This window comes from Lynx canadensis, chromosome B3 (assembly GCF_007474595.2).
Source record: "Lynx canadensis isolate LIC74 chromosome B3, mLynCan4.pri.v2, whole genome shotgun sequence".
NCBI lineage: Eukaryota > Metazoa > Chordata > Mammalia > Carnivora > Felidae > Lynx > Lynx canadensis.
The window spans coordinates 69,616,846-69,688,934 of NC_044308.2; the positions used below are offsets into that span (position 1 = coordinate 69,616,846).

The 72,089-nt window shown below is 38.7% G+C and overlaps 3 protein-coding genes and 1 pseudogene across 3 annotated transcripts; all 4 read left to right on the top strand.

The window, feature by feature from the left end:
• The first annotated feature begins 2,183 nt into the window (after positions 1 to 2,183).
• On the top strand, positions 2,184 to 3,094 carry LOC115517011 (olfactory receptor 4F3/4F16/4F29-like). The gene is given in 2 exon segments (XM_030320187.1): positions 2,184 to 3,054; positions 3,057 to 3,094. Coding segments are annotated over 2 exon segments (909 nt in total).
• Positions 3,095 to 16,108: 13,014 nt separating this feature from the next.
• Positions 16,109 to 17,047, top strand: LOC115517151 (olfactory receptor 4F3/4F16/4F29-like). Its single transcript, XM_030320269.1, has one exon. The coding sequence runs from the start codon at positions 16,109 to 16,111 to the stop codon at positions 17,045 to 17,047; it is 939 nt and encodes a 312-aa protein (XP_030176129.1).
• A 13,455-nt stretch (positions 17,048 to 30,502) lies between these two features.
• Positions 30,503 to 36,399, top strand: LOC115517012 (annotated as a pseudogene).
• Positions 36,400 to 57,817: 21,418 nt separating this feature from the next.
• Positions 57,818 to 58,756, top strand: LOC115517152 (olfactory receptor 4F15). The gene has a single exon (XM_030320270.1). It carries the CDS (start codon positions 57,818 to 57,820, stop codon positions 58,754 to 58,756), a length of 939 nt encoding a protein of 312 aa, XP_030176130.1.
• Positions 58,757 to 72,089: the final 13,333 nt, after the last annotated feature.

The window sequence follows — 72,089 nt, forward strand, 5'->3', positions numbered from 1 at the left end:
AACAGATAAAAAGAAGTAACTTTTGTCCATTCTAGCAAAACGAATCTAGAAATGGAAGTGAGAAAAATATTTCATTCATAATGCCAAGAAAAAAAGCTATAAAATACATAGGAATAACTTTAACAAAGAAATCATAGAACATATATAAAAAATGGCAAAATCTTGTTGAAGGACATGAAACAAGGTTTGAACAAATAGATGGATGTACAATGTTCTCGAGTGGAAGACACCATCATAACCATGCTACTTCATTCAAAGTTAATATATAAATTTACTGAAATTCAAATCAGAAGTTCAATGGAATTTTTGGGGAGAATGCTCATCAATAGCCAAAAAAATATGAAAAATAAGGACAGTGAAGGAGGGACTTGCTTTATCAGAAATAGTGACATAGTATAAAGCTACTGCTTTGAAATACCCTGATATTTCTACAGAAATAGACAAATATATCAGAATAAAGAATTCAGAAACATATCCCAAAATCTCTGAGAATTTAGCATAATGCAAAAATGGTAGTTAAATTCAAAGAGGAAAGAATGGGTCATTTAACAAACAGTGCCATTACAATTCTATTCACCTGGAAGAAATTAAAGGTGGACTTATATTTTGAAACATATAGAAAATAATAGAGCACAGTCCCAGATAGAAAACAAAACAAAACAAAACAAAGTCTTGAAAGAAAATCTAAGAATGTACATGTATGCTTCAGATGCAAGGGAGATCTTAAAAATAGTAGCTATAAAAAAGTAATAGATGTATTTAATCATTTAAGAATTAAAAACTTGGGTGTAACAAAAGAAACCATAAATAAAATTAATAGATAATTGATTTAGAAAACTTAAAACAAATGACAAATGCTTACTATCTGTAATGTAAAAAGATCTCTTACAAATTGGGGGAAAAAAAGCACAGTAGTAAATAGGAAAAGGCATGAATAGGCAATGCACAGAAGAGCAGATCCAAACTACAAGAATGTTCAAATTTATTGGTTGTCAGGGAAATGAAAATTAGAGTAACAGGGCTACCTGGATGGCTCAGTTGGTTAAGTGTCCAACTCTTGATTTTGGCTCGGTCGTGATCTCATGGTTCGTGAGTTCAAGCCCCACCTTGGGCTCTGTTCTGAGAGCGTGGAGCCTGCTTGGGATTTCCTCTCTCTCCCTCTCTTTCTGACCTTCCCCTGCTCATGCTCTCTCTCTCTCTCTCTCTCTCTCTCTCTCAAAATAAATATTTAAAAAAAATTAGCTATCACTATTCTGGCAACAATTTACAAAAGTGGTAACATTTATTTTTGTAGATATGTGTCGTTCCAGCTTTTTTGGAAAGCTATTGGGCAACACCACTGACATTAAAAATATGTGCACTTTGATCCATTGATCTCACTTCTGGGAATCGATGACACAGCATTAATATGCAAGGAGGTATATATAAAGATAATATTTTGTAGCATTGTCTGTAGGGGCCAAAAACTAGAAACAAGGCAAATGCTTATTAATTGGGAAATTAGTAAATAGATTATGGTCCATCCACATTGTGATTATTGGACAGCCATTAAAAAGAATAAATTAGAGGAGTGCCTGGGTGGCTCAGCCAGTTGAGTGTCTGACTCTTGATTTTGGCTTAGGTCATGATCTCACAGTTGTGAGATCAAGCTCTGTGTTGGGCTCTCCATTGACAGCACAGAACCTGTTTGAGATTCTCTCTCTCGTCCCCTCTCTTAGCCCCTTCCCTGCTCATGTGCTTTCTCTCTCTCTCTCTCTTTCAAAATAAATAAATAAACTTAATAAAAAAAAGAACAAATTAGAACACCTCTCCAGATAGTTCTCTGTGCCTTTTTGCATATTTCTATTCTGTGGCATATTTCAGTGTAGAAATGAGAAAATATAAGCCTATTTCCTGATGTATTTCTCCTAAAATTCTTAGGTGACCTTGTCTACATTTCCCTTCTTCATTATACACTAAAGACAAAACTAAATTTGAGGCACATGATTAAATGACACCAAAGAACTAGGCATGGAAAAAATTCTGGTGTTGGCTCTCTGTGAGTCTTGTACCATGTAAACTCTATGTATAAACTGTGTACAATGGCTAAGTGATCTTTAGTTTCCCTTTCAACTTAAAAATCATGTTTTTCTCCCTCTTATGCTCTTCAGGTAACTTCAGGATCAGCCTAGCACATGAAGTTGATGGATGGAGGAAATCACTCAGTGGTGTCTGAATTTTTGTTGCTGGGACTCACCAGTTCTCGGGAGATTCAGATTCTTCTTTTTTTGTTTTTTACTATATTTTATATAGCAAGTATGTTAGGAAACCTTCTCATTGTGCTCACGATAATTTCAGACCATCACTTACATTCCCCCATGTACTTTTTGCTGGCAAATCTTTCCATCATTGACACTGGTGTTTCCAGCATTGCAAGCCCAAAGATGATTTACGACCTTTTCAGAAAACATAAAGTCATCTCGTTGGCAGGGTGCATTACTCAGATGTTCTTTATTCACACTGTTGGGGGTACGGAGATGGTGCTGCTCATAGTTATGGCCTATGACCGATACATTGCTATCTGTAAGCCTCTCCACTACCTGACCATCATGAGCATAAGAATGTGCATTTCCCTTTTGGCTGTTGCCTGGACCATTGGACTCATCCACTCCGTGGCCCAACTGGCTTTTGTTATAAACTTGCCCTTTTGTGGTCCCAACAAAATGGATAGTTTTTATTGTGATTTTCCTCGGTTCATCAAACTTGCATGTACAGACACATATAGACTGGAGTTTCTGGTCACTGCCAACAGTGGTTTCATCTCCATGGGCACCTTCTTCATCTTGATTGTGTCTTATATCTTCATCCTGGTCACAGTTCGCAAACACTCTTCAGGTGGTTCATCCAAGGCTCTCTCCACTCTCTCTGCTCACATCACTGTGGTGGTCTTTTTCTTTGGTCCTTGCATTATTGTCTATGTGTGGCCATTCCCTACCTTACCAATCGATAAATTTTTAGCCATCTTTGATGCCCTTATCACTCCTTTTATGAATCCTATTATCTATACATTCAGAAATAAGGAGATGAAAGTGGCAATAAAGAGACTGTTTGGTAAGGTTTTAAGTGTCAGGAAGAGTTCTTTCATGAACGATCAAAGCCATTTGGATTCATCTTGACTATTTTTGGAAATTAATCTCTTTAAACTTTTCATAAATCTTTTCAGTTTAGTTAGTAATTTCAATATCTACTTGAAAATCGTTCTCAGGACTCTGTTCTGATCTGGTCAGTTTTTTATAGGGGCCCTTACCCTGTGGATCCTGAAACTATTGAGGAAGAATTAATTCAGCCTTGGAATATAGTGTCTTTCTTGTTATAGAAGAATATGAAATCTCACATACTGGGCACATTTTCCATTAAGACAAATGTTGGATACTCCTCTTTGGTAATGATTCTCAAAGACACGTCTCTTCTATCTACATATGTACTGATATTCATACCCTCTGAGTTTCTTTTGTCTATATACTTGGAGGAATAAACAAAATGAAGATAGGTGCCTAGGTAGCTCTCAGAATTTGAGGCTTCTAACATCTGGATTTGACTATACACACTCAGATTTAGCTAATAATGAGGTTTTTAGATTTAATGGGAATTTGAAGGCAAAATTTGGGATAAATCATAGAATGACAACCTAGGATACTTTAATATTATTATTTAATCAAATGTTTTGAGACCAGAGATGTAAAGTCCTACACCACTCAGTGTGTATCATAATTATATTTTACCCCAATTATTTCCTAAACAATTTTTATATGGTAAAGAAAGCTATGTGAATATTAAAAGATTATAAATGGATTGAATATTTTGGAGCTAAGGATAGGTAGCACTGGCTTATGAATAAATAAATAAAATGCAAAAGATTTCTATGTTATATGTATCAAGTTTATAAGTAAATAAATAGCAAATTCAAAGTATAGACATTACAAAAGAAAATTTATTATAAAGCTGTCTACAAATGATGAGATGTATTAATGAATCATCTATAATGAAGAAATGTATTATACTTTCCATGTGATAAAATATATATAATTATTAAAAAAATAAATGTGCTGTTTTGAAGTGGTATAAATAACTATTCAAAGAGTATCTCACTACTTTTTTTAAGCTAGCAAATAAATAGGAGCAGGTGTTGAGTGAAGGTCATTATCATTCACATGTAGGTTAGGCAACTTGTTATGAAACTGGCCGGCTATTCATGAGCACCAAGATGATCATCAGCAGCAACAGATCATTTGTAAAAGATGGGAAGAATCATGTTCAAGGCTAAAATTGATGCTTTTTTTTCTTTCTTTTTTTTTTTAATGTTTATTTATTCCTGAGAGAGAGAGACGCAGAGTGTGAGCAGGAGAAGGGCAGAGAGAGAGGGAGACAGAATCCGAAGCAGGCGCCAGGCTCTGAGCTGTCAGCACAGAGCCTGACGTGGGGCTCCAACTCACAAACTGTGAGATCATGACCTGAGCTGAAGTTGGACACTTAACCTACTGAGCCACCCAGGCGCGCCTAAAATTAGTGTTTCTGACAAATCTTTACCCTCTTCCCTGCCCAGATTTGCCAGTGAATCTCAGCTGCCAGATGAGATACTCTCAAACTTGAGGAAAGATATATTGGTACTCTTTGTAATTCCTGCTTTTATGATCGAAATTTTTTATTCTTTTAAATATTGAGGTATGATTGACATATAACATTTTATTAGTTTCAGTGTACAACATGAAGATTTAATATTTATATATATTGCAAAATGATCACCACAAGATGGTAGTTTAACATCCATCATCACACATATCTACAAATTTGTTTTCTTATGATGAAAACTTTTAAGATCTAGTTATTCTTTTAGCAATTTTCAAAATGCAAAAACAGTATTATTAACTACAGTAACCATGCTGTGCATTACATCCCCAGGACTTATTTTATATCTAGAAGTTTGTACCATATTTTTTTTAACCAGCCTTCCTCTGATGTATATATAATTAGGCATCACATTTTGCTAGTAGAAAGCATGCTATAATACATCTTTGTGCACTTTTTTTTTAATGTTTATTTATTTTTGAAGGAGAGAGACAGAACGTGAGTGGGGGAGGGGCAGAGAAACAGGGAGACACAAAATCTGAAGCAGACTCCAGGCTCTGAGCTGTTCACACAGAGCCTGATGTGGGGCTCAAACTCATGAATTGTGAGATCACGACCTGAGCCAAAGTCAGATGCTTAACCGACCGAGCCATCGAGGCACCCTGTGCACTTTTTTTTATTATTTTCTTAGAATAAGATCTTAGATATGTAATTACTGGTCAAAGAGTGCCCATATTCTTGGGTAGTGGGGAGGATTTTGTTTAAAGATTTATACACTGAATTAAAGGTTTTCATTTTCATTTAAATAAATATATATGCAAAATTTCCTTTATTAATAAGTCTCAAGCTCAATAGCGTTATACCTCTTTACAATTTAGGCCACCTGGTTTGCTGAGTTTTTGTTAAGAAAATGTGTTGCATTCGGTCAAATTATTTTTCTGCATCTATTGTGAGGATAAAAATGATTTTTCTTTTCTAGTTTTGATACAGTGAATGACACTGATTATTGAATCATCTTTGATTTGGGAATAAAACCATTTGATCATGATGTATTTGCTTTGATATACTTTTGTATTTGCTCTGCTAGTATTTTATTAATAATTCTGCTTCTGTGTTCATGGGAGTCTGTCCTTTTAAAAAAATGTTTTTGGTTTTGGTGTCAAAGTAATGCTAGCTCTATAGAATGGATTGGGACATGTTTCCTTTTTCATTTTCTGAGAAATCTGTGCAGCAAATTTATGGCATTATTTCTTCGTTAAGTACTTGGTGGAGTTTAATAGTGATGCCATTGGGGCCTTGATTCTTTTTTGTGGGAGTTTCTTTTTTCTTTACTACAAATTCAAGTTTTTTAGTAAATAGAAGGTCACTCAGATTATTTCTTCTTGAGTGAGACTTGGTAGTTTTGAATCTTTCAAACTTTTTTTAAGTTTATTTATTTTGAGAGAGAGAATGAGCAATGTAAGTGGGGGAGCGGCAGAGAGAGAGGGAGAGAGAGAATCTTAGGCAGGTTCCTCACTGTCAGCACAGAGCCCCAAGAGATGCTTGATCTCACAAACCATGGGACCATGACCTGAGATCGAGAGTCAGATGCCCAACTGACTGAGCCACCCAGGTGTCTGCCCCTCAGATACTTCTTATATTAAGTTTTTAATTTTAATTCCAGTATAGTTAACATACAGAGTTAAATTAGTTTCAGGTGTACAATATAGTGATTCAATAATTTTATATATTACTCTGTGTATCCTTTAATCCTCATCATCTATTTCACCCATTCCAAACCACAACCCCCCCCCCCCCCCGGTAACCATCTGTTTGTTATCTGTAGTTAAGAGTCTGTTTCTTGGTTTGTCTTTCTCTTTCAAACATTTTGTCTATTTCATCTAAATGGTTGAGTTCCCTGGCATAGAGTTGTCCATAATATTCCCTATTCTTCTAAAGCCTGTAGGATCTTCAGTGATGTTGAGATTGGTAATTTTCATTCTTGACATTGGTAATTTCAATTACTTAAATAATTCATGACGCTTAAATGATTCAATGATTTTTTCAAGAACTTTTTCTTTTTCCAATATAAATATTTAGTGCTATAAATTTCCCTGTAAGTAAGCAAGGCTTGATCTGCATCACAAATTCCTTGAGATATCTATTTTGAGCCACAGTTTGTTCATCTTCTTTTTAAGGTTTAATTTAAATTCTAGCTAGTTAACATACAGTGCAATACTAGTTTCTGGTGTAGAAGTAAGTGATTCATTACTTACATACAACACTCAGTGCTCATCAAAAGTGCCCTCCTTAATACCCATCAACCATGTAACCCATTCTCCCACTCATGTCCCCAGTAATCCTCCCCTCCAGTAACCCTCAGTTTGTTCTCTATAGTTATGAGTCTGTTTGGAACGGCTTCATGGCTCATTTGGTTAAGTGTCTGATTCCTGATTTCGGCTCAGGTCATGATCTCACAATTGTGAGATTGAGCCCCACATTAGGCTCTGTGCTGAGTGTGGGCCTGCTTGGGATTCTCTCTTTTCCCACCTCTCTGCTCCTCCCCTATGCATGCGTGCACACTCTCTCAAAGTAAATAAACATTAAGAGTCTGTTTTTCGGTTTACCTTTCTTTTTCCTCTTTGCTCATTTGTTTTGTTTCTTAAATTCCACATCTGAGTGAAACCCTATGATATTTATCTTGTCTAACTGGCTTATTTTGCTTAGCATAATACTCTCTAGCTCCATCCACATCATTGCAAATGGCAAAATTTCATTTTTTTTAATGGCTGAATAATATTTCCCTGTATATATCAGTTGATAGACATTTGGACTCTTTCCATAATTTGGCTAGTGTTGAAAATGCTGCTATAAACATCAAGGTACATGTGCCCCTTTGAATAGTATTTTTGTATCCTTTGGGTAACCACCTAGTAGTGCAATTGCTGAATAATGGGCTATTTCTATTTTTAACTTTTTGGGGAAACTCCATACTGTTTTCTAGAGTGGCTGCTCCAGTTTGCATTCCCATCAGCAGTATAAGAGGGTTCCCCTTTCTCTGACTTTTTGCCAACATCTGTTGTTTCCTGTGTTGATAATTTTAGCCATTTGGATAGATGTAAGGTGATATCTCACTGTAGTTATGATTTGTATCTTCCTGATGATGAGTGATGTTGAGCATCTTTTCATGTGTCTGTTAGCCATCTGGATGTCTTCTTTGGAAACGTGTCTATTTGCGTCTTTTGCACATTTCTTTCTTTTAAAAAAATTTTTTTTAAAAATGTTTATTTATTTTTGATAGACAGAGCACGAGCAGGGAAGGGGCAGTGAGAGAGAGGGGAAGAGGGAGACACAGAATCCAAAGCAGGCTCCAGGCTCTGAGCTGTCAGCACAGACCTGGATGCGGGGCTCATACCCACAAACTGTGAGATCATGACTTGAGCTGAAGTCGGACGCTTAACTGACTGAGCTGCCCAGGCGCCCCATATTTAAAAGTAGGTTCCTTATTGTAAACACATTGGAGATTTTACAGATATTTTTCTGTTATTAATTTCTTACATATTTTCACTGTTATCAAAGAACACGCTTTGCATGGATCTCAGTCATCTGACATTATTTAGACACGGTTTACAGTCCAGGATATGGTTTATTTTTTATGATATTTCATTCAAAGAATGTACATTCTGCTGTTATTGGTGGAATACTCTATCAATACCAATTAGATTAATAGTGTTCTTCAGGTCTTCTATATATTTCCCGATTTTTCATCTACTAGCATTGTATCTACTAGCATTATAATTTTTAAGTATAATTTTGGATTCACCTATTTATCCTTTGGCTTTTGGTTTTGGTTCATGTATTTTGAAAGTCTGTGTTCAGTGCATACACATTTAGTATTGTTATGTTCCTAAGGAATTAAGTCCTTTATTATTAAAACAATTAGTATGAAATTGAGTTTTCAATTTTAATGTTCAAGTTTCAATTTTAATTAAGAATTCCATCCCTTCACTATTGTCTTATTAGCTATATATCATTATTTTTAGTGTTTGCTTTAGGATTTACAATACACCTCTTTAGCTCATAATACTCACACTTCAAATAATATTAGACCACTTCTCATATAGTGTAATAACTTTACAACAGTCATCCCTTGTACTGTTGCCATACATTTTATACCTACATATGCTATAATCATTGTAGCTCATTATTATTTTTTGTTTTAAAATTTTAATCCTCTCAGCTTTGTCTGAACATGTCTTTATTTTGACTTCAGTTTTGAAAGACATTTTTGTTGTGTAAATATTTTTATTTGTCATATTTGTCTTTCTTTATTGTACTTTTAAGATGTCTCTCCATTGTCTTCTGGCTTACATAGTTTCTCATTAGAAATCTGCTTTAATTCTTTGTTTTCTGTATGTGATGTGAATTTTTCTTTGGGTCTTCAAAATTTTTTTCTTTATCACTGGTTATCAGCAATTTTATTATGCTCTGTTTGGGCTGAATTTTCTTTATTTTTATCCTGCTTGGAGTTAGGTAAACTTAGGTTTGATTATAGTTTGTACAAAACGTGGAAAAATTTCAAGCATTACTTTTTCTGTCCCATTCCCTTACTTTCCCTCTAGGCATCCAACTACATGTATGTTAGGCTCCTTGATATAGCCTCACAGGTTCCTGATGCTCTGAATTTTCTTTTTCACTTATTTTATGCTCTGTGCTCCATTTGGATAATTTCATTGGTATGTCACTAAGTTCACTGATAATATCTTCTTAAATATTTAATCTGATGTCCATTCCACTTAGTGAAAGTTTCATTTCAGGTCTATTTTTTATTTTTCAGAATCAATATACAAAATCCTGTTGCATTTCTAGGCACTACTAACGAAATAGTAGAAAGGGAAATTAAGAAAAAAATCCCATTTACAATTGCATCAGAAAGGCTAAAATACCTAAGAATAAATTTAGCCAAAGAGGTAAAAGACCTGTATTCTGGAAACTTATAAGACTCTGATGAAAGAGATCAGAGATGATACAAACTAATGGAAAAATATGTCATGCTCATGTATTGGAAAAATTAATGTTGAAATGGCCATACTACCCAAAACAATCTACAAATTCAATGAAATCTCTATCAAAATATCAATAGTACTCTTCTCAGGAGTAGAACAAAAAAGTCCTAAAATTTGTATGAAACCACAAAAGATCCTGAATAGTCAAAACAATCCTGAGAAAGAGGAACAAAGCTGGAGGTATCACAATTCCAGATTTCAAGATACACTACAAAGCTGTAGTAATCAAAACAGTATGGTGCTGGAACAAAAATAGACATATAGATCAATGGAACAAAATTGAAAGCCCAAGAATAAACTCATACATTATATGGTCAAATAATCTATGACAAAGGAGGAAAAAAGTATAGAATGGCAAAAAGACAGTCTTTTGAATAAATGGTGCGGGAAAAACTGGACAGCTACACACAAAAGAATGAAAGTGGACCATTTTACATTGTACCTAAATGTACAAAATGGATTAAAGCCCTAAATGTGAGATCTGAAACTATTAAAGTCCTAAAAAATTGGTAATAATCTCTTGGACATCAATCTTAGAAATATTTTTCTGGATCTGTCTCCTTAGGCAAAGGATACAAAAGCAAAAATGAACTATTGGGACTTCATCAAGATAAAAAGCTTCTGAACGGTGAAGGAAACAACAAAGTGAAAAGGCAACCTACAGAATGGGAGAAGATATTTGCAAATGACATATCTGATAAAGGGTTAGTAAACAAAATCTATAAAGAACTTATCAAACTCAACACCCAAAGCCCCAAAAATCCAGTGAAGAAATGGGCAGAAGATACGAATAGATGCATTTCCAAAGAAGACATCCAGATGGCTAACAAACACATGAAAAGATGCTCAACATCATTCATCATCAGGGAAATACAAATCAAAACCATGAGATATCACCTCACACCTGTCCAAATGGCTAAAATTAACAACACAGGAAACAACAGATATTGGTGAGAAGGCAGAGAAAGGGGAACCCTCTTACACTGCTGGTGGGAATACAAACTGGTGCAGCCACTCCGGAAAACAGTATGGAAGTTCCTCAAAAAGTTAAAAATAGAAGTTCCCTACTATTCAGCAAATGCACTACGAGGTAGTTAGCCAAAGGATACAAAAATACTGATTCAAAGGGGGTATATGCACCTTGATGTTTATAGCAACATTATCAACAATAGTTGGAAAGAGCTCAAATGTTCATCGACTGGTGAATGGATAAAGAATATGTGGTGTGTGTGTGTGTGTGTGTGTGTGTGTGTGTAATGGAATATTACTCAGCAATCGAAAAGAATGAAATCTTTCTATTTGAAATGATGTGGATGAAGTTAAAGTGTATTATGTTAAGTGAAATAAGTCAGTCAGGAAATAAGTCAGTGTGGAATTTAGGCAACAACAGGTGAACACAAAAGAAGAAAGAAGAAAAAAAGATAGGGAGGCAAACTATAAGAGACTATTAACTATAGGGAACAAATTGAGGATTGCTGGAGAGGAGGTGGGCAGGAGATGAGCTAAATGGGTGATGAATATTAAGGAAGGCAGTTGTGATGAGTACTGGTTGTTATATGTAAGTGATGAGTCACTAAATGTTACATCTGAAACCAATATTATACTATATGTTAACCAACTAGAATTTAAATAAAAACTTGAAACAAAAGTCCATATATTTTCCATTGATTTGAGAGGCCATCTTTATTGAATACTGAATTTCCAATTTGCAGTTGGGGATGTCTGTATTTTCTATTTGGTCCCATTTATCTGTTTATTCCTACAGTTTTTATTTACAAAGGCTTTTAATACATTTTAATATCTGTTAGAGAGTTCTTCCTCCTCCTCCTTCCCATGATTTCCCCTTTCAAGATTACCTAACTATCCTTGTTCATTTGGTCTTTCAAATGAAATTGATAATTTATCTAGCTCCTGAAAAAAGTCTTGATGATAACTGTATTGAGATCACATTATATTTAGGGATTTACTTTGGGAAAATTGACATTCTTGTGTTTTTATTTTAATTCTTTCATTTTAGATATATATATTTTTTGGTCTAAGCGTTTCCTGCTTTAAAATTAGTCTTAAATCTCACAGACTTTTCTGGCCTCCTCCCAGCCTCTACTATCTATTAGAGGTTTAGAGGAAATATGAAAATCAAATAGTAATGCCTCTAGAGCTGGTTAGAGGGAATGATTTAATAAAATAAACTTTGTTTTTTAAAGCAAATTAAAAAATTTAATGTTTATTTTTGAGAGAGAGACAGACAGCATGAGTGGGAGAGGGGCAGAGAGAGAGGGAGACACAGAATCTGAAGCAGGCACCAGGCTCTGAGCTGTCAGCACAGAGCCTAATAGGGGGCTCGAACTCACGAACCCCGAGATCATGACTCAAGCTGAAGTTGGATGCCCGACTGAGCCACCCAGGTGCCCCTCTTCTTATTTTTTAAATAAAAATTCTTGAATAGGAAATTTATACCCCAAAATTAGATAAGGTTATTCAGATAGCTACTTCCTCTTGCTAGAGTTAAGAAAATTCACCTTTTTCTTTTGTATTCACTTGTAAGTACTAATATAAGGTATTATCTCTCATCCCCTCTTCCTTGGTTTGAACATTAACGGTTTCCTACTAAACCCACTATCTTGCACCTTGCTGTTTGAAGGCATTTTATATCCCCACAGGTAGAATGTCCCCAGTCTTTTCTTGTGGCTTCATAATATTCTGTTTTATGGATGTTCCACAATTTATTTAGCTACTCTTCTATTGATGAACATTCTCCCCAATCTTGTACAATTACAAATATCAAAATTTTTTTTAACATTTATTTATTTTTGATACAGTGAGAGAGAGAGAGACAGAGAGAGAGAGAAAGGTAGGGGGAGGAACAGAGAGAGAAGGAGACACAGAATCCGAAGCAGGCTCCAGGCTCTGAGCTGTCCGCACAGAGCCCGACACATGGCTTGAACTCACCAACCGCGAGATCATGACGTGAGTGGAAGTCAGACACTTAACTGACTGAGCTACCCAGGCGCCTGTAGTATAGTTTTTTCTGACTTAAAAGTATTATTTTTAATGTGAAGTTGTAGATCATGTAATAGAATCTACAGATAAACGGTTTATGTTATGGATATGGTAGCTTTTGATTATAGAGCAGAAGAATGAATTTACAAATAATTAACACACACACACACACACACACACACACACACACTATCCTGGGAATTTCTATGAAGGTTCCTGTTTTAAGTATCAGGGTTCTTTAGCAGAGTTGATTTTAATATAAATATAAGACAGTGTATATTCACATGTTTGTTGGAGATCCTTCTTTAACCTTATGTATGAAATAAATATCTCCAATTAATAAATAAATTATTTATTTATTTATTTATTTATTTATCTTTTTCCTCTTTGGTGACTTATTAATAGCTTCCTCTGATGGTTGGCCAGGATTCTGAATGACAATTCCCGTGAATAAATGAACTCATACTGGTGATCCCAAGCCACTGCAGTGTCATTTGGTCGGTATTCTCCTGTGTGCCAATTACCCATATCTCTGAAGATAATAACATTTTTATAGTTACCTGTGCATGAAGTAATGCTAGTTTCAACCAGGGAAAGTTGGATATGCTTAACTCTTTGGAAACAGTCACATGTTAGGTCTTTAAATGAGTGGGTGGGTGACAAACACAGAAACAGTTAAGGAATACTGGTGTAGAATGTTGAAGTCCCCAAAGGCCAGCATTGAATAGATGATTCTGGTGACAGGATTACTTTGTATAGAGATCAATAATATGTTATCTTGTACAACAGAAGCAGCTTCAGTTGAGCTTAATGAGCAAGAACCAATACAAATGAGAAGAAAAAGGACATGCAGTCAGAAACTGAAGTTACTTTTTCCCCCTCCATTGCTGTCCCAGTTGGAGAACCAAAAAAGGGATTTTCAACCATTAGGAGATGGTCTTGTAAGAGGGAATAAAATCTGACTTGGTTTAGTTCTGGGCTTTATTTCATTTGTTGACATGGAGATAGAGCACCTTTGTTTTCTCTGTTAATTAGAGAGTTGCGAGAGCTGAGTCTCTTCTATGGGAAGCTAAAGGAGTTCATGTGGATTGAGAAAATATTGGTCTGGGAACTCAACCAGAATGCTCTGAGATGCAGGTATCATATGGATTTTCCTTCTCCTACCGTGGTTCTTTAAATACCCTGGATGGATTATAGATGTGTGAGAAGTAGTTTAAGAAACTCAAATGTTTGTGAACACTTGAGGACAAAACTTCATTTTCTTTCACTTAGATCTGGCTAGGATGCTGAAAGTGCAACATGTGGCATCCAGAAAGTGACTAAGGTGTGTCATACAATCAGAAAGTCATGAGAAAAGAGTAGTCTTCTCTATATACTGGTTGAGAGGCAGATCAGAAAATCAATATCAGCTCTATCATTTATTGTAATCTGTTGCTTTCCCTCTCTTGGTTTGGATTTGCTTCTTTGCAAAAGAAGCTAATAATACCAACTTTTGTGGTTTCTGTATATATCAAACAACATGTATTTAAAGAAGTTATTGTGGTGTTTTGTACATGGTGGTCACTTTTTTGTTTTGATTATCATTATTTCCATAAATAGCTCATCAAACACTGCTACAGCCTAGGAGATAGTTCTTTTTTTTTAAAGTTTATTTATTTATTTTGAGAGAGTAAGAGGGAGAGAGAGAGACAGAGAGACAGAGAGACAGAGAGAGAAAGAATCCCAAGCTGGCCATGAGCTATTAATGCAGCGCTCTATCTCATGAACTGTGAGATCGTGACCACCAGAGCCAAGGTCAAGAGTCGGACACTTTACTGACTGAGCCACTTAGGTGCGCCAATATTTCTTAATTATTCATATTATCCTGATTGTATTTCTTGATTATATTAGGTATTACGAAAATTCTTTAAGCTCATCTATGAAGTTGCATATTCAAATAAATTATATCCACATCTTAAAATGCAACAGAGGTCTTGGTTTCTTTCTGAAGAAAGCCCTGATCGCTCTGGCACTCTGGGTATCTTCTTTGCTTTACAAATTTTATGATCATACTACTTATTAGACATTTTTAAATATAGTATGTCTTTAAATATTGTTTATATTTTTGTATATGTGCTGAAATGTAAAAGCATTAAGGGGTAGTGGGTATTTTTAACATTTCAGTAGGTCCACAGTGTCCTGTAACAATGCTTTGTGCTTAGCAGACATCTAGTAAATGTTGATTGATTACAGATGATTATGAGAAAGGGCACAATAAATCATATAGCAAACTTAACAATAATATGCTAATTGAGTCATGTAAGTAGTGCAAAAGGAATTAGAGAAGAGGGATATATGAGGAGAGGGATTTCTGTGGGATATGGGACTTATAACCAACTGTAGACAAGGAAATAGATGGTGAATATGGTAGTAGTCCAATGCAAAGAATACCATCATTATGGTGAGCTTCATTACGTACTGAGGAGGCACTGTATTATAAACTCATAGAAATGTTAGACTTGAAAAAATTACTTACTATCACTCACCTCAGCCCCTTTATTTTACAGATGGTGAAACTGAGTTCAAGAAGTGAGTCAAGTTGTAGAAGGGATGGGAGAAAAAATTTAAGTTCCTGTAGTTTAGGGCTAGGATCTAATCACAGTTCTGATTCCAAGCGCTGTGTTCTTTTTGCCCTTCCATGAACCATGAAAAGTGAATATGGAATGGACAATGATCTACAAATACCAATCACATAGCATTTTTTTTTTGCTACATTGTATTACTTCAACCATGTTTAGATTCTGCGGGAAAGACATCTCTTGGCTTGTCCTTACTTTATCATATGGTCTTACATCTCAAACCCTGTGATCACTTCCACTCCATGAGCTGTGCAACAACAGCTGGATACCTTTAGGGTTTCTACATGATCTCTTCTCTTGGAGAGGAAAATGTGAACATGATTTGGTAAAATGCAATAGCATGAGGCCAAACATAAGAGAGTAGTAATGAGACTGATAGCATTGCATATGGAAGGTAATCAAAGGGGTGAGGAACATGAAGATCATCAGAAGTTGCCTGAATTTTGGGGGACTCCATGGGCAGGAGTAACACACTGAGGGAGAAATCAATGAGTTACCTTCCATTTCGTCCTTCTTTCATGTTATTCTAGGCATTCCTGGCCTGCCACTCATGGCCCTTAGGATTTAGCAGAAGATTTTGCTTAATCTTCTCTTACCAAAACCTAGGGAAGTTAAGGAGACTAGGGAGTTAGAAACCATGCTTTGTAGCAATGAGTTACTACCTATTTTATGCAACTATAGTTTAAGGGGTTACATTAGATGTGTTTTGGCTGTGTAAAATAAGGCAATGTTTTTTCTTTACGATATGAAATTCATGCAGTCAGTGACTCCCCACAAAGTTTATTTTCTCTTTACTTTTTTTTTCAGGTAAAATTAGTGTCATCTCTGTTTGCAGAGGCAATGGATGGAGCCAACCAATCTGTGGTATATGAGTTTGTGTTCCTGGGACTCTCTAATTCATGGGAGATCCAGCTTCTTCTTTTCTTCTTTTCCTCTGTGTTCTACATGGCAAGCCTAATGGGAAATCTCCTCATTGTGTTCTCTGTGAGTACTGACCCTAACTTGCACTCTCCCATGTACTTCCTGCTGGCCAATCTCTCCTTTCTCGATGTGGGGGTTTGCTCTATTGCAGCCCCCAAAATGATTTATGACCTCTTCAGAAAACGCAAAGCCATCTCTTTTGGGGGTTGTATATCTCAGATCTTCTTTATTCATGCTATTGGGGGAACAGAAATGGTGCTGCTCATTGCCATGGCCTTTGACAGATATGTTGCTATATGTAAGCCTCTCCACTACCTGACCATTATGAGCCCACGAATGTGCATTTTGATTTTGGCTGCAGCCTGGGTCCTTGGCTTCATCCACTCAGTGGCCCAGTTGGCTTTTGTTGTAGACTTGCCTTTCTGTGGTCCTAATGTATTGGACAGCTTTTATTGTGACCTTCCTCAGCTCATTAAACTTGCCTGCACAGAGACCAATAGGCTGGAGTTCATGGTCACAGCCAATAGTGGACTCATCTCTGTGGGTTCTTTCTTTATACTGATTATTTCTTACATCATCATTCTGGTCACAGTTTGGAAACACTCTTCAGGTGGGTTATCCAAGGCCCTCTCTACTTTGTCAGCTCATGTCACTGTGGTGGTTTTATTCTTTGGGCCATTAATCTTCTTCTACACCTGGCCTTTCCCCTCATCACACTTGGACAAATTTCTTGCCATCTTTGATGCAGTTCTCACACCTTTTCTGAATCCAGTCATCTACACATTCAGGAACAAGGAGATGAAGGCAGCAATGAAGAAACTCTGTCATCAGCTTGTGAGTTACAGGAGGATGTCCTAAGTACTCTAAAGGTTAAAAAAATTTTACCTACACACTCAATGACAACAGAAAAAAATAGAGTAACTGAAGTTTTAGATCTCTGTTAACTTTATGTACTAGGTTACATTTAAGCATTTACCATGTCTCTGTGTATCACCAGCACCTGAATTAATTATGATAAAGGGAGCTAACATTGGCACTTCTGTGTTTCAGGCCCTCCTGTGCTGGATGCTTTATAGTAATTATTTAATATTTATGAAAACTGTGTAGTAAGCATTTTTATCTTGATTTATATTGTGGGGGGGGGAGGGGATAAAGTAAGAAATTCTTCCTATTCATTCTTTAATTACTGTGGAAAATGTCTCAAACCAAAGCTATCACCTTAATCCACCATTTCCAACAGTTTTATCCCTCAAAAGGTGCCAAACAGAGAATGTGTTCAATGATTTAGTGTTGGAAATTAACATGTTATTCCTTTTCACTGTGATACTTTCCTTGCTTTGAACTGGTTAATGTCCTTTCCTCAAACTATCTACCAAACTGCCATAATACCAATTGGTTTGATTTTTTTCCTCTAAGGTATCTGCTTCCTATTACCCCATTCCTTTGGTTTCCTAGAACTGTTGATTATATATGGAATTATGAAATTTTGGAACTGGAATTTGAGATAATTTGTTCCAACTTTTGTTAAGTGATAAATCTAAGGTGAGAATCAGATCTCCACAGTTCCCTTCCTAACTTTATTGAAGAATAACTGAAATCTTCAAATAGAATTGTATATATTTAAAGTATACAGTATGGTAATTTGATATACATATATACTGTGAAGTTATTACCAAGATCAAGATAATGAACACAAACTATGATAAAGTTGTATTAATGCCTACTTATTTTAAATTTTTTTTTTCAACGTTTATTTATTTTTGGGACAGAGAGAGACAGAGCATGAATGGGGGAGGGGCAGAGAGAGAGGGAGACACAGAATCGGAAACAGGCTCTGAGCAGTCAGCACAGAGCCCGACGTGGGGCTCGAACTCACGGACCGCGAGATCGTGACCTGGCTGAAGTCGGACGCTTAACCGACTGCGCCACCCAGGCGCCCCAATGCCTACTTATTTTAAAGATTCTTTAAAAATGCCACATGTGTACTCATATCCCAGTTATTTAGCAATTTTTGGTAGATCTTCATGATGAATCTATCTTCTTAAGCCACTAACAGATTTCAGATTTCTTTTTTTTCTCAGTTTACCTATTTTTAAAAAAGTTATTTTAATTCCAGTTACTTAACATACAGTATTGTATTCAGGTTTCAGACTTCATTTAGGAAGTTATTTCATTCTTCTATATTCACTTTTCTTCTGATGTTATTTTGGACTTATTTAAAATTGTTCATTCGTTTGTAAAATATATATTTACCAGGACAATTACAGGCTAAGACATTAGCTTAAGCAAGTGAGAGATATTTCTTTTTAGCAAAATTAGACTTTGGGTGATGATTGTTGTTTGTGTATAACTGTTCCTCTTTCCTCTTCCTCTTGATAAACTTTGTTTATACTTCTCTTTCTCCTGGTGACCTCTTAGGGTGCTCCTTTGAATATCAGCCCTATAAATATTATGTGATCAAAGGATCACATAATATCACATGCCTTTCTATTTGAAAAATGGAAACTTAGATGTGCATTCACTCCAAATAAAATTCAGTACAGATTTATTATCACTTTACTTTCCCTTAACTGTGTCATTTACAAGCCTGGTAGAGACTGCCATAGCTCCTTCTCATCCAACACCTTTCTTACTAGCTTTTAAAAGCCCATTCATTGTTTTTGTCCACCTGTCACCACCTCTATGTTTACCAACATTTATTGAACATTTATGTGGCAGGTACTATCTGAAGTTGTTAACATATACCAATTCATTTAATTCTCTCAGCAATCAGGTAGGTAATAGGATTACTCTTATTTATAGGAGACGTACCTGAGGCACAGAAAGATACACTAACTAGCCCAGAGACACAGAGGTGGTAGGTGGTGAAGCTTGGTTGCAAATCCACACAGCTTCTGCTCTAGTATCCCTGCTCTTAATCACCACACTTCAAAGTTGGTGGGTCTCTCTTATCTGTCCTTCTAAAATCTGAACATATCTTTTCTCTCTCTACTTAATAACACAAAATAACAAATACAAAACATGCATCAATTCAGTAAAATACAATGCTATTGTATTCTGTCATTTAAATCTGTCATTAAAATATCCACCTATTTACTAGATGGATATCAAAGGGGCTGGGGCGCCTGGATGACCCAGTTGGTTAAGTGTCTGACTTCAGCTCAGGTCATGATCTCACATTTTGTGGGTTTGAGCCCCGCATTGGCCTCTGCACTGACAGTGCAGAGCTGCTTGGGATTCTCTCTCTCCCTCTCTCTCTGCCCCTTCCCTGTTCACTTGTGTGGGTGCTCTCTCTCTCTCTCTCTCTCTCTCTCTCTCTCAATAAATAAACTTTAAAAAAAACACAAAGGGGCTGAAACTCAGAGGTAATTTATACGATAAACTGACTTTATAACTCCCTTGTATTCAAATGAAATTCTGCATGAGTGGAGGGCATTGCACCATCTACTCCTTGGAGATAGTTAGTCCATGATAGAGTCATGTTATTTCAGTATTCTTACTGAAGCCTGAGTGGACACCTCTTGGGGTTCCTTCAGCCTAATAGAAACAGACAGTTTGCAGTAGTCCAGGCAGAGGATGAGCCAATTTATCAACTATTTGATTGAAAGTTGAAAATGACCTTAATATGGTAAATTGCTTACTGATTCTATAGCATTAGGCTCCTTCTATACCTGAACAAGGACATAAAGAAAAAAACTTGAACACCAGGCTTCAAGTAAACCTCTTTTGGGCACACACAAAACTTTCTCTTCTTAGTTAATATTAAAGAAAGTAGTATAAGGTTGTTTGAGGTGGTTTCTGCATCACATTAGTAGGTATCAAAATAAAAGCTGTTTATATTTTAACAGTTAGCAGACAGGAATTTATTTCTTTCTTTTTCCCAACTGTATTAAGGTATGATGACAAATAAAAGTGTACACATTAGGTTGTACAATATGATGTTTTGTATGTAATGTGAAACGACTACCTCAATTAATTAACATATTCATCACTTCACCTAGTTAACCATCTCCTTTTTATGTGAGAACACTGGAAATCTACTCTCTTACATTATTATTATGTGAAATATACATTATTATTAGGTAAAATTTTTTTAATGTTTATTTATTTTTGAGAGAGAGAGAGAGAGAGAGCACAAGCAGGCTATGGTAGAGAGAGAGGGAGACACAGAATCTGAAGCCTAGGCTCTGAGCTGTCAGCAACAGAGCCTGATGAAGGGCTTAAACTCATGAACTGTGAGATCATAACCTGAGCCGAAGTCAGTCACTTAACTGACTGAGCCACCCAGGCCCCACCAAATATACATTATTATTAAATGTAGTCATCATGCTGTACATAAGTCTTATAGAATTTATTCATCTAGTACTTGTTGAAAGTACTTGTACTCTTTCACTAACATCTCCCCTTTATCTCACATCCCAGCCCTTAGTAACAACCATCCTATTCTCTGGTACTCTATTATTTACTTTTTTAGACTCTGTATATAAATGAAATTGCAAAGTATTTGTCTTTCTGTGTCTGGTTTAATTCACTTAGCATAAGGCACCTCCCCCGCCAGGTTCATCTGTGTTATCATAAATGGCAGGATTTACTTCTCTTTAAAGGCTGAATAATAATACATTGTGTGTGTGTGTGTGTGTGTGTGTGTGTGTGTATTTATCCACTCATGTGTCAATGAACTTAGATTGCTTCCATATCTTGTCTATTGTTAATAGTGTTGTAAGGGACATGGGAGTGCAGATAACTTTTTGAGATAGTGATTTTCATTTCATTTGGATATATATTCAGGAGTTGGATTTGCTGGATCACATGGTAGTTCTATTTTTTAATTTTTTTGAGGGACCTCCATACTATTTTCCTAGTGATTATACTGTGTTACATTCTTACCAACATTGTACAAGTGCTCCCTTTCTTTCCCCATCTTCACCAACACTTGCTTTGACTTTTTGATAATAGTCATTCTATCAAAGTCAAAAGAAAGCTGGAGTAGCCATACTTACATCAGACACACTAGATTTTAAACTAAAGGCTGTAACAAGAGATGAAGAAGAGCATTATATCATAATTACAGGGTCTATCCATCAAGAAGAGTTAACAATTGTAAATGTTTCTGCTCCCAACTTTAAAGAACCAAAATACATAAATCAATTAATCACAGACATGAGCAATCTTATTGATAGGAATACTGTAATTGCAGGGGACTTTAATTACTCCACTTACATCAATGGACAGATCATTTGGGGGAAAAATCAATAAAGAAACAATGGCCTTGAATGGTATACTTGATTAGATTGACTTGACAGATATATCCAGAACTTTTCATCCAAAAGCAGCAGAATACACATTCTCTTTGAGTGTACCTGGAACATTCTCCAAGATAGATCACATACTGGGTCACAAAACCCTCAATAAATATAAAAGAATTGAGATCATACCATGCATATTTTCTGATCACAATGCTATCAAACTTGAAATCAACCACAAGAAAAAATTTAGAAAGCCTCCAAATGCATGGAGGTTAAAAAACATTCTACTAAAGAATGAATGGGTCAACCAGGCAATTTAAGAAGAAATTAAAAAATATATGGAAGCAAATGAAAATGAAAACATGACAGTCCAAACCCTTTGGGATGCAGCAAAGGCAGTCCTAAGAGGGAAATACATTGCAATCCAGGTCTATCTCAAGAAACAAGAAAAGTCCCAAATACAAAATCTAACAGCACACTTAAGGGAACTAGAAGCAGAACAGCAAAGAAACCCCGAGGCCAGCAGAAGAAGAGAAATAGTAAAGATTAGAGCAGGAATAAATAATATAGAATCCAAAAAAACCAGTAGAACAGATCAATGAAACTAAGAGCTGGTTTTCTGAAAAAAATAAACAAAATTGATAAACCCTAGCCAGACTTCTCAAAAAGAAAAGAGAAAGGATCCAAATAGATAAAATCACGAATGAAAGAGGACATACCCCAACTAACACCACAGAAATACAAACAATTATCAGAAAATACTATGAAAAATTATATGCCAACAAACTGGACAACCTGGAGGAAATGGACAAATTCCTAGATACCCCCACACACTACCAAAATTCAAATGAAAAGAAATAGAAAATTTGAACAGACCCATAACCAGTGAAGAAATTGAATCAGTTATTAAAAATCTGCCAAGAAATAAGAGTCCTGGGCCAGATGGCTCCCCAGGGGAATTCTACCAGACATTTAAAGCAGAGTTAATAGCTATCCTTCACAAGCTATTCCAAAAATGGAAACAGAAGGAGAGCTTCCAGACTCATTCTATGAAGCCAGCATTACCTTGATTCCCAAACCAGGCAGAGACAAAAAAGGAGAATTATAGGCCAATGTCCCTGATGAACATGGACATAAAAATTCTCAACAAGGACCTAGCAAATTGAATTCAACAATATACCAAAAGAATTATTCACCACAATCAAGTGGGATTAATTCCTGGGCTGTAGGGTGGTTCAATATTTGCAAATCAATCAATATGATACATCATATTAATAGAAGAAAGGATAAGAAAGGATATGATCCTCTCAATAGATGCAGAAAAAGCATTTGACAAAATGCAGCATCCTTTCTTAATAAAAACCCTCAAGAAAGTTGGGATAGAAAGAACATACCTAAACGTCATAAAAGCCATATATGAAAATTCTACAGCTAATATCATCCTCAATGGAGAAAAACTGAGAGCTTTTCCCCTGAGATCAGGAACATGAAGGGATGTCCACTCTCACCACTGTTGTTTAACATAGTGTTGGAAGTCCTAGCCTCAGCAATCGGACAACAAAATGAAAATAAATGACATCCAAATTGGCAAAGAAAAAGTGAAACTTTCACTTTTCGCAGATGACATGATAGTCTACATGGAAAACCCAAAAGACTCCACCAAAAAGCTGCTAGAACTGATACATAAATTCAGCAAAGTCACAGAATACAGAATCAATGTACAGAAACCAGTTGCATTTCTATACAACAATAATGAAGCAACAGAAAGAGAAATAAAGAAATCGATCCCATTTACAATTGCGCCAAGAACCATAAAATACCTAGGAATAAACCTAACCATATATATTAAAGATCTGTATGCTTAAAACTATAGAAAACTTATGAAGGAAATTGCAGAAGACACAAAGAAATGGAAAAACATTCCATGCTCATGGATCAGAAGAACAAATATTGTTAAAATGTCAATACTACCTAAAGAAATGTACAATTCAATGCAATCCCAATAAAAATTGCACTGACATTCTTCTCAAAGCTAGAACAAACAATCCTAAAATTTGCATAGAACCACAAAAGATCCCAAATAGCTAAAGTTATGCTGAAAAATAAAACCAAAGTGGGAGGCATCACCATCCCAGACTTTAGCCTTTACTACAAGGCTGTAATCATCAAGACAGTATGATACTGGCACAAGAACAGACACATAGACCAATGGAATAGAATAGAGAAACCTGAATTGGACTCACAAATGTACTGCCAACTAATCTTTGACAAAGCAGGAGTGAGTATCCAATGGAAAAAAGACAATCTCTTTAGCAAATGGTGCTGGGAGAACTGGACAGCAACATGCAGAAGAATGAACCTGGACCACTGTCTTACACCATACACAAAAATAAACTCAAAATGGATTAAAGACCTAAATGTGAGACAGGAAACCATCAAAACCCTAGAGGAGAAAACAGGCAACAACCTCTTTGACTTTAGCTGCAGCAATTTCTTCCTTCAAAGAAGGAGAAAACATGTCTCTGAAGGCAAGAGAAATAAAAGCAAAAATGAACTATTAGGACCTAATCAAGATAAAAATCTCCTGCACTGCAGAGGAAACAATCAATAAAACTAAAAGGCAACAGATGGAATGGGAGAAGATATTTGCAAATGATATATTGGATAAAGGGGTAGTATCTAAAACCTATAATGAACTTACTGAAGTCAACACCCGAAAACAAATAATCCAGTGAAGAAATGGGAAGAAGACATGAATAGACATTTTTCCAAAGAAGACATCCAGATGGCCAACAGATACATGAAAAGACACTCTTCATCACTCATCATCAGGGAAATACAAATCAAAACCACATTGAGACACCACCTCACACCAGAGTGGCTAAAATTAACAACTCAGGAAACAACATGTTGGTGAGGATGTGGAGAAATGGGAACCCTCTTGCACTGTTGGTGGGAATGCAAACTGGTGCAGCCACTCTGGAAAACAGTGAGGAGGTTCCTCAAAAAATTAAAAACAGAACTACCCTACAACTCAGCAATAGCTCTTCTAGGAACTTATCCAAAGGATACAGGAATGCTGACTCATAGGGGCACATGCACCCCAGTGTTTAGAGCAGTGCTTTCAACAATAGCCAAATTATGGAAAGAGCCCAAATGTCCATCAACTGACGGATGGATAAAGATGTTGTTTATATATGCAATGGAATACTACCTGGCAATGAGAAAGAATGAAATCCTGCCATTTGCAACAACGTGGATGGAACTGGACGGTATTATGCTAAGTGAAATAAGTCAGAAAAAGACAGTTATCATATGTTTTCACTCATATGTGGAAGTTGAGAAACTTAACAGAAGACCATGGGGGAAAGGAAGGGGAAAAAGTAGTTACTAACAGAGAGGAGGCAAACCCATGAGACTCAAATACAGAACACAAAGTGAGGGTTGATGGCGGTGAAGGGGGAAATGGGTGATAGGCATTTAGGAGGGCACTTGTTGGGATGACGAATCACAGGAATCTACCCCCAAAACCAAGAGCACACTGTATATACACTGTATGTTAGCAAACTTGACAATAAGTTTTATGTGTGTGTGTGTGTGTGTGTGTGTGTATAAATGAAAGGTAAAAAAATATAGCCTTTCTAGTAGGAATGAAGTGATATCTCATTGTGGTGTTAATTTGCATTTCTTGGATGGTTAGTGATTTTGAACATCTTTTCATAGACCTGTTGGCCATTTCAATATCTTTGGAGAAATATCTATTAAAGGCCTTTGCCCATTTTAATCAGATTATTATTTTGCCATGCTGTTGTATGAGTTCTTTATATATTTTGGATATTAACCTCTTATCATATGTATAATTTATAAATATTTTTCTCATTCTGTAGCTTACATTTTCATTGTATTGATTGTTACTCTTGCTGTGCAGAAGCTTTTTAGTTTGATTCAGTTGCACTTATTTACTTCTCCTTTTGTTACTGTGCTTTTGGTGTCAAATAAAAAAAAATCATTGCCCAGATCAACGTCAAGGAGTTTTTCTCTATGTTTTTTCGAGGAGTTTAAAATTTCAGGTCTTAAAAATAAATAAACGTTTAAAATTTCAGGTCTTATATTTAAAGTCCTTAATCCATTCTGGGTTGATTTTGTATATGGTGTAAGCTAAGGGCCCAATTTCATTCTTTTGCACATGGATATCCAGTTTTCCCAACACTATTTATTGTAGAGACTATCTCTAGGTGAAGGGGAAGAGGTTCATTCATTTTGTAAACCTGGCCCTTACATATCTTTTGGTTGGTAAAGAGACAATGTTTGGTTTAAGTAAAATATTTATCTAGGTATCCAACATTTTAATAAAGGTCTGCACACACTATTTGATAAGCAGGCACACAATCAAGTTAAAAAAGTAAAAATGAGACAATCAAAACACCAGCTGCAGGACCCGCCGAGCACAAACATGTCACATTTACCACAACATTCCAAGTCTCATTTCTCTGACATGCTTCAGAAGCAGAAATTAAATCTTTTCCTGGGTTCTCCTCCCTAAGTATTCTCTCTAAAGTACTTGGTGGTTAGATTCCCATATAAGTATGGACTCTTTGTTCTGTTGGCCATGCTATAGCCATTCTTCTGCTTCAAGGACAGGGGCCACTCTGGCACACAGGTTTCTGCTTGAGTCATTGCCCACCTCTCCCAAACTGCTGGTTGCTAGTTGCCCACATATGACTGTCTGAACCTCTGAGGTCTGCTGTGGACTGCCAGCCTTTGGGTTGCTTTATACTTTTCCTCACAGCCTCTTCTGTGGGAAGGGACTTCCCACAGAAGAGATCTGTGTTCTACTGTCACAGGTCTTTTCTTTGTATCACAGCCCTCTCATTTCCAGAGAGTCCAGGAACATGCAGGGATATGGGGGATAGGGGCGGGGGGAAAAGGTGGAGAGGCTGTGTTGGAAAGGAGTCATGCATAACCTCATTTTGCATCTAGAATTATACTCCCTGCTCTAACACCAGCACTTACTTGCTTAGTCTCACCTACTCTGCCAGATGTCTTTTGCTTTCATAATGATTTTCTCTCAGATGTATGAGATTCCCCTCCTTTGGACACCTCACACTTATTAGGCAGTTCTGTATGTGTTGATGGTGAGAAATTACTTTCCCACAGGACCTCTAGGCTCCTTTTATATCAAGTAAAGTGGCTGTATCTCTGCTTCAGTGATTTTGAATATTCTTTGACAATTAGGAGGTGGTCTGTCCTGCACACAGAAGAATGTGGAAGGTCATGTGCTTTAACTTACTTAGTCTCATATATAGTATCGATATAAATTCATTAAGAAAATGTAAATTAATAACTACAAATCTGTTAAATCGAAGACAAACACAGGAATGGAAGACAGTTGATGAGTTAACTCCTTTGAGTTAGTAAAATTTGGAGCGACAACACCATAGAAACCTAGAGGACATATATCGGGTCCTTATAGTAAGGGTATTTCTACCTAAGAAATACTTAGCCAATAGACACAACTCAGAATGAGTAGTTATGGAGTCTCTAATTGTTTGAGAAACATGGTTACAATATTTTGCACCTCTTCTTGTCGAGAGGTAGAATCGATTTCCTCACCTGAAATCTGGCCTGGTCTCATGCCTGTCCTTGACCAATGGAATGTGGTAAAGATGATACTCAATGAATTCCAGAACTGAAGCATAGTTTGCACCTTCTGTGTTATTGTCCTGTAGCATTCCTACTACCCTGTAAGGAAGCTTGGACAAGACTACCTAATGATAGAAGACCTCCTGGAGAGGCAGGTCCAGCAAATAGACAGCTTAAGGCGCTGGACATGAGAATGAGGCCATTTAAAATCTCCAGTCCCAGTCAAGTTGCCAGATAACTGATGCCTCATGAGAAAACCCAGGTGAGACCAATGGAAGACCTGCCCAGCTGAGCTCAGCCTTAACTGCAGACTCAGGAGCAAGGAAAATGTTGTTGCTTTAAGCTACTTTGTTGTACAGTAATAGGTAACTGATACAGAGTGCTCTATATAATGATGGTTTATCAATGGCCACATCACTGACTCTCTGCATACTTTTGGTGTAAAGATAAACAATATAACTAGAGGGGATTTTCTGCTTCATTGATGTTTCTTTTTAAGGAGCTAACCTATGAGAGATTAAACCATTAATGATTTTCCTCATCCCAGCTCTACAACCATTTGAGTGCATCCCTAGTGCTGTTATTATAAACCTTCTTCATCTCTCCACATCTCACACATAATAAAGAACTAGCTAACTATTTATAGGACATCTGCATATCTTATTCCTACTTTATTTTTTATTTTGCCAAATTTTTATTTACATTCTCGTTAGTTAACATATAGTCTAATATTGGGTTTCAGGAGAATTCAGTGATTCATCACTTACATACAACACCTAGTTGTATGTAACAAGTGCCTTCCTTAATACCCATCACCAATTTAGCCCACCCACCACCCACCTCTTTCCATCAACCCTCAGTTTATTCTCTATAGTTAAGAGTCTCTTATGGTTTGCTTCCCTCTGTCTTTTTTTCCTTCCCCATAAGTTCACCTGTTTTGTTTCTTAAATTACACATATGAGTGAAATCATATGGTATTCTCTTTCTCTGACTTATTTTGCTTAGCATAGCTATAGCTCCATCCATGTCATTGCAAATGACAAGATTTAATTCTTTTTGATGGCTAATATTCCATTGTATGTGTATGTGTATTCCATTCTGTGTGTATGTGTGTATGTATATATACATACACACATACACACACATATACATATATATATATACATATACACATACACACATACACACACACACACAATGGAATACACATACACATACACATGTGTAGGGAATACCCTACACATGGGTCGTAGGGTAGTTCTATTTTTAACTTTTTGAGGAATCTCCATACCATTTTCCAGAGCGGCTGCACCAGTTTGCATTCCCACCAGCAGTGCAAAAGAGCTCCCTTTCTCCACATCCTCACCAACATATGTTTCTTGAGTTGTTAATTTTAGCCATTCTGACTGGTATGAGCTGATATCTCATTGTGGTTTTGATTTGTATTTTCTGGATGATGAGTGATGTTGAGCATCTTTGAATGTGCCTGTTAGCCATTTGCATGTCTTCTTTGGAGAAGTCTATTCATGTCTTCTGTCCATTTCTAAACTGGATTGTTTTCTTGGGTGTTGAGTTTGATAGGTTCTTTATAGGTTTTGGATACTAGCGTTTTATCCAATATGGCATTTGTAATTATCTTCTCCCATTCTGTCAGCTGCCTTTTAGTTTTGCTGATTGCTTCCTTCACTGTGCAGAAGCTTTTTGTGTTGATGAAGTCCCAATAGTTCATTTTTGCTTTTGTTTCCCTTGCCTCCAGAGATGTGTCTAGTAAGTTGTTACAGGTGAGGTCAAAAAGGTTGCTGCTTGTGTTCTCCTCTAGGATTTTGATGATTTCCTGTCTCACATTTAGATCTTTCATCCATTTTGAATTTATTTTTGTGTATGGTGGAAGAAAGTGGTCCAGTTTCATTCTTCTGCTTGTAGCCATCCAGTTTTCCCAACACCATTTGTTGAAGAGACTGTCTTTTTTCCATTAGATATTCTTCCCTGTTTTGTTGAAGATGCATTGACCATATAGCTGTGGGTCCATTTCTAGGTTCTCCATTCTGTTCCATTAATTTATGTGTCTCTTTTGTGCCAGTACCACATTGTCTTGATGACTGCAGTTTTGTAATACAGCTTGAAGTCCAGAATTGTGATGCTTCCTGCTTTGCTTTTCTTTTTCAACATTGCTTTAGCTATTCAGGGTCTTTTCTGGTCCTATAAAAATTTTAAAATGGTTTGTTCTAGCTCTGTGAAGAATGAAGGTGTTATTTTGATAGGGATTGCATTGAATGTGTACACAGCATTGGGTAGTATAGACATTTTAACAGTATTTGGTCTTCCAATCAACGAGCATGGAATGTTTTTCCATTTCTTTGTGTCCTCTTCGATTTCTTTCATAAGTGTTCTGTAGTTTTCAGACACGAGATCTTTCACCTCTTTGGTTAGGTTAATTCCTAGGTATATTATGTTTTTTGGTGCTATTGTAAATATGATCAATTCCTTGATTTCTTTTTCTGATGCTTCATTATTGGTGTATAGAAATGCAATAGATATCTGTATATTGATTTTATATCCTGTCACTTTGCTGAATTCAGGGATCAGTTCTAGCAATTTTTTGGTGGGGTCTGTTGGGTTTCCTACAGAGTACCATGTAGGTTGCCAATAGTAATGTTTGACTTCTTCCTTGCCAATTTGGATGGCTTTTTTTTAAATGTTTAAAGAGAAAGAAAGAGAGAGAATGAGCAGGGGAGGGGTAGACAGAGAGGGAGACACAGAATCCAAAGCAGGCTCCAGGGTCTGAGCTGTCAGCACTGAGCCTGATGTGGGGCTTGAGCTTACGAACTGTGAGGTCATGACCTGAGCAGAAATCGGATGCTTAACCGACTGAGCTACCCAGATGCCCCTGGATGCCTTTTATTTCTACTTTGGTTATCCTTTTGAATGGGACACATTCCAGTGCCACAATGGAGCCCTACATTTCTTCCTCTTTTTCTTCCTCTCTTCCTTCCTGTAGAGATGATAAGCATTGTTTCCACTTGTTTGAAGGTGTATATTTTCATTCTTTTTTTTTTTTTAAGAGAAAGACAGTGTGTGAGCAGGAGAGAGGGGCACAGAGAGAGAGAGAGAGAGAGAGAGAGAATCTTAAGCAGGACCCACAGTCAGCATGGAGGCAGACAGAGGGCTCAATCCCATGATCCTAGGATCATGATCTGAGCTGAAATCAAGAGTTGGACACTCAGCTGACTGAGTCACCCAGGTGCCTTGGTGTACATTTTCATTTTTATGGAGTTTCTTCCTTCACAAAATCTATAATTTCCACAAAAATCCCTAGTCTCCTTCTCTTTTTCCCTCAAGTGACCTATTACTAACCTTTCCCTTTGCTTGCTGTGGCTAAATTCTGTGGTTCTAGGATACAACTCCCTTGACTAAACATAGTACGATGACAATCCCAGGTCTCTACAGAAGCACTCAAGTAACTTTTCAGTGCCGCTAATTGGCTGTGTTTCCTGCTTGGAGGTTTTACATATGGCTTATTATGCCAGGTGACAATAACATTTCAAAGGTAAGAGCTCTGCATTCTGTGGTTCTCTAAGTCCATAATCATTTTGGCATGGGTTCAGGTGAGTTAGATGGAAGGACACAGTGTTTGATACTGGTCAGAGCTTCAAGTGAAAACCCACAGAGCAGTGAAAAAGGAGATGTAATCAACTAGAAGAAATGAATTAATTCTATTATTCAACAGGGAGATGACAGTGGATAAATTCACAACCAAAAGAGAGAAGACAGCAAGACGAGTGGAGTCAATCATGTCATTGTGAACTGTATTGGAGGAGCTATTCTAGTGACATTTGCAGATGTGTTTTGAGTGTTGGTCTCCAGATATAGAATATAGTAGCAGCAGAATAAGAAGAAATTTGGACCATGCTGAAGAAACTAGCTTTGACATACTATGATTTCCTGGGCCACACACTGGATGCCCAAATGGGACCATTCTAGCAAAAGAAGCGTGGGGTAGTGGAAATAAGCTGGATTGACTAAAACCAAGAGTCAACCATATTAATTCCGGATTTGCCACCAGCTTGTTGGTTAGCTTCAGTAATGCTGTTTATCCTTTCTCTACGTTGGTTTTCCTAACTCTAAAATAAGCAGATTTTATAATCACTAGCAGTTTCATTCAGGTCCCAGCAACAACAGCTTGTCCAAGGCTTGCTGCATTGATAGCAGTAAAAACAAGCACTTTGAGAGCAGGAAGTTCCAGTGAGCATTCCTGTACATCTTTCTGCTCTTCTGTCCTGAGCTCTTTCTATTCATCTCCAGAGGAGCAAACTAGTGGAGAAACCTGTAGGAGGATGAGATGGAGATGTTTCTCTGTGAATTTTATTGTTTTCTGGTAATTCTATGTTAAAATCAACCTCGTCAGCAATTTGCAACTCAGGTTAGGAAGTAGAGGGTTACAGATCTTTGTCTGAGTGACCCCAACCATTGATCTACTTTAAAATTACTCCAGAATTGTCGTGCATTCTTGAATTGGAGGTGAGCCCATGTTATTTATGATTTGTTTGCTATCTGTGCTGGCAGCACAAGGAAGGATGAACAGACCTGGGCCGAGAAGGCAGTCAGCTGGTCACTAGAGGATCTCTGAGGTATCTGTCATTTCTTACATTCTAGGCTTGTGGTGGGGGTGTGGTGAGAGGTCAATGCTGTGTGTGTGTTGAACAGGGTGGGACTCAGGACACTACAAATGCACACTGGAATTTAGTTGCTGATCATCGTTAGTAACCTATTTTCCTTTTGTAGGAGCAGTTAAGTGGACACTTTCACTCTGTCTCCATGGACTAGATCAGAATTAAACCACTATTCTTCCCTTGTTTAAAAGTGGAAACTGGGTGGGGGGCGCCTGGGTCGCTCAGTCAGTTGAGCGTCCCACTTCGGCTGGGGCCATGATCTTCAGTTTCTGAGTTCGAGTCCCGTGTCCGGCTCTGTGCTGACAGCTCAGAGCCTGGAGCCTGCTTCATATTCTGTGTCTGCCCCTCTTGGACTCATGCTCTGTCTCTCTCTCTCTGTCTCTCTCAATAATAAATGTTAAAAAAAATTTTTTTTAAATATATGAAATTTATTGTCAAATTGGTTTCCTACAACACACAGTGCTCATCCCAAAAGATGTCCTCTTCAATATCCATCACCTACCCTACCCTCCCTCCCACCCCCCATCAACCCTCAGTTTGTTCTCAGTTTTTAAGAGTCTCTTATGCTTTGGCTCTCTCCCACTCTAACCTCTTTTTTTTTTCCTTCCCCTTCCCATGGGTTTCTGTTAAGTTTCTCAGGATCCACATAAGAGTGAACACATATAGTATCTGTCTTTCTCTGTATGGCTTATTTCACTTAGCATCACACTCTCCAGTTCCATCCACGTTGCTACAAAGGGCCATATTTCATTCTTTCTCATTGCCACGTAGTACTCCATTCTGTATATAAACCACAATTTCTTTATCCATTCATCAGTTGATGGACACTTAGGCTCTTTCCACAATTTGGCTATTGTTGAGAGTGCTGCTATAAACATTGGGGGTACAAATGCCCCTATGCATCAGTACTCCTGTATCCCTTGGATAAATTCCTAGCAGTGCTATTGCTGGGTCATAGGGTAGGTCTATTTTTAATTTTTGGAGGAACCTCCACACTGTTTTCCAGAGTGGCTGTACCAGTTTGCGTTCCCACCAACAGTACAAGAGGGTTCCCGTTTCTCCACATCCTCTCCAGCATTTATAGTCTCCTGATTTGTTCATTTTGGCCACTCTGACTGGCGTGAGGTGATATCTGAGTGTGGTTTTGATTTGTATTTCTCTGATGAGGAGCGACGTTGAGCATCTTTTCATGTGCCTGTTGGCCATCCGGATGTCTTCTTTAGAGAAGTGTCTATTCATGTTTTCTGCCCATGTCTTCACTGGATTATTTGTTTTTTGGGTGTGGAGTTTGGTGGGCTCTTTATAGATTTTGGATACTAGCCCTTTGCCCGATATGTCATTTGCAAATATCTTTTCCCATTCCGTTGGTTGCCTTTTAGTTTTGTTGATTGTTTCCTTTGCTGTGCAGAAGCATTTTATCTTCATGAGGTCCCAATAGTTCGTTTTGACTTTTAATTCTCTTGCCTTTGGGGATGTGTCAAGTAAGAAATTGCTGTGGCTGAGGTCAGAGAGGTGTTTTCCTGCTTTCTCCTCTAGGGTTTTGATGGTTTCCTGTCTCACATTCAGGTCCTTTATCCATTTTGAGTTTATTTTTGTGAATGGTGTCAGAAAGTGGTCTAGTTTCAACCTTCTGCATGTTGCTGTCCAGTTCTCCCAGCACCATTTGTTAAAGAGACTGTCTTTTTTCCATTGGATGTTCTTTCCTGCTTTGTCAAAGATGAGTTGGCCATACTTTTGTGGGTCTAGTTCTGGGGTTTCTATTCTATTCCATTGGTCTATGTGTCTGTTAAAAAAAATTTTTTAAAGTGGAAACTGGGGGCACCTGGGTTGCTCAGTTGGTTGAGTGGCTGAATTGGGCTCAGGTGATGATCTCATGGTTCCTGAGTTTGAGCCCAGCATCAGAGTAACTGCTATCAGCTCAGAGCCTGCTTCAGATCCTCTGTCTCCCTCTCTCTTTGCCCCTCTCCCACTCTCTCTCTCTCCCTCAAAAATAAATAAAAACATTAAAACAAAGTGGAAACTGATACCAAGTATGGCCTCTAACAACCTTTCAGTATAGGCAGAAAGTGAAAGACTGGCTAGGAAGCAGTGTCATCCACGAGTGTACCATCCTGTTTTCCAACTTTTTACCAACACTAGGAGTTAACTACTATTTAAATCTGAGCTAAGCAGATGCGTGAAAAATAATCCATTTTTGTGTGGAAGAGAAAATAAGGTCTTGTGTAAAAACTAAAAAAAGTTTAGATTGACTGGTATGTGGAAAGCATGGATGGAATAACTGTCAGCTTCAAGGAGGGTAATTTAGAATCAATCATTTGTTTGGATGAATTGTATCCATGGGGAGGTTACTGGTGATAATCCCAAGGAAAGGAATCTAACTGCTACCAAGATGAGCTGCTTTTTATTAATGTGAATATCATCTATATCATCGTCAAGAAAAAGTCTAAAAAGACATTTAAAACACATATATAAGAACGTTTATGTCAAGCAACAGAGAATTAAATAGTGGTCTCTGTTAGAGCGGTCACACATGTCAGACTTCGGCCCAGGTCATAATCTCAGGGTTTGTGAGTTCAAGCCCCGTGTTGGGCTCTGTGCTGAGAGCTCGGAGCCCGGGGCCTGCTTCAGATTCTGTCTTCTTCCTCTCTCTGCCCGCCCCTCTCCCATTCATGCTCTGTCTCTCAAACATAGACAAATGTTAACAAATTTAAAGTTAGAGCAGGAACAGGGCACTATTAGTGTTAGTGTTTTTGGTTTTGTCACCACAATGTAAGAAAAATTTGCCTTCACCTCACAAATGTCAAGGAAGAGTATGAGAAAGGACTTGATAGAGTAAGGAGTTGTGCAGTGTGCTGTTGAGGAATGGGAAGAAGTAGAGAGATGTAATGAAGGCCCAGGCATTGCAGGCCGGGCGAAGAATGTGGAGGGGAGCCATGGCCTGGAACATTAGAGTGTGTGTGTGAGGCAGGGGTAAATACCATTCGATGCCTGTCCAGGGAAGAAGAGGCAGTTCAGCTAAGACTGGGAGGTATAGGGAGGAGTGTAGTAACAGAGTTACCACAGGTATGGTGTTCATCTTTGCTATAACTTGGAAGATACAGTATGATGATACCTAGGCAGAATGTCCTCCACAAACCCATAACTGTGTCACTCTCTAGCCCTTATCCTTCGATGGGGTGGTGAGTGCCACGCTCTGGCATCCTGCACACCTCTCTTTCCTTCCTTCCTCTAACTCATTTTTTCTTGCTAACTTATAGATATGAGAAATATACATATCAGGTCTTCAAAGAAAGCTTATAATGATTTTCATAGAACTTGCCAATGTGACCATGGATATGGTATCTTATACTGTGAGATGTCCAAATTATGAAATTTACATCACTTGATTATTTCATGGAGTTGAGCAATTTATAAAAGTCTATTAACTTGTGGTCATATATGAGATATCCCTAAAACAACGACAGAAAAAATACAACAGAACTACCCATAAAAATAAGTACAGGTATCCTTATTTTTTGCAGTACTTTTTTGAGACGCAGTATACTACAAGGATATCTGAATTGCGTTGTGACTGAAATGGTCTGCAGGAGCAGACATCAACCTTCATCAGGTTTTCTGACAATGATATTATGACCCAGGATTAAGATCAGTGCCATTTCTCCTGAATCAGTTTCTCATTACTCTCCTCTTTCAGGTGGCGTGAGAGGTGTCACTGCTGACAGAGGCAACGGAGGAGGCCAATCACTCGGCGGTGCTGCAGTTTGTGTTCCTGGGACTCTCCACCTCAGGGGACATCCAGCTCTTTCTCTCCCTCTTTTCCTGTGTGTTCTATGTGGTGAGCCCAGTGGGAAACCTCCTCATTGTGCTAAGTGTGACCTCTGTCCCCGGTTTACAGTCCCCTACGTACTTCCTGCTGGCCAACCTTTCCATCACCGACGTGATATTTTGCCGTTGCACAGCTCCCAAGATGATTTATGATGTTTTAAGATAATGCAAAACCATCTCTTTTGGGGGCTGTGTAGTTCAGATCTTCTTTATCCGTGCAGTTGGGGGCATTGAGATGGTGCTCTCATCGCCATGGCCTCTCACAGATATGTTGCCATATGTAAGCCTCTGCACTGCCTGACCATCATGACCCCCATGGAGGTGCATTTTATTTCTAGTCACTTCCTGGATCATTGGCCTTATTCATTCAGTGACTCAACGGGGTTTTGTTGTACACTTGCCTTTCTGTGGGCCTAATGAATTAGACAGCTTTTTTTGTGACCTTCCTCGGTTCATCAAGCTTGCTTGTGGAGAGACAAACACATTGGGATTCATGGTTACTGCCAACAGTGGCTTTATTTCTGTGGCCTCCTGTTTACTTCTAATCATCTCTTACATCTTTGTTTTGGTGACTGTTCAGAAAATCTTCAGGTAGTATGTCCAAGGCCCTCTCCACTCTGTCAGCTCATGTCACTGTGGTTGTTTTGTTCTTTGGGCCATTAATCTTGTTCTATGTGTGGCCATTTCCCACATCTCATCTGGAGAAATTCCTTGCCATCTTTGATGCAGTTATCATGATCCTTTTCTGAATCCAGTCACCTATACTTTTAGGAATAAAGATATGAAGGTGGCAATGAGGAGCCTATGCTCTCAGTTTGTAAGTTAATGTCTTTTAAACACGTGGAGGATTGAACTGTGATGTCATTCCCTGGACTCTGGTTATAGAAGAGACTTACAGGTCATGGATTTCTTATCTCACCAGGGGTCATACCTGTAGATGGTGGCAAACAGAATTAGTATAAATGTTAATCAATCCCCTTTGAAAGGCAATATGTGGTTTATTGTTCATTTTTTAAAAAGTGTTTATTTATTTTGGGAGACAGTGCGTGTACAAGCGGGAGGAGGGGCAGAGAGAGAGGGAGAGAGAGAATCCCAGGCAGGCTCTAAGCCCAGTATGGAGCCTGACATTGGGCTCAATTTCACAAACCTGCAAGATAATTACCTGAGCAGAGATCAAGAGTTGAACAGCTAACCAACTGAGCCACCAAGTCACCCCTGTATTGCTCGTTTCCTATTTTTTCCCATAGTAAACATACTATCTCAGTTTAAGAATAAATGTTAATTTTTCCTTCATGTTATGTTTCTTATTATACAGCTGATTGATTTTCTATATTTTCAGCTCCTTATCTGTCAGCCTTCCTCATTATTCTATTGCTAATCTGGATTTTTCAGGGCCCAGCAAGGAGATAATAACCATAGCAGTTATTATGAGAGAAAATGTTGGTATAAAGAATGGTTAACTAAATATAAAGCTGTTAACTAGTTATTTGAAAAAGAATAAACCCTGAGATACCACAGACATAGCATTTGTACGAAGTAGCTCTCACCCCTAGGGATGGAAAATAAAGGGTAGCAGTTAGAATAAGTACACTTGGAAGAAAAAAGCTATTAAGATCTTGGAGGAAGGACCTGTGGAGTTGAAACTCAAATATCTGAGGAGGGGCTGCTGCTCGTGTCTCTGAGCTCAGAGGAAGGCAGGCTCACCACCTCTGAGGAAAGGGTGCTGGTGGCCAACACAGGTGTTCCTGAGGAGGGTGTGATGAAGTGAGCACCTCTAAGGCTGGAACACCGCTGCTGCCTTGGAAAGAAATCAGGGTTGCTGAGGTGAACAGGGCGTTGGGCGATGCTCACAGGCACAGTGAGCAGAGAGGGAGCCCACAGGCAGCAAAGAGGAGGGAGCAAAGAAGTCCTCTGTTCCGTTTCTAGCCTTGCAGTCGCCCTCTAGTGCCCTCTAAGGGCAGAGCTGGCAAGAAAGAAAGGAGTTTGCAGAGCCTCAGTGCCTGCATCCTAACAGAGTATAGAAAGATACCTCAGAGCTGAAAGATTGCTTATATAGCACATGCAGTAACATGGAAAATTATTAAAATTCAACTTGGGAGGGTCGCACGGTTTTTAAATTTTTCTTTTTTTTTTTTTATTTTTTATTTTTTATATATATGAAATTTATTGACAAATTGGTTTCCATACAACACCCAGTGCTCATCCCAAAAGGTGCCCTCCTCAATACCCATCACCCACCCTCCCCTCCCTCCCACCCCCCATCAACCCTCAGTTTGTTCTCAGTTTTTAACAGTCTCTTATGCTTTGGCTCTCTCCCACTCTAACGTCCTTTTTTTTTTTTTTTTTTTTTTTTTTTCCTTCCCCTCCCCCATGGGTTCCTGTTAAGTTTCTCAGGATCCACATAAGAGTGAAACCATATGGTATCTGTCTTTCTCTGTATGGCTTATTTCACTTAGCATCACACTCTCCAGTTCCATCCACGTTGCTACAAAAGGCCATATTTCATTTTTTCTCATTGCCACGTAGTATTCCATTGTGTATATATACCACAATTTCTTTATCCATTCATCAGTTGATGGACATTTAGGCTCTTTCCATAATTTGGCTATTGTTGAGAGTGCTGCTATGAACATTGGGGTACAAGTGCCCCTATGCATCAGTACTCCTGTATCCCTTGGGTAAATTCCTAGCAGTGCTATTGCTGGGTCATAGGGTAGGTCTATTTTTAATTTTCTGAGGAACCTCCACACTGCTTTCCAGAGCGGCTGCACCAATTTGCATTCCCACCAACAGTGCAAGAGGGTTCCCGTTTCTCCACATCCTCTCCAGCATCTATAGTCTCCTGATTTGTTCATTTTGGCCACTCTGACTGGCGTGAGGTGATACCTGAGTGTGGTTTTGATTTGTATTTCCCTGATAAGGAGCGACGCTGAACATCTTTTCATGTGCCTGTTGGCCATCTGGATGTCTTCTTTAGAGAAGTGTCTATTCATGTTTTCTGCCCATTTCTTCACTGGGTTATTTGTTTTTCGGGTGTGGAGTTTGGTGAGCTCTTTATAGATTTTAGATACTAGCCCTTTGTCCGATATGTCATTTGCAAATATCTTTTCCCATTCCATTGGTTGCCTTTTAGTTTTGTTGGTTGTTTCCTTTGCTGTGCAGAAGCTTTTTATCTTCATAAGGTCCCAGTAATTCACTTTTGCTTTTAATTCCCTTGCCTTTGGGGATGTGTCAAGTAAGACATTGCTACGGCTGAGGTCAGAGAGGTCTTTTCCTGCTTTCTCCTCTAAGGTTCTGATGGTTTCCTGTCTCACATTTAGGTCCTTTATCCATTTTGAGTTTATTTTTGTAAATGGTGTGAGAAAGTGGTCTAGTTTCAACCTTCTGCATGTTGCTGTCCAGTTCTCCCAGCACCATTTGTTAAAGAGGCTGTCTTTTTTCCATTGGATGTTCTTTCCTGCTTTGTCAAAGATGAGTTGGCCGTACGTTTGTGGGTCTAGTTCTGGGGTTTCTATTCTATTCCATTGGTCTGTGTGTCTGTTTTTGTGCCAATACCATGCTGTCTTGATGATTACAGCTTTGTAGTAGAGGCTAAAGTCTGGGATTGTGATGCCTCCTGCTTTGGTCTTCTTCTTCAAAATTCCTTTGGCTATCTTTAAATCTTCTTCAATTACCTTCATAAGCTTTCTATAGTTTTCAGCATACAGATCCTTTACATCTTTGGTTAGATTTATTCCTAGGTATTTTATGCTTCTTGGTGCAATTGTGAATGGGATCATTTTCTTTATTTGTCTTTCTGTTGCTTCATTGTTAGTGTATAAGAATGCAACTGATTTCTGGACATTGATTTTGTATCCTGCAACTTTGCTGAATTCATGTATCAGTTCTAGCAGACTTTTGGTGGAGTCTATCGGATTTTCCATGTATAATATCATGTCATCTGCAAAAAGCGAAAGCTTGACTTCATCTTTGCCAATTTTGATGCCTTTGATTTCCTTTTGTTGTCTGATTGCTGATGCTAGAACTTCCAGCACTATGTTAAACAACAGCGGTGAGAGTGGGCATCCCTGTCGTGTTCCTGATCTCAGGGAAAAAGCTCTCAGTTTTTCCCCGTTGAGGATGATGTTAGCTGTGGGCTTTTCATAAATGGCTTTTATGATCTTTAAGTATGTTCCTTCTATCCCGACTTTCTCGAGGGTTTTTATTAAGAAAGGGTGCTGGATTTTGTCAAAGGCCTTTTCTGCATCGATTGACAGGATCATATGGTTCTTCTCTTTTTTTTTGTTAATGTGATGTATCACGGTGATTGATTTGCGAATGTTGAACCAGCCCTGCATCCCAGGAATGAATCCCACTTGATCATGGTGAATAATTCTTTTTATATGCCGTTGAATTCGATTTGCTAGTATCTTATTGAGAATTTTTGCATCCATATTCATCAGGGATATTGGCCTGTAGTTCTCTTTTTTTACTGGGTCTCTGTCTGGTTTAGGAATCAAAGTAATACTGGCTTCATAGAAGGAGTCTGGAAGTTTTCCTTCCCTTTCTATTTCTTGGAATAGCTTGAGAAGGATAGGTATTATCTCTGCTTTAAATGTCTGGTAGAACTCCCCTGGGAAGCCATCTGGTCCTGGACTCTTATTTGTTGGGAGATTTTTGATAACCGATTCAATTTCTTCGCTGGTTATGGGTCTGTTCAAGCTTTCTATTTCCTCCTGATTGAGTTTTGGAAGAGTGTGGGTGTTCAGGAATTTGTCCATTTCTTCCAGGTTGTCCAATTTGTTGGCATATAATTTTTCATAGTATTCCCTGATAATTGTTTGTATCTCTGAGGGATTGGTTGTAATAATTCCATTTTCATTCATGATTTTATCTATTTGGGTCATCTCCCTTTTCTTTTTGAGAAGCCTGGCTAGAGGTTTGTCAATTTTGTTTATTTTTTCAAAAAACCAACTCTTGGTTTCGTTGATCTGCTCTACAGTTTTTTTAGATTCTATATTGTTTATTTCTGCTCTGATCTTTATTAGTTCTCTTCTTCTGCTGGGTTTAGGCTGCCTTTGCTGTTCTGCTTCTATTTCCTTTAGGTGTGCTGTTAGATTTTGTATTTGGGATTTTTCTTGTTTCTTGAGATAGGCCTGGATTGCAATGTATTTTCCTCTCAGGACTGCCTTCGCTGCGTCCCAAAGCGTTTGGATTGTTGTATTTTCATTTTCGTTTGTTTCCATGTATTTTTTGATTTCTTCTCTAATTGCCTGGTTGACCCACTCATTCGTTAGTAGGGTGTTTTTTAACCTCCATGCTTTTGGAGGTTTTCCAGACTTTTTCCTGTGGTTGATTTCAAGCTTCATAGCATTGTGGTCTGAAAGTATGCATGGTATAATTTCAATTCTTGTAAACTTATGAAGGGCTGTTTTGTGACCCAGTATATGATCTATCTTGGAGAATGTTCCATGTGCACTCGAGAAGAAAGTATATTCTGTTGCTTTGGGATGCAGAGTTCTAAATATATCTGTCAAGTCCATCTGATGCAATGTCTCATTCAGGGCCCTTGTTTCTTTATTGACCGTGTGTCTAGATGATCTATCCATTTCTGTAAGTGGGGTGTTAAAGTCCCCAGCAATTACCACATTCTTATCAATAAGGTTGCTTCTGTTTATGAGTAATTGTTTTATATATTTGGGGGCTCCGGTATTCGGTGCATAGACATTTATAATTGTTAGCTCTTCCTGATGGATAGACCCTGTAACTATTATATAATGTCCTTCTTCATCTCTTGTTACAGCCTTTAATTTAAAGTCTAGTTTGTCTGATATAAGTATGGCTACTCCAGCTTTCTTTTGGCTTCCAGTAGCATGATAAATAGTTCTCCATCCCCTCACTCTGAATCTAAACGTGTCCTCAGGTCTAAAATGAGTCTCTTGTAGACAGCAAATAGATGGGTCTTGTTTTTTTATCCATTCTGATACCCTATGTCTTTTGATTGGCGCATTTAATCCGTTTACATTCAGTGTTATTATAGAAAGATACGGGTTTAGAGTCATTGTGATGTCTGTATGTTTTATGCTTGTAGTGATGTCTCTGGTACTTTGTCTCACAGGGTCCCCCTTATGATCTCTTGTAGGGCTGGTTTAGTGGTGACAAATTCCTTCAGTTTTTGTTTGTTTGGGAAGACCTTTATCTCTCCTTCTATTCTAAATGACAGACTTGCTGGATAAAGGATTCTCGGCTGCATATTTTTGCTGTCTAGCACACTGAAAATCTCGTGCCAATTCTTTCTGGCCTGCCAAGTTTCAAAAGAGAGATCAGTCACGAGTCTTATAGGTCTCCCTTTATATGTGAGGGCACGTTTACCCCTTGCTGCTTTCAGAATTTTCTCTTTATCCTTGTATTTTGCCAGTTTCACTATGATATGTCGTGCAGAAGATCGATTCAAGTTACGTCTGAAGGGAGTTCTCTGTGCCTCTTGGATTTCAATGCCTTTTTCCTTCCCCAGTTCAGGGAAGTTCTCAGCTATAATTTCTTCAAGTACCCCTTCAGCACCTTTCCCTCTCTCTTCCTCCTCTGGGATACCAATTATGCGTATATTATTTCTTTTTAGTGTATCACTTAGTTCTCTAATTTTCCCCTCATACTCCTGGATTTTTTTATCTCTCTTTTTCTCAGCTTCCTCTTTTTCCATAACTTTATCTTCTAGTTCACCTATTCTCTCCTCTGCCTCTTCCATCCGAGCCGTGGTGGTTTGCATTTTGTTTTGCATTTCCTTTAAAGCGTTTTTCAGCTCCTCGTGACTGTTCCTTAGTCCCTTGATCTCTGTAGCAAGAGATTCTCTGCTGTCCTGTATACTGTTTTCCAGCCCAGCGATTAATTTTATGACTATTATTCTAAATTCACTTTCTGTTATATTATTTAAATCCTTTTTGATCAGCTCATTAGCTGTTGTTATTTCCTGGAGATCCTTCTGAGGGGAATTCTTCCGCTTGGTCATTTTGGATAGTCCCTGGTGTGGTGAGGGCCTGCAGGGCACTTCCCCTGTGCTGTGGTGTATAACTGGAGTTGGTGGGCGGGGCCGCAGTCCGTCCTGATGTCTGCCCCCAGCCCACCGCTGGGGCCACAGTCAGACTGGTGTGTGCCTTCTCTTCCCCTCTCCTAGGGGCGGGATTCACTGTGGGGTGGCGTGGCCCGTCTGGGCTACTTGCACACTGCCAGGCTTGTGATGCTGGGGATCTGGCGTATTAGCTGGGGTGGGAAGGCAAGGTGCACGGCGGCGGGGGGGGGTGGGCAGGCTTAGCTCGCTTCTCCTTAGGTGATCCACTTCAGGAGGGGCCCTGTGGCAGCCGGAGGGAATCAGATCCGCTGCCGGAGGTTTGGCTCCGCAGAAGCACAGAGTTGGGTGTTTGCGCGGAGCGAGCAATTTCCCTGGCCGGAACCGGTTCCCTTTGGGATTTTGGCTGGGGGATGGGCGGGGGAGATGGCGCTGGCGAGCGCCTTTGTTCCCCACCAAACTGAGCTCTTTCGTCCAGGGGCTCCGCAGCTCACCCTCCCTTTGTCCTCCAGCCTTCCCGCTTTCCGAGCAGAGCTGTTAACTTATGACCTCCCAGACGCTAAGTCACGCTTGCTGTTGGAACACAGTCCGTCAGGCCCCTCCGCTTTTGCCAGCCGGACTCGGGGGCTCTGCTTGGCCGGCGAGCCGCCCCTCCGCCCCGGCTCCCTCCCGCCAGTCCGTGGAGCGCGCACCGCCTCGCCGCCCTTCCTACCCTCTTCCATGTGCCTCTCGTCTGCACTTGGGTCCGGTGAGTCCGTTCTGCTAATCCTCTAGCGGTTTTCTGGGTTATTTAGGCAGGTGTAGGTGGAATCTAAGTGATCAGCAGGACGCGCGGTGAGCCCAGCGTCCTCCTACGCCGCCATCTTCCTCTCCCCTCGGTTTTTAAATTTTTCAAGTAAAGTAAACATCATCTCATAGATTCTCCCTATTTTAAAAAGTTTCAGGTACTGGAAAATTAGTTAATTAGTTCAAGACCATAAAGGGACTATATGGAAGATCTAAATTCCGAGTTTAAGTTGCCAGGCTTCTTGTCTTTTGTTTCCATCTATCATTTTAAATCTTGTATCCTCATTTGCTGTGTCTTACATCTCCATTGGACTGTTGAGTTTTCACTAATGTGTACTGGTATATCTTTCACTTTGTATCTTGAATGTCTGTTTGTCAGAGCTTCAACATTCCTGAATGATTTTCACTTAATAAATATATTTGGCCCCAATTTTACATTTCTTTTTTGATCTTTTGTTTCACTTATTTATTTTTTAAAGTTTATTTATTGAGTGAGAGATTGGGGAAGGAGCAGAAAGAGGGAGAGAGAGAATCCCAAGCAGGCTCTGCTCTGTTAAGTACAGAACCCCACTTAGAGCTCAAAGCACGTTTCCAAGCAGGGCTTGAACCTAGGAACTGTGAGATTGTGACCTGAGCCAAAATCAAGAGTTAAGATGCTTAACAGACTGAGCCATCCAGGTACCCTCTTTGGTTCATTTAAATAGAGCTTTTACTTTGGGAGAATTTTAGATTTACAGAGAAGTTGCAAAGGTAGTCCGGGGAGTTCCTATATGGCCTTCACCCGGTATCAGTTTCAGTTTCTTCTAATGTTATCATCTTACATTTCTGTGGTACACGGAGAGATCAACAGTGGTACGTGCCTATTAACTAATGATAGATGTTATTCAGATTTCACCAGTTTTTTCATTTTACCCTTTTCTTTTCTAGAGTTCAATCAAGGAAACAAGACATTTAGCTGTCATGATTCCTTAGCGACCTCTGGTTTCTTGAGTTTCATAGTCTTACCTGGTTTTCCATGGTGTTGACAGCTTTCAGGAATATTGGTCAGATATTTTGTAGAATGTCCTCTCAATGTGGGTTTGTCTGAATTTTTTCTACATAATTTGACTGGGATTCTGGGTTTTTGAAAAGAATACTATAAATCATACCAGGGGTACGTAATACACACGTCATCCCTAGTGATATTAAACTTGCTCAGTTGCTTTATTTATTTATTTATTTATTTATTTATTTATTTATTTATTTATTTTAGTGTCATCATCATTTATTTTATTTTTTATTTTATTTTTTTATATATATATGAAATTTATTGACAAATTGGTTTCCATACAACACCCAGTGCTCATCCCAAAAGGTGCCCACCTCAATACCCATCACCCACCCTCCCCTCCCTCCCACCCCCCATCAACCCTCAGTTTGTTCTCAGTTTTTAACAGTCTCTTATGCTTTGGCTCTCTCCCACTCTAACCTCTTTTTTTTTTTTTTTTTTTTTCCTTCCCCTCCCCCATGGGTTCCTGTTTAGTTTCTCAGGATCCACATAAGAGTGAAACCATATGGTATCTGTCTTTCTCTGTATGGCTTATTTCACTTAGCATTACACTCTCCAGTTCCATCCACGTTGCTACAAAAGGCCATATTTCATTTTTTCTCATTGCCACGTAGTATTCCATTGTGTATATATACCACAATTTCTTTATCCATTCATCAGTTGATGGACATTTAGGCTCTTTCCATAATTTGGCTATTGTTGAGAGTGCTGCTATGAACATTGGGGTACAAGTGCCCCTATGCATCAGTACTCCTGTATCCCTTGGGTAAATTCCTAGCAGTGCTATTGCTGGGTCATAGGGTAGGTCTATTTTTAATTTTCTGAGGAACCTCCACACTGCTTTCCAGAGCGGCTGCACCAATTTGCATTCCCACCAACAGTGCAAGAGGGTTCCCGTTTCTCCACATCCTCTCCAGCATCTATAGTCTCCTGATTTGTTCATTTTGGCTACTCTGACTGGCGTGAGGTGATATCTGAGTGTGGTTTTGATTTGTATTTCCCTGATAAGGAGCGACGCTGAACATCTTTTCATGTGCCTGTTGGCCATCCGGATGTCTTCTTTAGAGAAGTGTCTATTCATGTTTTCTGCCCATTTCTTCACTGGGTTATTTGTTTTTTGGGTGTGGAGTTTGGTGAGCTCTTTATAGATTTTGGATACTAGCCCTTTGCCCGATATGTCATTTGCAAATATCTTTTCGCATTCTGTTGGTTGCCTTTTAGTTTTGTTGGTTGTTTCCTTTGCTGTGCAGAAGCTTTTTATCTTCATAAGGTCCCAGTAATTCACTTTTGCTTTTAATTCCCTTGCCTTTGGGGATGTGTCGAGTAAGAGATTGCTACGGCTGAGGTCAGAGAGGTCTTTTCCTGCTTTCTCCACTAAGGTTCTGATGGTTTCCTGTCTCACATTTAGGTCCTTTATCCATTTTGAGTTTATTTTTGTAAATGGTGTGAGAAAGTGGTCTAGTTTCAACTTTCTGCATGTTGCTGTCCAGTTCTCCCAGCACCATTTGTTAAAGAGGCTGTCTTTTTTCCATTGGATGTTCTTTCCTGCTTTGTCAAAGATGAGTTGGCCATACGTTTGTGGGTCTAGTTCTGGGGTTTCTATTCTATTCCATTGGTCTGTGTGTCTGTTTTTGTGCCAATACCATGCTGTCTTGATGATGACAGCTTTGTAGTAGAGGCTAAAGTCTGGGATTGTGATGCCTCCTGCTTTGGTCAACTTCTTCAAAATTCCTTTGGCTATTCGGGGCCTTTTGTGATTCCATATGAATTTTAGGATTGCTTGTTCTAGTTTCGAGAAGAATGCTGGTGCAATTTTGAATGGGATTGCATTGAATGTGTAGATAGCTTTGGGTAGTATTGACATTTTGACAATATTTATTTTTCCAATCCATGAGCAGGGAATGTCTTTCCATTTCTTTAAATCTTCTTCAATTACCTTCATAAGCTTTCTATAGTTTTCAGCATACAGATCCTTTACATCTTTGGTTAGATTTATTCCTAGGTATTTTATGCTTCTTGGTGCAATTGTGAATGGGATCAGTTTCTTTATTTGTCTTTCTGTTGCTTCATTGTTAGTGTATAAGAATGCAACTGATTTCTGGACATTGATTTTATATCCTGCAACTTTGCTGAATTCATGTATCAGTTCTAGCAGACTTTTGGTGGAGTCTATCGGATTTTCCATGTATAATATCATGTCATCTGCAAAAAGCGAAAGCTTGACTTCATCTTTGCCAATGTTGATGCCTTTGATTTCCTTTTGTTGTCTGATTGCTGATGCTAGAACTTCCAGCGCTATGTTAAACAACAGCGGTGAGAGTGGGCATCCCTGTCGTGTTCCTGATCTCAGGGAAAAAGCTCTCAGTTTTTCCCCATTGAGGATGATGTTAGCTGTGGGCTTTTCATAAATGGCTTTTATGATCTTTAAGTATGTTCCTTCTATCCCGACTTTCTCGAGGGTTTTTATTAAGAAAGGGTGCTGGATTTTGTCAAAGGCCTTTTCTGCATCGATTGATAGGATCATATGGTTCTTCTCTTTTTTTTTGTTAATGTGATGTATCACGGTGATTGATTTGCGAATGTTGAACCAGCCCTGCATCCCAGGAATGAATCCCACTTGATCATGGTGAATAATTCTTTTTATATGCCGTTGAATTCGATTTGCTAGTATCTTATTGAGAATTTTTGCATCCATATTCATCAGGGATATTGGCCTGTAGTTCTCTTTTTTTACTGGGTCTCTGTCTGGTTTAGGAATCAAAGTAATACTGGCTTCATAGAATGAGTCTGGAAGTTTTCCTTCCCTTTCTATTTCTTGGAATAGCTTGAGAAGGATAGGTATTATCTCTGCTTTAAACGTCTGGTAGAACTCCCCTGGGAAGCCATCTGGTCCTGGACTCTTATTTGTTGGGAGATTTTTGATAACCGATTCAATTTCTTTGCTGGTTATGGGTCTGTTCAAGCTTTCTATTTCCTCCTGATTGAGTTTTGGAAGAGTGTGGGTGTTTAGGAATTTGTCCATTTCTTCCAGGTTGTCCAACTTGTTGGCATATAATTTTTCATAGTATTCCCTGATAATTGTTTGTATCTCTGAGGGATTGGTTGTAATAATTCCATTTTCATTCATGATTTTATCTATTTGGGTCATCTCCTTTTTCTTTTTGAGAAGCCTGGCTAGAGGTTTGTCAATTTTGTTTATTTTTTCAAAAAACCAACTCTTGGTTTCGTTGATCTGCTCTACAGTTTTTTTAGATTCTATATTGTTTATTTCTGCTCTGATCTTTATTATTTCTCTTCTTCTGCTGGGTTTAGGCTGCCTTTGCTGTTCTGCTTCTAGTTCCTTTAGGTGTGCTGTTAGATTTTGTATTTGGGATTTTTCTTGTTTCTTGAGATAGGCCTGGATTGCAATGTATTTTCCTCTCAGGACTGCCTTCGCTGCGTCCCAAAGCGTTTGGATTGTTGTATTTTCATTTTCGTTTGTTTCCATGTATTTTTTGATTTCTTCTCTAATTGCCTGGTTGACCCACTCATTCGTTAGTAGGGTGTTTTTTAACCTCCATGCTTTTGGAGGTTTTCCAGACTTTTTCCTGTGGTTGATTTCAAGCTTCATAGCATTGTGGTCTGAAAGTATGCATGGTATAATTTCAATTCTTGTAAACTTATGAAGGGCTGTTTTGTGACCCAGTATATGATCTATCTTGGAGAATGTTCCATATGCACTCGAGAAGAAAGTATATTCTGTTGCTTTGGGATGCAGAGTTCTAAATATATCTGTCAAGTCCATCTGATCCAGTGTCTCATTCAGGGCCCTTGTTTCTTTATTGACCGTGTGTCTAGATGATCTATCCATTTCTGTAAGTGGGGTGTTAAAGTCCCCAGCAATTACCACATTCTTATCAATAAGGTTGCTTCTGTTTATGAGTAATTGTTTTATATATTTGGGGGCTCCGGTATTCGGTGCATAGACATTTATAATTGTTAGCTCTTCCTGATGGATAGACCCTGTAACTATTATATAATGTCCTTCTTCATCTCTTGTTACAGCCTTTAATTTAAAGTCTAGTTTGTCTGATATAAGTATGGCTACTCCAGCTTTCTTCTGGCTTCCAGTAGCATGATAAATAGTTCTCCATCCCCTCACTCTGAATCTAAAGGTGTCTTCAGGTCTAAAATGAGTCTCTTGTAGACAGCAAATAGATGGGTCTTGTTTTTTTATCCATTCTGATACCCTATGTCTTTTGGTGGGCGCATTTAATCCATTTACATTCAGTGTTATTATAGAAAGATACGGGTTTAGAGTCATTGTGATGTCTGTATGTTTTATGCTTGTAGTGATGTCTCTGGTACTTTGTCTCACAGGGTCCCCCTTAGGATCTCTTGTAGGGCTGGTTTAGTGGTGACAAATTCCTTCAGTTTTTGTTTGTTTGGGAAGACCTTTATCTCTCCTTCTATTCTAAATGACAGACTTGCTGGATAAAGGATTCTTGGCTGCATATTTTTGCTGTCTAGCACACTGAAAATCTCGTGCCAATTCTTTCTGGCCTGCCAAGTTTCAAAAGAGAGATCAGTCACGAGTCTTATAGGTCTCCCTTTATATGTGAGGGCACGTTTACCCCTTGCTGCTTTCAGAATTTTCTCTTTATCCTTGTATTTTGCCAGTTTCACTATGATATGTCGTGCAGAAGATCGATTCAAGTTACGTCTGAAGGGAGTTCTCTGTGCCTCTTGGATTTCAATGCCTTTTTCCTTCCCCAGTTCAGGGAAGTTCTCAGGTATTATTTCTTCAAGTACCCCTTCAGCACCTTTCCCTCTCTCTTCCTCCTCTGGGATACCAATTATGCGTATATTATTTCTTTTTAGTGTATCACTTAGTTCTCTAATTTTCCCCTCATACTCCTGGATTTTTTTATCTCTCTTTTTCTCAGCTTCCTCTTTTCCATAACTTTATCTTCTAGTTCACCTATTCTCTCCTCTGCCTCTTCCATCCGAGCCGTGGTGGTTTGCATTTTGTTTTGCATTTCCTTTAAAGCGTTTTTCAGCTCCTCGTGACTGTTCCTTAGTCCCTTGATCTCTGTAGCAAGAGATTCTCTGCTGTCCTGTATGCTGTTTTCAAGCCCAGCGATTAATTTTATGACTATTATTCTAAATTCACTTTCTGTTATATTATTTAAATCCTTTTTGATCAGCTCATTAGCTGTTGTTATTTCCTGGAGATCCTTCTGAGGGGAATTCTTCCGCTTGGTCATTTTGGATAGTCCCTGGTGTGGTGAGGGCCTGCAGGGCACTTCCCCTGTGCTGTGGTGTATAACTGGAGTTGGTGGGCGGGGCCGCAGTCCGACCTGATGTCTGCCCCCAGCCCACCGCTGGGGCCACAGTCAGACTGGTGTGTGCCTTCTCTTCCCCTCTCCTAGGGGCAGGATTCACTGTGGGGTGGCGTGGCCCGTCTGGGCTACTTGCACACTGCCAGGCTTGTGATGCTGGGGATCTGGCGTATTAGCTGGGGTGGGAAGGCAAGGTGCACGGTGGCAGGGGGGGCAGGCTTAGTTCGCTTCTCCTTAGGTGATCCACTTCAGGAGGGGCCCTGTGGCAGCCGGAGGGAGTCAGATCCGCTGCCGGAGGTTTGGCTCCGCAGAAGCACAGAGTTGGGTGTTTGCGCGGAGCGAGCAATTTCCCTGGCCGGAACTGGTTCCCTTTGGGATTTTGGCTGGGGGATGGGCGGGGGAGATGGTGCTGGCGAGCGCCTTTGTTCCCTGCCAAACTGAGCTCTGTCGTCCGGGGGGCTCCGCAGCTCTCCCTCCCTTTGTCCTCCAGCCTTCCCGCTTTCCGAGCAGAGCTGTTAACTTATGACCTCCCAGACGCTAAGTCGCACTTGCTGTCAGAACACAGTCCGTCAGGCCCCTCAGCTTTTGCAAGCCAGACTCAGGGACTCTGCTTGGCCGGCGAGCCGCCCCTCCGCCCCGGCTCCCTCCCGCCAGTCCGTGGAGCACGCACCGCCTCGCCGCCCTTCCTACCCTCTTCCGTGGGCCTCTCGTCTGCGCTTGGGTCTGGCGACTCCGTTCTGCTAATCCTCTGGCGGTTTTCTGGGTTATTTAGGCAGGTGTAGGTGGAATCTGCAGTGACGCGCGGTGAGCCCAGCGTCCTCCTACGCCGCCATCTTCCTCATATCTCTCAGTTGCTTTATTATGTGATCCTAATGAAAAAGAAGTGAGATGTTACTTGTGTAGCTATTTTTTTACTTAAACATTTTCACCTTTTCTTTCAGTTCCCTAGTTCATTTATATGCAGGGAAATTGATATTTATCAAGCTGTTCTATGCAATTTGCATAACATTCTCAGAAGGTGAATAGTATCAAATTACCTAAGGAAGCTTTTATTATTGATGATAGGATTTAAAGTAGCAAACCATATAACAGAGATGATCTTCTTAAATAATCTTGTGTCATTTGCCCCTCGCCTGACTCATTTATAACACTTCCCTTTGTTGCTTGGATCACAATGAATATATTTTTTAGGAGGTAATTTCCTTGACTAATTGACTTTAGTTTTGCAATCCCAGGTCAGGATAACATTAGTTGGTCACTATCCTTCAGTTCAGTTAATTAGCTATGTGTTCCATATATAGATACATTTATACACCTCCTGTGTGCTTGAGATTGTAGTCTGGGAACAGCTCCAAGGGAAGGATGGAGTGAAATAGACAACAGGAGGAAGATCAAACTATGTAAACTTCAGTCAGGAGGAAAACTCAGGTAAGGGTTTGCTTTTGTGTATTTCAATTAGCTTTTGCCCAGAGGCAGAAAGAAACGTGTTAGTGGTGGGGAGATGATGAGTAGAGCAGGAAATAAACATGAATGGTTGTCAACATGAAAAACTGAATTAACCTTAAGTTTTAATAAGGACTTGGAAATGACTTGGAGATTCAGGGGGTGAGAATGCAGATACACTACAGAGTCTGGAATCCACACTGTGGTCAGGCCCAGGATTCAGGCTGAATTGTTAACTGTACCAAGGGGTCTTTAGGGAGAGTTATTAGTACGCAAAGTAAATACAAATATGTGTGCGGTCGTGATAACAAGCTTGCTTTACCTTTATCTTCAGGGAACTCAAATATGAGAGAAAGTTTATTAGGTAGAAGTGATAAGTGACATTAAACACACCCCCAAGTTCATAGAATCAAGATGGAGAAAGGATAATAGAAAACCTGCTTAGAAGAAAAGTATCTAGGCATCTAACTCACCTTAAACTAAACTAATGTAATGTAGGTTAAAACTAGGTGGTGGAAGGATGGAGAAAAAAGTAGGAAACTAAATGTATCATCTTTAACAACCAGTAATCGATCCTCCCGTTTTTGTTTATATTCTTTAAACATTTGTTAGAATTTTTTTCTAGGTCCCTCCAGTGAGATGTTTTATGGTGAAATGGTGGTGATTTCGTGGTGAAATAGCGCCAAAGATGAAGGGATAGAAGATGATCCTATGAAGGAAGACTAAAGGACTGGAGGTGGGTAATCTAGAGGGTACAGATGCGTGATGTTTATTTGCTTCTCCCAAGATCAAGGATAATAAACATTTATCTGAGAGAGTGCTGACAATGTCTTTCTATTCACAGAGAAAGAATCAAGTGGACATCGGTTTACTTGAAAGAATGAGAGGTTTTCTTTTTGTAAGGATGAACCTTTGGATTGCTATGTTAATAAAAAGTGAGACACCAAGGAAGAAAATGAATTTTCAAACCAGGTAAATGTAGAGAAACCACCATGTCCTGGGTGGAGAAACCGAAGAAAAGAACTGGGTCAGAACACATTTTTAGATCTCTTCCAACTGAGTGATTTTATTCATTGGGCATAATGAACATCTCTCTGTTTTTCTTCCCCACAAAATTTTACAATGTAAAATTCCCATGAGTCTATTCTAAGAGGTTGCCCAATTCTAATTCCATATAAATCAAGACATTAGATGATGATTCCATTAAATGCTGCAGAATCTGAATTTAATGCATACCATGATCATTTACATAGTCTAAATGAAATGATGGCTGTAATTCTTGTCATGATTCTTGAGAGAAATAGCTAGACCACAAGTAGAGAACGCAAAGTGGAATATCTTCTAATGGCAATGGCCTTAGAGGAGCAGCCCTGTTTCCATGGAAGGCCTGCGATATCTCAAAGTGACTGAACCTAGGACCTTCCTCTAGAGGCCATTCAGAGACTGTATCTCAGAGCCACTGGAGAGATACTCAAGAAATCTGAATACTTGAAGACAGGAGCTGAGTAAGTTTCCAGATTTCCTATTTGTTATTTGTAGTAATTTTTCTTTTTTGTTCTTTAAGGGATGTAAAGTAGGTACATTTTGTCTTTGAACCCGTTTATCCTTGTTTTCTCAGCCTTAGCTCTCATTCCTGGAGTCTGGCCCTCTCCTTCTGAGCTCATCTGTGTTTTTCGCTGACTTCTGCAGCAACCTATCTAAGCTCATCTTTCTCTGGTGTTGAATGAGGCATAAATGAATCCGTTATTTCTTCACTGTGAAAACTTATTTCTTGCATGCACAATATCTCAGCTGAGGAAAGCCATCTGGTAACTTCCTTGTTTGTCTCTAATAGCTTAATGAATCACCTTTCCCTTAGCAATTTAAGTAAAACTAGGGGATGCAGTATGTTAGCCAAAAAGAACGCGACTCTAATGCTAGGTGCTAGTAGGAAGGAATTCTGAGCATTGGGACTTTTGAGACTGTATATCTGAACAAGCTCCCAGTCTGCCATTTCTTACTTTTTAACATATTTTCCCATCTAATTGACCATCTCGAATTCTTGCTGCATTCAAAAACCTAATTTCCTATTGCCTTTCTTGTTGTCATTTCTATCAATTTCCTTTCTGATTTTTAAAATGTAAGTTTCTTTTTCTCCAAAATTGTCCTTTTTGCCCTTGTGCTAGACTCTCTATTTATGTAAACTTTACAAAGATCACATAGTTTTTTTTCCTGAATGACCCAATAAATCCTTTGCTGATTTTGCTAACCCTATTCCTTACATTTTTATTAATAGGCAGGTTTAGCAGTATTTCTTTTATCTTCTCACTTGTTATTTTTTTTGCTGTTCACATTACAATTTGGAGGAAGAACCACTTATATTTTTGTCTCATAGTATATTCTGATTGCATTCCTATTTCATACTCCTCCTTCCAAAGAAGACTCAGAAAAGTTTTGGCTAACACACTGTTTTACTTAGTGATCATAAGGAATGTTTTTTGCCTTATTTTTCTGCTCATTCCGTAGAAAAAAAATTTATTAGTAAGTTCATAGTTTGTGATATCGAGGTTTGGTTTTAGGTCAAATCATTTAATGGTTTAAGTGACTGTTACTTAAAATTGTCCTGATGACTGATACAAAAATACTTGTTGAATGAATGAATGTGTAAGTTACGAAATACAGCCAACATAATTTCTGAGCTGCTCTTCAGTCAGTACAAACAACTGTGATACACAAAACTTGCTCCAAGTGTCTTATAATATATTTGGGGAGGTAAAATCCATGTATGTTTATTAGAAAGTCACTGAAAAATTAGTGTGATAGATATCAAAGATGTAAAAATTCATATAAAAAGTCAGGATACTGAGAAGAGATTCTGTGAATGTGGACACTGAACTAGAAGGAAGCAGAGTGTTTGAGACTCCCCAGTATTTGATGAATTACAGTGTTTCTTCAAGGGTTCTTATCCTTTCTAGAGAAAAGACTCTGTATGTAACAGACCAAAATTGAATTTTCTGACATGAATATCAACTTCACAGAAGCAGAAAATCTTGCCTATGCTGTAACCTCAATGTGTGGAATGGTGCTTGGCATTGTGGGTCCTCAAAAATATTTACTAAATTCATGACTGAAAATCATCTCAAAGTCATTCAGAGAACCACTCAGGACTAAAGTATATACCCAGTTTTTCCAGAACACGTTGGTTGGCTGATTATCTTGGGATAATCCCAGGATAGGTTCCTTATTATTGGTGGATATTAGTTGGTCAGACTTGGTCCTAGATGTGTTTGGAGTCAGAAGTGTCTTATGTGTAGTTTCAGAGGAAAGGTCTGGATGCACCATCTGTCCTTCATCCTTTAATATCTCTTCCATGTTCTTGACAGGCTCTCTGAAATTTCCTCCATCTGATTCACCGGTTAGTGATAAGGTCTTCCTTTTCCCACTAAAATTATTTGTTCACTTGTGAGAAGTGTACAGAATAATAGTCTTGAAGGCATCCATGTCTTAATCCCCGAGCCTGTGAATGTATGTTACTTTACGTGGCACAAGGGACTTTGTCGATGTGATTAAGAATTTTGAGATGGGCAAATTATCCTGGATTATCTGAGTCAGCCCCATGTAATCACACGGCATACACCTTACAAGGGGAAGGCAGGATGGACAGAGTCAGAGAGGAGAGGTGATGACAGTTGCTGAGTTTGGAGTGCTGTACCATGAAGAGGGAGGAAGGGGTCATGAAGCAAAGAATGCAGGCATCCTTGGAAGAAGGAGGGTCATGAATTCTCTCCTAGGTCTTCTGGAAGGAATGCAGCTCTGCCAACACCTTGATTCTAGCTTGGAAGACCCATTTTGGCCTTCTCATCTTCAGAACTGTGAGATGTCACATTGGTGTGTTTTAAAACTACCAGGTTTCCAGTAATTTGTTATTGCAGAAATAGATAATGAATACATATAAAACAAATACAAAGTTCTATTTAAGGCAAATAACTTTCAATGGAGCCAGGTGTTCTTGATCCTCGTGGACCCTCCCACCAGTTAACTTTGTGATAGTGAGCAGGTCCTCAGGCATATCGCTTTGTATATAAATTGTTTCACTGGTGTAACATGAAGTTGTACTCAGTCAAAAACCACCACTGAGTTGGACCTCTGATAATTTATTTCTGGCAGATTTTCATCTTTAAAGAACTGTAATTGTGGATCCTGAGAAACTTAACAGAAACCCATGGGGGAGGGGAAGGGAAAAAAAAAGAGGTTAGAGTGGGAGAGAGCCAAAGTATAAGAGACTCTTAAAAACTGAGAACAAACTGAGGGAGGGAGGGGGGGTGGGTGATGGGTATTGAGGAGGGCACCTTTTGGGATGAGCACTGGGTGTTGTATGCAAACCAATTTGGCAATAAATTTCATGTATTGAAAAAAAAAAGAACTGTAATTGTCTCCTACATTTCCATGCTCCGATCTTGCTATTGTCCCTTAGTTCTTTTCCTGCCCTTTATCTCTATAACTCAGTTATGACCCTCTATCATTGAAGACCCATATATTGGCTGGCTGTTTTCACCCAGTTCTTTTCCTGTTATTCTTTTATCCATTCCAGATGTATTTTGAAAAGAAAAGAGACTGCTTTTATGTGGCAGAGTTCTTATCTTTGGGTATTCAATGAGTATGTATCTCTATTTCTTTTTTTTTTAATTTTTTGTTTTTTACTTTATTTAGTGTTTTTTATTTATGAGAGAGAGACAGAGACAGACAAACAGACAGACAGAGACGGAGCATGAGTGTGGGAGGGGCAGAGTGAGAGAGGGACACAGAATCCGAAGCAGGCTCTAGGTTCTGAGCTGTTAGCACACAGCCCGATGCAGGCTTGAACCCACAAGCTGTGAGACCATGACCTGAGTTGAAGCTGGACACCCAACTGACTGAGCCACCCAGGCACCCCATCTCTCTTTCTTTCTTTCTTTCTTTCTTTCTTTCTTTCTTTCTTTCTTTCTTTCTTTCTTTCAAGTTTATTCATTTTGAGAAAGAGAGAAGGAGAATGCACATGCAAATGGGGCAGGGACAGAGAGAGAGAGAGACAGAGAGAATCCCAGGCTGGTTCCACACTGTCAGTGCAGAGTTTGATGAGGGGCCCGAACTCAGGAACCATGAGATCATGACCTGAGCCCAAGTCAGATACCGAACCTACTGAGCCATCCAGGTGCCCACATCTCTATTTCTGTTTGTGTGTCTACTACCGGAGGAGATTATTTGCCTCAGGTCGTTACATGTATTATGTTAAAAATTGAAAATTTTTTCTGAAAGTGAGTATCATTAAAAGATAAAATGATTTTTTTCCAGTTGAAACATGTCAAAGAACTTCTATCAACTATTTAAAAATTTTTTTGACATTTATTTATTTTTGAGAGGCAGAGAGAGACAAAGCACAAGCAGGAGAGGGGTGGGGAGAGAGAGAGAGAGAGAGAGAGAGAGAGAGAGAGAGAATCCAAAGCAGACTCCAGGCTCTGAGCTGTAAGCACAGATCCTGACGCGGGGCTTGAACTCATGAACTGTGAGGATCATGACCTAAGCTGAAGTTGGATGCTTAACGCATTGAGCCACCCAGGTGCCTCTCTACCAACTATTTTAAATTAATAATTGAGATCCCATATTTCACTTGATGATAGAATTCTTTTCTGAAATAATTATTTTGTGTAGTTACACAACTGTGTGAATGAAGCTTGGGATCCTGTGATAACTACTGACTTGTACCATAAAATATACTATTAATATGAACTTTAGTGAATTATGATAGACTCTCTCGACTCCAGGGTCATTCTTTACTCCCTTTAATTTTTTTTCCTTCATTCAATCAGTGTGATGCACTCATTAAATAACTACTTGTGTTAGTTACCTCTGGTGTTTTTAATGGAGGTAGGGGATACCCATATGAACTAAAATTATTCCTGTACCCAAGAGACTACACTGGTTAACTTGAGAGATGGAAATGGACATAATCATGAGAGATAGAGTGAAATAAATGCTAACAGTACAGAGTAGAGAGACTTAGGCAGGTTTGGAAGATTTCACAGGGAGGGATATTTGAGCTGGGACACTGAAAATTGGGACATTAGAGAACAGAATGAGAAATTTTGAAAGTGGAAAGAAGGAAAATGTTTAAAGTCTAATTAAGCAACAGGAATAACAGAGACTTTGAAAGTTCTTTGCTGTGTATGAGGAATTGTTAGGTGGCTCACACGAGTGGCTGAAATCCTATCCATTTATAAGAAATCATAGTCAAAAGTATTTGAAGTTGACCCTGTATGTTACTGAGGTAGAATGCAGGGCAGGAGGAAATAGTAAGAGTGAGAGTAGAAGAAACCAGAAACCAGAAGGGAAACAGGTCCAGAGGTGGAATTCATTTAGTTGTAGCAGTTTTGGATCCACACTGGCATTGGGCACCGCTTGCCTCCTCCAAGTAGCAGACCAATATAAATCAGATGAAGCTTATTTGGCTGTGTGAACTGCTAATAGGATAACTGTTTTTATGGACTGTAGGCTTCCTTATGTAAACACTAATACTTACCTAGGCAATTGTTTTTTATTTTCTTTCTTCCTTTAGGTAACATGAAAACTGATCCTGGTATCTGAGGCAATGGATAGAAGGAATCAGTCGACAGTATCAGAGTTTGTGCTCCTGGGACTCACTAATTCATGGGAGATCCAACTTCTCCTTTCTGTTTTCTCTTTTTTGTTCTACTTGGCAAGCATGATGGGAAACCTTGTCATTGTGTTCACTGTAACCTTGGATGCTCATTTGCACTTCCCTATGTATTTCCTCCTGGCTAACCTCTCAGTCATTGATGTGTTGTTTTGCTCAATCATAGCCCCTAAAATGATTTGTGATATTTTCAAGAAGCGCAAATCCATCTCTTTCTGTGGATGCTTTACCCAGATCTTCTTTAGCCATGCTGTCGGGGGCACTGAGATGGTGCTGCTTATAGCCATGGCCTTCGACAGATATGTGGCCATATGTAAGCCTCTGCACTACTTGACCGTCATGAGTCCCAGGATGTGTCTATATTTTGTAGTCACTTCCTGGGTCATTGGCTTCATCCATTCATTGATTCAAGTAGTTTTTGTGGTAAACTTGCCTTTTTGTGGCCCTAACGTGTTGGACAGTTTTTATTGTGACCTTCCCCGGCTCCTCAGACTTGCCTGCACAAACACCCAAGAACTGGAGTTCATGGTTACTGTGAATAGTGGGCTCATTTCTGTGGGCTCCTTTATCGTGCTGGTCATTTCGTACATCTTCATTTTGTTTACTGTTTGGAAACATTCCTCTGGTGGCTCATCCAAGGCTATCTCTACACTGTCGGCTCATATCACTGTGGTAGTTTTGTTCTTTGGGCCACTGATGTTTTTCTACACATGGCCTTCTCCCACATCCAACCTGGATAAGTATCTTGCTATTTTTGATGCATTTATCACTCCTTTTCTGAATCCAGTCATCTATACATTCAGGAACAAAGAGATGAAAGCGGCAATGAGGAGATTGTGCAGTCATGTTGTGCATTACTGGAAGATCTCGTGAACTGTTGGCTATGAAGATATGAAATCATAGATTCTCCCCCATGCTGGTTGTAGAAAAGACATTTTACAATCTCAGGAAAATACTCAACACTTAAGATGTTATATGCCTAGAAAAGTACTATCTATGATATTATGATATTGATTTCACCATTAATTTAGAAGTGATGTTATTCTTTGATAGTCTATACATCAAAGTGTCAAAAACCAAATCATATGTGCTTTGTCACCTACATGGTTAGGAGCAGGCCACATAATTGAATAACCAAGATTTATTTTATCTTCCTTCTGCTTACTGGATTTTAAGTCTCGATTTCAATTTTCTTTGTTTCTACTTTGTTTGATTCTTATTTCTCCATTTTCTGCTTCCTTGGTGTCCTTATCAGGCTCCTCTATGTGGCAGTGTATAAAATTGCTAATTCTATGTTAGAATTGTAGAAGTTAAAGCTAGATTGAATTACCAACATCACTGCTTCTGATCCTTCTGGTGCCCTAGCTATAACCCAAGAAATGAGGGGTGACTGCAATTGGCCCAGGAGCAGGACAGAAATTACCAGAGAGCCAGGCACCAGAAACTATGTCCTTGGTTGCCATGTCACTGCCCCATCACTTTCAAATCAATTTTGCATTTGAATTTCTGAACAAATTCTACTCTTCCAGTTATTTCCTATAGATCTATTTAAAGAAAGAGGTTTATATCTCTTATGCATTCCTTTTTTACTGGTAAATAGTCATCAACACTAAGCACTTCCTTATCATTTCTAAGTCTTTTCTTAGATTCTACCATGACCATACTCAAATTCCTAAAGGGTCACTGTGGCCCTTTTGTTTGAATGAAGGCATGTGGGAGTTAACTATATACAGACTCCTAGTCTAGAGCAATGCATAGTGTGTCCACCAAATGATACCCCCTCCCATCCCATGATCACCGCACCACTTCCTTGATGTATGATTTGAATGAAGGTACTTGGTAGTTGATACAACCCCCACACTGTTTCCGTGCCCTGTGGGTTTCAGCTATTGTAGAGGGTGAGGCGCTGAGACTGTCACATCCACACATCCAGACAGTATTTCAAAAAGTACATTATATTCTGTAGGGACAGTGGTGGCAATAAAATACCCAAACAATATTGGAATGGTGATCCCAATCCTCTGTCCATTTAATTCGCCACTGTGACTCCTACAAAAGTCAGGCAGATCCTGAAAAATGACAATGGACTATTGTAAACTCACCCTTGTAACAGACCTAACTGCAGTTGCTTTACCAAGGGTGGTAACTTTGCAAGAGCAGATTAACACAGCCTTGGCCATATGATATGTGATCATTGATCTCATCCATTTTTTTTCCCCATATCTTTCAGAAAGGAGATTGGAAACAGTATTTTTATGAAATGGACATCAGTATATATTTACAGTTTTACCCTTTATCTTATAGTTGAAGAGATCCAGACCAACTGGATATTTTATATGTCATCATAATTGTCTATTATATTAATGACATCATGCCCTCAAACCAGATAAGGAGGAAATGGCAAGTACATTCATCCATTGGTAATATGTATGTGTTGTCAAGGGAGAGAATAAGTTGTGTAAAGAATGAGGAAATTTCACATCATTAAAATTTTAGGATTTCAAGATATGGATCAAAGACTCAAATGTAGAAGAAAACACAGGGCAAGTGGTCTTTGACACTGGTCTTGGCAATAATTTCTTGGGTAAGACACCAAATACACAGGCAACAAAAGCTAAAATAAACGATTGAGAAGAAACAAATCTAAAGAGCTTCTGCACAGCAAAGGAAACAATAAATTGCAAAGGCAACTTACAGAATGGCAGAAAATGCTTGCCAATCATATATTTGATAAGGGGTTATTATACAAAATAATGAGAAAGTCATATAAGTAATAGCAAAAAGTAATTAATCCAATTAAAAAAAGGGTATAGGACCTGAAAAGACATTTTTCCAAAAAAAAGACATATAAATGTACAATATGTGTATGAAAAGGTGCTCACCCTCACTAATCATCAGGGAAATGCACATCAAAACCACAATGAGATATCACTTCACACCTGTTATTATGGCTGTTACAAAAAAAGAGACAAATGCTAGCAAGGACGTGGAGAAAAGGGAACCCTTCTGCACTGCTGATTGACAAGCAAATTGGTACAGCTGTTCATTTATAGTGAACATTATGAAAGTTTACAAAGAACAATATGATGGTTCATCAAAAAACTGAATACAGAACTACCACATGATCCAGCAATTCTGCTTCTGCGTGGATATTGAAAGGAAATGAAATCAGTATCTTGAAGAGGTATCTGCATACCCGTCTTCACTTCAGCATTATTACAGTAGCTAGGATATGGAAACAATGTAAATTTCTTTCAGTGCACTTTGAATAAATAAAATGGGGTATATATGCAAATGGAATCTTTAGCCATAAAAGGCAAATCCTGCCATTTGCGATAACATCGATGAGCCTGGAGGGCATTATTCTAACTGATAAAAGCCAGATAGAGAAAGACAAATAATGTACATTATCACTTATACGTGGGATAATTTCTTTTACAAAAAGAATCTGATTTCACAGACAGAGAATAGAATGGTGGCTTCAAGAAGTTTGGGGGAGGTAGAAATGGGGAGATATAGGTCAAAGGGTATAAACTTTCAGTTATAGGAAGATAGGTTCATAAGATCTAATGTACAGTGTGGTGACTATAGTTAATAATATGGTATTGTGTACTTGAAAGTTGCTAAAAGTAGATCTAAAGCATTTTTATGACACAAAGACACAGAGACACACACACACCCGAGAGTTACCTATGTGAGGTGGTGGATGTGTTAACTTGGCAATCATTACACAATACATGTAGGTATTAGGTCATCACATTATAAACTTTAAATATAGACAGTTTTGTTTGTCAATTATCCTCAATCAAGTTTGAAAGAAACTAGGAGTTTAATGGTCTGAGCATGTCTGGAGATCCTCTCAAAGTAAAGGAAAACTATTGAATCTTGTACCCTCTATCACTAATAAGGAAGCACAACGTCTGGTAGATTTCTCCTATTTCTGGAGGAAACATTCAACAACAGGAATAGCACTCAAACTTATATATTAAAAGATGTGAAAAGGTATAGATCTGGAAAAGTTTTTTTTTTTTGCGGCATTCCAGACTTTATGCAAATAACCCTGTACTTAGACAATCCTACTTGGCGTACCCTGTAGTATTAGAAAAATTGGTAGTGAAAAAAGAAAAGATGTGAAGTTTATAGCAAGTATCAATTGAAATAATCACAACACAATTCTTTATAGCTCTGGACAAACTATCTCCCCTAAGGATTACAGTGTAATTGAAATATAGACACATTATAACACAAATTATCACATTATATCAAGGATCCACGTTAAAGAAAAGCAGGTGCGGGAATTGGCACATGAATGTTGGATCTATTAGTCCCATCAAATTGTACCAACCAGAATCTGCTGGTCTAATAGAGGAACTGGAATGGCTTACTGCAGGTACAGCTGATGTACCAGGATGGACTTGATATTTTGAGATATATACTACACATACAATAAATAATTATTATTGAGTGTTGTGTCCCCATTAGGCAGCATACATGATACGATTGGGAAATTTGAGCTTCCCATCTTGGAACTCTGGGCACTATGGGTTTAGAAGTCCTGGTTTCTATAACAAGACGAAACACTTCCATCAGAGACACAACAAAAGAGTTCCATTAAAGTTTGGTTTGTGGCTATTGCCCAGGAAATTCAGGCTTTTTGCACCAAGAATAAACAGACAAGAAGAGGAATCACTACCCTGGCAGGGGTAATTGATCTTTAGGAAGAAGTAAGGCTGCTGTTATACGTGAGAGTAGGAAGGATACAGTTTGGCGCCAGGTGATTCATATGGGTGTCTTTTAGAACTCCCTCAACCAATTTTAATGGTAAATAGACAATTGCAACATTCATAGCCTGAGAAGAACACAATAAACAGGGTTTTGGAACGTTTATGCATAGACTTAGGTCACCTTATCAGAAGAGGCATTTAGGCCAGCAGAGTTGCTAACCAAGAACTCTAAACTACATAGCAGAGGAGGGATAGGAGTACCAGTTGTGGGCTCATGACTCACTTCAGGAGCAGGTGTTACAATTCATCCCCTTAAGTTTCCTCTCAAGTGACTGCAGGATAAGAAGTTCAGCAAATTTCTGAAGGAGCTGTGTCTAGAACTGAAATGAATCAAGGAGATTCAAGTGACCTAGAGGTGGATGTCACATGTGTTATGACCTGCTACCCAGATCCCTTCCTTCAGGACAGAAAGATTTATTCAGGACAGAAATATTTATTCCCCACTGTTGGGGAAGACGTTATCTGATGTCTTGCATCCATTTGCCCTTTTTTGGGAATTCCCTTGACTAAAGAGAGCTGACATACCCGTGAACATGCTCACTTTTCTGGGTTAGTTTGCATTTAATGATTAACAGTCTACTTGGGACAATTCTGGAATCTCATCCCAGGTGCACAGCTCCCACAAGTTTGGCAAGTTTTCCCTCTGCCACCTCCTGCTCAATTCACTACTTTCTTTTCTTTTTAAGGTTTATTTATTTTGAGAGAGAGAGAATGAGAGAGAGAGGGGCAGGGGCAGAGAGAGGGAGAGAGAGAGAATCCCAAGCAGGCTCTGTGCAGGCCACCAGCGCAGAGCCCACGCGGGGCTTCAACTCACGAACTGTGAGAGCATGCCTGAGTCAAAACCAAGAGTTGGATGCTTAACTGACAGAGCCTCCAAGGTGTCCCTTAATTCCCTACTTTCAAATGGAATTAACTCACGCTAATAGCATTCCCTAAAAAGCTTCCTTTGTGTTGATCTTTATCTCAACATCTGTTTCCCCGGGAATCTAAATTTTGACATAATTTTCCTGATCCTTCTCAGATACGTGTCAGAGAAGGTAGCTGATGGTTTCAGTATATATGGAATACTATGTTTGTCCATGACTCTAATGACATCATGCTAATTAGACTTTGTGAACTACAAGTAGTAGGTACCCTAGATGTTTTTGTAAGACACATGTATGTCAAATGATGAGAAAAATACATCAAAATTTCAGGGACCTTCCACATCAGTGATATCTCCAAGTGGTTTGGAGCATACCAGAATATCTTTTCTAGAGTATCTTCACCTTCTGATACCCACCAGAGAAAGAAGCCCAATCCTTGGTGAACATATACCATATTTGAACATGTTGCTTCTGTCTATATATTGGGAAAATTTGAGGTGTGTCTGGAGCAAGAAAAGGCTTGATAGACAGTTTGGAAGGCACAAGTAGCCTTTTGAGGCCTGAGCAGGAAGCTCAGACTCCCAGATTCTCCTATTCTTTTCACCATATTTCTCTTTGGATTTTGGAAATTCTCTATGACCAATTAACAACGGATGAGAAGAAACAGACTGGTTTATGAATAGTTATGCACGTTGTATTAGCATCAGCTGTAAGTAAACGGCCATCGCATTGAACTACTCAGAGATTGGGGGCACCTGGGTGGCTCAGTCAGTTAAGCGTCTGACTTTGGCTCAGGTCATGATCTCATAGTTTGTGAGTTTGAGCCCCGCGTCAGGCTCTGTGCTGACAGCTCAGAGCCTGGAGCCTGCTTCGGATTCCGTGTCTCCCTCTCTCTCTGCTCCTCCCCCACTCACACTCTGTCTCTCTCTCTCAAAAATAAATAAAGATTTAAACTACTCAGAGATTGCCTTGAAGGATAGTGGTAAAGGAAAACCCTTATAATAGAAAACTTCAAGGAATACCTTTAGTTATATGCTTCCCTTGGAAGGAAACAATAGATTACAGCACAAATCTTGCCATTTTGTGGCAGGCCTAATTACTTGGCTTTTTGAGACACTAAGAAATGAGCTTATAAAATCATTAGCATGGAATTCTAGGGAGAGGTACATAGCTGGACTTCTCAGAAAAGCACAGAGAATGACAGTATTCATGCCAATATAAGAGCATAATTGAGGTTATTCACTGTACTTGAGTAAGATGACCTGCCAGGGGGCACCTGGGTGGCCCAGTCCATTAAACATCCAACTTCGGCTCAGGTCATGATCTCACGGTTGGTAAGTTCGAGCCCCGCGTTGGGCTCTGTGCTGACAGCTCAGAGCCTGGAGCCTGCTTCAGATTCTGTGTCTCCCTTTCTCTCTGCCCCTCCCCCAATCACTCTCTGTCCTAATATTATCTTCCCTATTCTGTTTGTCCCCTGGATAAAAGACAAGAGTGGATTCAGAGAGTAAAAGAATAGCTTCCATTTGCCCCTTCAGTTCCACTCAGCTCTTCTATTTTTTTAAATTATTTTTTTATTAAAAAAATTTTTTAATGTTTATTTTTGAGAGAGATGGGGGGGAGAGAGAGAGAGAGAGAGAGAGAGAGAGAGAGAGAACGAACATGAGTGGGAGAGGGACAGAGAGAGAAGAAGACAGAGTCTGAAGCAGGCTCCAGGCTGTGAGCTCTCAGCACAGAGTCTCGATGCAGGGCTCGAACTCACAAACTGTGAGATCATAACCTGAGCTGAAGTCTGATGCTTAACTGACTGAGCCACCCAGGCGTCCCTCCACTAAACTCTTCTGCAGGTGACTGTGCATTTATTAAGTTCTTTTCCAGTTACCTAATTTGGGTGTGACATTTTTTGCCTGGGCAGGATCCTGACTGATATAAGTACACAAAACTGAAAATCAAAATCCTTGGTTTCTCATCTAACAATACCACTGTCCTGAGGTATTTATTTTTAAAAGTTTATTGTCTATTTGTTCAGATACGTATATCTATTTATATGCACAACAACACACTATATATGCTGTTTTGCTACCCAGAATTTCATTCAACAGTGTGTTATGGGTGTCTTTAATTACATAAACTTTGAACTTGCTTTTCAATGGCACCAGAGAATTTGACTGTATGGATATATCATAATATCTTTAATTTATTATCAGTTGATACATGTTTCAGCTGTTTCTTTTTTTTTTTTTTCAACATTTTTATTTATTTTTGGGACAGAGAGAGACAGAGCATGAACAGGGGAGGGGCAGAGAGAGAGGGAGACACAGAATCGGAAACAGGCTCCAGGCTCCGAGCCATCAACCCAGAGCCTGACGCGGGGCTCGAACTCCCGGACCGCGAGATCGTGACCTGGCTGAAGTCGGACGCTTAACCGACTGCGCCACCCAGGCGCCCCACAGCTGTTTCTTTTTTAAAAACTTCTTTTATGCATTTATGTATGTATGTGTATATATGTATCTATATATATTTTATTTATTTATTTATTTTTTTTTTAAATTTTTTTTTTCAACGTTTATTTATTTTTGGGACAGAGAGAGACAGAGCATGAACGGGGGAGGGGCAGAGAGAGAGGGAAACACAGAATGGGAAACAGGCTCCAGGCTCTGAGCCATCAGCCCAGAGCCCGACGCGGGGCTCGAACTCACGGACCGCGAGATCGTGACCTGGCTGAAGTCGGACGCTTAACCGACTGCGCCACCCAGGCGCCCCTCTCTATATATTTTAGAGAGAGAGAGAGAGAGTGAGTGCAGGGGAGAGGAGCAGAGGGAGAGAAAGAATCCCAAGCAGGCTCCATGTTTAGCATGGAGTCCAATGGGGGGCTCGATTCCATGACACAGGGATCATGAACTGAACGGAAATCAACAGTCAGATGCTCAACTGACTGAGCCACCCAGTGGTCCCTGTTTCATTCACTTTTAAGCTCAAATTTAAGAGCTTAAATTTATTTAGTTTCATATATTTGTATACACCCATAATTACTCAATATAAAGATTACATAAAAATGAAGTTGAGTGTACATTTTTCTATTTAAATTATACTGAAAAAATAAGCACAGTGCCTTTTTTGGAGATGATTAAGATGACCATAGTTTTGTGGGGTTTTTTTTTTGAGTTAATATTTACCTATTTTCAGAGGTTAATTCTAATGGGTAATCATAAATATTTATAAAATTTCCAATGAAATAGCATAAATATTAAACAAAAATATTCCACTCTTATTTGCTTCTTCCTCGCTAGTGTCTTATTATGAGTTTTAGATCATTGGTTGGTCTGGTCAAACCAAATAGCTCTCTAGGGGTAAAGTCCCCTGATCCAGGAGATCCTTCTAAACTATCATGTTTTTGCAGTGTCACTTGGTTACTGTATTCTTGAGCTGTAATTAGCTTTATTTCTTCTAATGGCAGGATTTTATATGGCACTTTGTGTTAGAAAGCACAGGAAAATTTCAGACTCCCTGAAGATGCTGTTCCCTTTGTACAGGTAAAATGGAAGGCTGGAAATAAATTTAGCAATGCAAAAAAGTGCCTTTAATTTTAGACACGATTTTGTTGTTAGAATTGCTATGAATACAAGTCATATCCTCGTTTATGAGTGTTATCCTCAAGCAGATAGTGTCTAGAATAAGGAACTGAACAGTATAGAAGAATAATTGTGAAAAATTTGGTTGACATTTTAGAAAAGGTTAATGGACCTTGACTTTTAGCTAGAATCACATTGTACCTTGGGTAATGTGACAGACATTAGAAATGGTCAAATTGTTTTCTAAATTTGTGATCAGCATAGATTTCAATTAATCACTCTTTTCCTAATGCTGATTATATGAATGATCCTAAACCCTCTGCCACTTGATTAACAGATGAGAAAGACTGATGGCACATGAAGATACAAAAAAACAAGACTAATTGTATTTGTCTCTCCATTAGCTTTTCAAAATAGATGGGTATAAACTGAACATCTTCTGTGAAAAGGAAAGCAAATTTATTAGGAACTTGTTAAGTTTATAAGATGGAAAAGGACTGCATAGACATTTCAATAAAAATAAAAGACATGGAGACCAGAAACTCCAAAGCTGAATAAATAATTTCCCATGTAATGTCATTTTAAAATGCAATGTGGACTACTAAAAAAAACCTATAAAGCTACTAGGGGATTGAACTAAGTTTTATGGTCCCTTAAATGGTTTAGAATTAGAGTGTTTTACATGAATTTTATCTCTAAGTTGTAAGTAGAATGAAGAAAGGCTTAAAGAAGGTTGACAAATGAGAATTTTTTGGTTGGGAGTGAGAAAAAGGTCTTCAGAGGAAATATAAAAAATACTGAGTTTGTTGAATCTTGCAAACAAAAAGCTTAGGGGTGACCTATTTTGTTGCATTCGGGGACAGAGAAGGTTATTTGAAAAGGACAAAGATTTATTTTTCCTAGAGTAATAAAAAGTAAAAGCAGAGGAAGATTTTACTTGAGTATAAGGAAGGTTTGGTGATAGTTTGAAAGATATAAATATAGAAAGTATGAGCTTAGGGAGATGTTAAACTCACAATATTTTTATATTGAGAAAATTTATATGATGATTTAGATTAGCACTATTTTCAAACCTAACAGCTGTCTGTAGATCTCTTCTAACTTGATAACTCTATTATTTAGAACTTTAGAACTAGAATAGTTACCAATATTTCCTTCACCTATACAGGATTAAATATATGGAGATTTGTCTGGAGGATTAATCATTTCCATATGGACCAAGAAAAAGGATTAATCACAAAAAAGAAGACAGAGTCGGGCCTTGTCTTTTGCATCATGGATGTTTAATTAGTTATAAAATTATGGATATAATTAATATGGTTAAGAAAATTTATTTCAAAGAAGAGAAAATATATAAGAGAAGATGATTTCAGAACATCATCACTTAGGAGTTTTTCCCTATGGGTATTTGATGACTTCTAGGTGAATAAACATATCCTTGTGTCTCTATCTAAAAACCTCTTTATGACTTTTGTTCTGGACTGAGATTTGGATGTGACCCTGTCTCAAGTCACTTTAAAACTCTGATGACCTAAACTTTTCAAGTTTCTGTATTCGCTGATATTTGAATGAATATATTTTTATCCTCTGAGCGCATCTAATTCCAAATTCATAGCTTGTTTGGCTTTAAAGTCATTTTCCCTAAAATTCTCAGTTCTTACCCAGTTGATGGATATTGGAGAGCCAAAAGACAAATAAATTCACAGCTCTATGTGCATAGCTGATAAAGGCTTTTGAGACACTTTCCTAAGAGCCTTAGCACCTAAAAGACACCTGTAGATATAATCCTATATTTGTGATTACAGAATTTGTCAAGAATGGGTCCAGAAAGTATTGCAAATCATACCTCATAAACTATCTTTATTTAATTTAAAGTAAGCTTTATTCTTCTTTTCTTTGTTATGTATATATTTTCCTAATTCCTTCAACCTTTTTAGATTTCCCTTTTAATCTTGTTTATTTCTTCTCTTTTTCCTAACTCTTCTTCACTTTCACAATCCTTTATTTTCTGTTTTTCTCTGTTGCTTAGGAACTATGCACAAACTCTTTACCCATCTTAATTATATAATTGGATATATTAAAACAGATTTTTTTAATGTTTATTTTTTGAGAGAAAGAGACAGAGTGTGAGGGGGGAGGGGCAGAGTAAGAGGGAGACACAGAATCTGAAGCAGGCTCTAAGCTCGGAGCTGTCAGCATGGAGCCTGACGCGGGGCTTGAACTAACAAAATGTGAGATCATGACCTGAGCTGAAGTTGGACACTTACTGACTGAGCCACACAGATGCTCCTAATTAGACATATTTTTTTATATGAAATTTATTGTCAAATTGGTTTCCATACAACACCCAGTGCTCACCCCAACAGGTGCCCTCCGCAATACCCATCACCACTCTCCCCTCCCTCCCACCCCCCATCAACCCTCAGTTTGTTCTCAGTTTTCAAGAATCTGTTATGGTTTGGTTCCCTCCCTCTCTCTTTTTTTTTTTTTCTTCCCCTCCCCCTGGCCTTCTGTTAGGTTTCTCAGGATCCACATAAGAGTGAACACATATAGTATCTGTCTTTCTCTGTATGGCTTATTTCACTTAGCATCAGACTCTCCAGTTCCATCCATGTTGCTATGAAAGGCCATATTTCATTCTTTCTCATTGCCATGTAGTATTCCATTGTGTATGTAACCACAATTTCTTTATCCATTCATCAGTTGATGGACATTTAGGCTTTTTCCATAATTTGGCTATTGTCGAAAGTGCTGCTATAAACATTGGGGTATAAGTGCCCCTATGCATCAGCATCCCTGTATCCCTTGGGTAAATTCCTAGCAGTGCTATTGCTGGGTCATAGGGTAGGTTTATTTATTTATTTTTATTTATTTATTTTTATTTTTTTTTTAAATTTTTTTTTCAACGCTTATTTATTTTTGGGACAGAGAGAGACAGAGCATGAACGGGGGAGAGGCAGAGAGAGAGGGAGACATAGAATCAGAAGCAGGCTCCAGGCTCTGAGCCATCAGCCCAGAGCCTGACGCGGGGCTCGAACTCACGGACCGGGAGATCGTGACCTGGCTGAAGTCGGATGCTTAACCGACTGCGCCACCCAGGCGCCCTGGGTAGGTTTATTTTTAATTTTCTGAGGAACCTCCACACTTTTCCAGAGCGGCTGCACCAGTTTGCGTTCCCACCAACAGTGCAAGAGGGTTCCTGTTTCTCCACATCCTCTCCAGCATCTATAGTCTCCTGATTTGTTCATTTTGGCCACTCTGACTGGCATGAGGTGATATCTGAGTGTGGTTTTGATTTGTATTTCCCTGATGAGGAGCGATGTTGAACATCTTTTCATGTGCCTGTTGGCCATCCGGATGTCTTCTTTAGAGAAGTGTCTATTCATGTTTTCTGCCCATGTCTTCACTGAATTATTTGTTTTTTGGGTGTGGAGTTTGGTGAGTTCTTTAGAGATTTTGGATACTAGCCCTTTGTCCAATATGTCATTTGCAAATATCCTTTCCCATTCCGTTGGTTGCCTTCTAGTTTTGTTGATTGTTTCCTTGGCAGTGCAGAAGGTTTTATCTTCATGAGGTCCCAATAGTTCATTTTTGCTTTTAATTCCCTTGCCTTTGGGGATGTGTCAAGTAAGAAATTGCTGCGGCTGAGGTCAGAGAGGTGTTTTCCTCTTTCTCCTCTAGGGTTTTGATGGTTTCCTGTCTCACATTCAGGTCCTTTATCCATTTTGAGTTTATTTTTGTGAATGGTGCCAGAAAGCGGTCTAGTTTCAACCTTCTGCATGTTGCTGTCCAGTTCTCCCAGCACCATTTGTTAAAGAGACTGTCTTTTTTCCATTGGATATTCGTTCCTGCTTTGTCAAAGATTACTTGGCCATACGTTTGTGGGTCTAGTTATGGGGTTTCTATTCTATTCCATTGGTCTATGTGTCTGTTTTTGTGCCAATACCATGCTGTCTTGATGATGACAGCTTTGTAGTAGAGGCTAAAGTCTGGGATTGTGATGCCTCCTGCTTTGGTCTTCTTCTTCAAAATTATTTTGGCTATTTGGGGCCTTTCGTGGTTCCATATGAATTTTAGGATTGCTTGTTCTAGTTTCGAGAAGAATGCTGGTGCAATTTTGATTGGGATTGCATTGAATGTGTAGATAGCTTTGGGTAGTATTGACATCTTGACAATATTTATTCTTCCAATCCATGAGCAGGGAATGTCTTTCCATTTCTTTAAATCTTCTTCAATTACCTTCATAAGCTTTCTATAGTTTTCAGCATACAGATCTTTTACATCTTTGGTTAGGTTTATTCCTAGGTATTTTATGCTTCTTGGTGCAATTGTGAATGGGATCAGTTTCTTTATTTGTCTTTCTGTTGCTTCATTGTTAGTGTATAAGAATGCAACTGATTTCTGTACATTGATTTTGTGTCCTGCGACTTTGATGAATTCATGTATCAGTTCTAGCAGACTTTTGGTGGAGTCTATCGGATTTTCCATGTATAATATCATGTCATCTGCAAAAAGTGAAAGCTTGACTTCATCTTTGCCAATTTTGATGCCTTTGATTTCCTTTTGTTGTCTGATTGCTGATGCTAGAACTTCCAACACTATGTTAAACAACAGCGGTGAGAGTGGGCATCCCTGTCGTGTTCCTGATCTCAGGGAAAAAGCTCTCAGTTTTTCCCCGTTGAGGATGATGTGAGCTGTGGGCTTTTCATAAATGGCTTTTATGATCTTTAAGTATGTTCCTTCTATCCCGACTTTCTCAAGGGTTTTTATTAAGAAAGGGTGCTGGATTTTGTCAAAGGGCTTTTCTGCATCGATTGACAGGATCATATGGTTCTTCTCTTTTCTTTTATTAATGTGATGTATCACGTTGATTGATTTGTGAATGTTGAACCAGCCCTGCATCCCAGGAATGAATCCCACTTGATCAGGGTGAATAATTCTTTTTATATGCTGTTGGATTCGATTTGCTAGTATCTTATTGAGAATT

Bases quoted from the DNA above. Each gene is read 5' to 3' on its own strand.
- LOC115517151 (XM_030320269.1), top strand. From the start codon at position 16,109: ATGGATGGAGCCAACCAATCTGTGGTATATGAGTTTGTGTTCCTGGGA.
- LOC115517152 (XM_030320270.1), top strand. From the start codon at position 57,818: ATGGATAGAAGGAATCAGTCGACAGTATCAGAGTTTGTGCTCCTGGGA.